General features: G+C 43.6%; 2 protein-coding genes across 2 annotated transcripts; both read left to right on the top strand.

The window, feature by feature from the left end:
* Positions 1 to 23797: 23797 nt before the first annotated feature.
* IL1A (interleukin 1 alpha) lies at positions 23798 to 31744 on the top strand (the record flags this gene model as incomplete). Its single annotated transcript, XM_080930943.1, has 6 exons — positions 23798 to 23844; positions 24835 to 24883; positions 26123 to 26351; positions 27977 to 28150; positions 29435 to 29556; positions 31523 to 31744. The coding sequence occupies 6 exons, from the start codon at positions 23798 to 23800 to the stop codon at positions 31742 to 31744; spliced, it is 843 nt and encodes a 280-aa protein (XP_080787069.1).
* A 3086-nt stretch (positions 31745 to 34830) lies between these two features.
* On the top strand, positions 34831 to 57424 carry CKAP2L (cytoskeleton associated protein 2 like; the record flags this gene model as incomplete). The annotated part of the gene is made up of 9 exons (XM_080930942.1): positions 34831 to 34852; positions 35558 to 35624; positions 37522 to 37573; positions 41813 to 43020; positions 45073 to 45277; positions 50047 to 50202; positions 54041 to 54101; positions 55883 to 56066; positions 57199 to 57424. 9 exons carry the CDS (start codon positions 34831 to 34833, stop codon positions 57422 to 57424), a joined length of 2181 nt encoding a protein of 726 aa, XP_080787068.1.
* Between the last annotated feature and the right edge of the window lie 14665 nt (positions 57425 to 72089).

Here is a 72089-nt window from a genome sequence, read left to right as displayed (position 1 = left end):
GACACTGTACACCTTCTTCCAACCCAACCTCCTCCCACATGCCAGGGTTGCTGGACAGAGATAACAAGGCTCAAGGGAAGGAAAGGAATTACAGGAAGCAGGACCTGCTGGGGCAGTGCCCCATCTTACCCAGCCTGACTCTGACCTCACCCAAGGAGGTCTGGGAAGGTAAGGAGAGAACCACGCCCCCCTCCTCCAGCAAACTCTGAGTCATGCTGAACACAGTAAATCGTGATCAGAAGGATTTGATATAGCAATAGACACTGAAATATTTAAAATGCTTCTGCTTTGACCCAAATTCCTCTTATGGGAAATATTTTTAAATTCTATTAACTAACAATCAATTTTTTTTTGTGTGTTTTATCAGTGTTTCCTGATTTGTTATTCAAAGCAGTAAAGAAAAAAGAAATAAAGCAGGAATCAATTAATTAATATTTAGTATCTCATATGCAGCTGTTAAATGCTTTAAATGAGAATATCTTATAAGTATTTTTATAATGTTTGATAATAGTAAAAGTACAGTTTATACACACAGTTGTATACTGATGACTGTCTATATCATATATAATACATAAATGCAATTCTATGTATTTGTATGTGAAACATCCATATGTTTATATGTGAAACTACATATAGATGTAAATAATTGCGTACATGATGTCTCTAAGTATATATACAGGTATATTCTGCTGGCCTTCCCTATATGTTTTCAATCAATGTGAATCAAATTTGCATAAGGAGAAAGTTGCCTCTCTGTTGAACAAATGCAGGTTTTTCTTTCTTATTATTAGTGCCTAATGGTCTAACCTAACAGCTCCTCACCTATCACTTACTTTGTAGTAGGCACTATGTCATCCAGAATTGACTTAAAGTTGGTGGGAGGATGGCCTGGGCTCCAGGCAACCACTGTGTCATTTCATGTAGGGGACTTGGTCATCCTTATCTCTAGAGAGTAGAAAGAGATTACACAAATCAGACGGAGGGCCAGGACCTCAAAATAAGGCAGCTCTTGGGAGTTTCCAACAACTCAGCCTCAGGGGGGTCCTCAGCACTTGTACAGCACAATGAGGAACTGCCATAGGCTCTGGAAGCCTGAGATAGAAAGGTGGTGAAATCATGTATGATATCGGCCCTCAGTTCATGATTCAAGAAATTTCTGAGTCAAGGCAGAGACCCTGGAGTAAGGCAGAGAGACCCTAGCAAGTCTGGGGAGGAACCCACATACCAGAGGTGCCCACTGCTCAGGCAGGGAGACCATGCGAAGCGTCATGAAACATGAACATAAGACATGAACGTGAGACGTGAAGGTGCAGTCCCTTGGCTACAAAAAGAAAGAAACTCTGGTCTGAGGAAAGGAGCGAGCAAGAGGAAGTTTCAGGAGTTTTTTTCTAGAAAAGGTAGGAGCATAAGTTAGGACCTCAAAACGAGAGGAGTTCCTACCACCAGACATGTAGAGATTGGTAAACATGTGCCGGGGGAAGGGGAAGGGGCAGAGGCAACGCCTGCTGTGCCAGGGTGGGAAAGATAGGACAAGTATATGGGAAACCTATAATGCCACCACTCAGAGACAAAGCTGTGAGCCACCTCGGTCCTCCTATAACCTGACTTTATAACAACAGATGGACCATTCTTTTCCTTTTGAGAAGAAAATGAAAACAGGCAGAGAAAAGACCAGTGGTTTGTTATAATCAAAGCAAAGGCAAAACTCAATCCTCTAAACACCCACTCAAGGGCTAGGGAGATGGCTCGTCTGTTAACTGCCTACTAAGCCAGTATGAGGGCCTGATTTCAGATTTCCCAGGAACTACAGAAAAGCCCAGTATGGTCATTCAAGTCTGTTCCCCTACAGCAGAGGCTGGGGAGACAGAAAAATGGATCCCCAGAGCTCGCTGGTCAGCTGATCTAGTCACACAGTAAGTTCGGGGGTTCAGGCAGAGACTGGGTCTTAAAAGATAAGGTAGAAAGTAATAATGAAGACGCCTGATGTCAAATTCTGGCCTCCACAGGCACACACATGCGCATGCATACACATTGGATGTGTGTGTGTGTTATTCATACATATACCACCCCCTCATACACACACACTGACTTAGCCTCTATCCCTGACCACTGGACTATATGACAAGCTTTAGCCGCTGTAGACTAGCTCACAGGTGAGATCCACCACTATTAATGCACCCATTTTCACTCTCCAAAAATTATCTAAACTTAGACTTGAGGTTCAGAGGTAAGTCCACTAATGGTCCACTTCACTGGGAATCCCAGCCATGATTCATGTCCTGCTTGGCACCTAACTTGCAAAGGTATGGACTCTGGTCACTATGCCTCTGACTCTTATGTGACCGTCCTGTCCTTCCCTGGAGGAACCCAGCACTACCCTCCATTCCTCTCCTTACAACGTTGTCTCTTTGATTATTTAAGTGGCAAGAAGTGTCCCAGATCACAGACCAAATATGACCTAGAAGCAACAAAAGTACTATATTGTACTTTTTGCATAAGTCATGTTTTAACCTCAGAACAATTTATAAGAATGAGTTTAATTTTTCAGTCCAGCATCTGGGCTCAGTGCCCAGGAGAAAGGCATACTAAATGTCCTACAAATATGTGGTGACATCTTTGGATGAGGCATTGAGACCCAGAGAGAACTTAACAATATAGCTTCTACCCCCTGGCTAGCTGTCTCCTTTTGACCCCAGGAATATGGTAATCCCGTGCCTTGAATTTTGCCCTCCTTTCCTTCAGAAACTGATTCCTCTGGCCCCAGGCTGACTCACCCCTGTACATCTCTTGGATAAAATAACTGTTTTAAAACAGTGTGTGGAAGTAATATACTAGTTACCCCATCCCCCAAAGTGCCAGAAAAAAATCCAGGCTGGTTGAGGGGCTTCCATTCCAAAAGAGAATCCTTGATCTTGAACCTCAAATCGGGACTATTTACATGAACAGATTAGTAGTGACATCAGGAATAAACATACAACTCCCCCGGTCTCGTGAACAGATGCATTATCTACAAACTGACCTCTATCCAGTGACTGACCATCCCTGCACCCCTTACATTCCCAGCCCACTCCATAGGAGCTGCAGTATGCGACTCTGAGTCTTTGGAATGTCAGCCCTCTTGGCGGTCATCTCTATTGTTGGTGACAATGGTACAAAGACCCACTCACTCCCTTTTCCCACAGATAGTCCCAAGGACACCTCAAGAGAAACAGGCTTCTGTGTACACAATGATGGGTGGAGACCTGTGGCTGAACTCTATTACCCACAGCTATTTTTCCCCTATCCATTGAAATCATTAGATACTCAGTTGACTGGCAGAAATTCTGGTGGAAATTCTGGTTTCTGCTGCTGTTACTACCAACTGCTACTGAGTAATCTCTCTGGATTCACTTTGTGCCCACAAACTCGGCCTCTACTTCCTTGGGAATTCCCCAGCGTGGACAGTTCTCAATGCCTTGGCACTTCGCTATTTTTAAGGCTGGAAGTGGAATGTTTGTAGAACTTGCTCTGCAAAAGGAAATAGTGACCTCTACACATTCATCGAAAGAGTCAGTAAGACGTTATTTTAAGGTTCCTTCCGCCGATGCCATCCAGCAGAACTGAGAGCCTCCTGCCTTTGGTATTTTTTAAAAAATAAAATAAAATAGCTAGGCAGTGGCTCTGGGACCCACTGGAATACAGCATCACCCAATCTTGTCTTTTTACCTACTCTGCATTTTCAGGGATCTTTGTCATCTGGAATGAAAAGGCTCAGTGAGGAGAAGTTACTAGTCTCTACCTGAGCATGGTTTCCAAACACCCCAAGAACGTCTCTTCACAGCCTGGCTCATTGGCCACTAGATCTCCACTGCGCCTTTTTTCATGAAGAAAAAATACTTTGTGCCCGGCACCAAGAAAGTTCTCTCTGGACTTGAGGCTCCCCTGTAGCAGGGCCCCTTCAGACTCTGGAATCTCAGCAGTTTATCTCTGCCTCCCTTCCACATCTCCTCCCCTCTCCCCTGCCAGGAAGGCCTGTCTCTAACTGGCACCAGAGCTACCCACGCTGGACTTCATCCTTAGTAGAGTTCCCCGGTAACCTTTTACCTTTACAAAGTATTGTGTCCATCCTTGAGCTGGCACGGTCTCCTAGACATTTCCATGGCAGCTGCAACTGCGGGGGAGGAAGTGCGGGAAGGGAGGGAGTGAGGGAAAGGGAGGGAGGGACGGGAGAAAGAGGGAAGGAGAAGGAAGGGAGAAAGTGGGGAATGGGTTCGGGTGCTACTTGTTAATCATAGCCAAGTGAAGGATAAAACATAAACTGCTCTTTTTCCTCCCATAACTGTACATTCAGACCTAAGGGAATGTTAACGTTCTGCAGAACCTTCTGTTAAACACACTTCCAACTTTCAGAAAGATGATCTAAATGCACATCTGTCCAGCTAATGCTGCTCCTTTCCCCGAACTCCATTAAAAGAGCATCAAAGGGTTTCACTGTGCTTCACTTGCTTTCCTTTTAAAACATAAACCCACAAGGATGCTAAGATCAGAGGGGAAAAAATGCAAGAATAGGAAGCAGGGAGAAAACAGGGAGTGGGGAGGGGGAGTGGGCATCCTTTAGACCTGCCAGGCAGTTCCTTAGTTCACTGACTTCACTGACAAGAGCAACCCAGGGGTTCCCAGCTTCTCACTGGAGTTTTGCACTGAATCAGTCAACCAATCAATCAAACAAACAAATAAATGTTGTTTGAGGGGCAGTGAGATGTGTCTATTGTCAAGGATGATGTCCTGAGCTTGATTCAACATTACCCACATGATGGAAAGATAGAACTGATTTACATAGCAGATTTTAACACTTAAACCTATTTAATCTTGGGGCCAGTGAGATTGCCAAGTACAAATGCCCTGAGTTTGAGTCCCAGGACCCAAATGGTAGAAGGAAAAGAAATCAACTCTATAAACTGTCTTTTTCTAACTTCCATGTGTATGACTCTCTCTCTCTCTCTCTCTCTCTCTCTCTCTCTCTCTCTCTCACACACACACACACACACACACACACACACACACACACACACAATTTGAACAACAAATACACATGAACTGATTTTGAAAATGAAAAGCGACTGGACACATAGAAGCTGAACCTAAGTGGGCTGGAGAAAGGACAGGAACCAATCAGAACCTGGCACCTTTGGGAATGAGTTGGTCCATAAGTAAGACTGTTTGTAAGATGATTAAGAACAATAGAGTCCTCACACCTACAAAAGAGTGAATCATGTAGGATTCCATTCATATAAACTACAGAAAACATGAAGTAATCTGTAGATCTGGGTTTGTTTGGAGTGAAGGAGGGAACGAACTCTGGAGAGGCCTAAGGGGAGCTGTGTATGTCCTTGGTGGTAGTGATGGTTTGATAGGCTTATATCAAAACCCACAAACTGAATAGTTTAGCTAGGAGCAGTTTGTCATCTGTCGGTTTTACCTTGACAAAGCTGTCATTTAAGAGTCGTTAAAGCAGAGACTCAGCGATAGTCAAGCTGTCAGGAACAAATGACCACTGAGCTCATAGCCTTCAGTGGGTCAATCTTAGCATCACTCTGAGGCTCAGAAAACATCAAGGAGGAGGGAACGGGAAGAACACAGGAGCAAGACAGGATAAGAACCTTAAGATGCTGTCTTTGGGCAGGACAAGGTGTTACTCTCATGATCCCACAGCAGCTGTGATTGCCTGCATCCGATCTGTAGACTGAGTCTGTAAGCACTCAGTCACAGATATGGCAGGGGCTCGTGAGGCCCTGTCCAGGAGAGCTATTGACTATCCAGAACTGTGTTGGGAAGAGGAAGTCATTGTCTTCAATGATGTGGCCACTGATGAGTAACTCATGCCTCCTGTCACATTTCCACACCCATGCCCACACAGGCAGCCCTGGTTAAATCCAGTGGGTCACAAAGCAAAACCATATAAGACATGAAAGTGTGGTGGGAACGTGGAGGGGAGGGGCTTGTGAGAGAGCATAAGAGATGATGGGGAATGCGTGTGACCAGAACCTATTAGATACACATATGAAAATGCCAAAGAATAAATTAACACAAGAAAGCTATATATTATATATAAAATGCTGATGTGGTGTGGCAGTGGGGGCTGCCTAAATAGCTTGAGTAGGTAAGAATGATTGCTGTGAAGGCAAGTGGACCTAAGTTCAAATTCCCAGTAGGCATGTGAAAAGCTAGGCATGGAAAAGTATGGCCCATTACTGGGAGTCAGAGACAAGTAAGTCCTAGGAACTCTCTGGTCAACCAGCCTAGCTGACACAGGTTCTGTGAGAGACCTGTCCAAAAAATAATGGAGGAAGGTTCCTGATGCCTCCCCTGGCCTTCATAAATATATGTGTGGGGACATGCACACATACACACACACACACACACACACACACACACACAAAATGCATGCTGCTAATTGGTTCTGCAATTTTAGAGAACAGTATAATAATAATTTAACATATAGTAGAAAAATAAAAATGAAATAATCAGGAGAAATGAATGATTAGGTTCCCAGAACAACTCTTACCAAACTACCAGGAATCTTATTCTGTGAAAACTGGAAAATGGCTTTGTACTGGAGGTGGCTGGGTAACATGAAAAGAGAGTCTTGAAGGCAGAAAACCTTTTGTGAAGAATTCCAGCTTCTCCCCACTCCTAGTGCAGGCTGGTCTCTGTCCCCATAAGCTCATATATTTGATCTGTGGTCCCCGGTTAGTGGAACTGTTTGAAAGGATTAAGAGATATGGCACTAGTAGAGGAGGTGTGTCCCAAGGGGCAGGCTTTGAGGTTCTAAAAGACTCACATCATTTCCAATGTCTTTTTCTCTCTGCCTTGTGCTTATGAATTGATATGAGCTCTCAGCTCCTGCTCCAGCTCCGTGCTTGCCTGCTGCCACGCTCCCAGCATGATGGTCAGGGCCTCCTCCACCCAATATCCCTGTAAAGATATAAACCAATGATCTCTGTAGCCTGTAAGCTTTATCGTGTGCTCAGATGATGTTCCAATCCATTCAAGAGACACCCATTCTAAAAATGTAAGATTATTAAAAACCTGCAGATTTCTCATAAGAAGGACAACAAACAAACCAATGCATAGGGGAAGAGAGAGAGAAAATTATGCAAAGAGAAAAAAAAAAAACCTTGAAAAACAAACAAAAGCTGATGTGAGTTAGACACAACCACAGGAGCATACTTCTGTAGTTCTCGACTCTCAGAGGGCTGAGGCAGGAGGGGTACTTCAAGATGAAGATTAGCCTGAGCAACCATAGAGAGACCCTATCTCCATCTTTTAAGTTAAAAAACACTATGAATATGTACTAAGTAGGTAAGAATCTCAGTATGTAACACAATACGTTATGCTAAAAAGACAGTAAAACAGTAATAAAATACTATGATTTTCAGCAGATGTAATATTCAAGCAATAAAATATATTAAAATGTCAGAGAAAGGAGAACAATTAATGCGCTGAGAGATGATGGTTAAGTAAACCTCCCAGAAAGTAGAGATAAGAATAAAGACTTGAAAACTAGACTAGATACGAGGATTAGAGATGAGGCTGGAGTGAATGGCTCAGTTGATAAAGTACTTGCCTTGTAAGCACAAGGACCTGAGTTCAATTCCCAGAGCTCACATAAAAAAGCCTAGCAAGGTGGCCATGTTTGTGATTCCAGCACAGTAGTCACATGGCATTCCAGACAGAAAACAATAATCAGATGGAAAGAACTAGACATTTGAATGGAGCCTGACTTCTTCATGGCAGTGTTGGAAGCTAGAATGACATGGAGCCATGCTTGCCGAGTCAGGAAGCAGTACCCACTCTAACCTAGAATTATATACCCAGATGTACTATCAAGCAAATGTCAGAATGAAGATATTGCCACCCGGGAAAATTTCCATAGAGATTTCTACTACTCACACAGCTTGTCCCAAGTGGGAAACGAGATCCAGGACAGGAGAGAAGTGGAGGGAATGGATGCTGTAGAGAAGGAAGGGAAAGCTGGGGACAGCACCAAATAACCACAGTCCAGACTGATGCAGACTGCAGAGCTCTGGGGATGCCGCTGTGAGGTAGAAACACATATCTGAATCTAAGGGCAGATTTAAATAAGTACTGGCAAGTTTGTAATACAAGTAATGGTACTCCTGGATGAATCTTCAGTGAAGATAATCAAGCTTAAAGTTTAAGCTCTTTTATTTCCATGTGCTTGGTTAGAAGATCTTTTATAATTATATCTCTCTCCTCTCTGACACACACACACACACACACATGTGTATGTGTGTGTGTATGTGTGTGTGTGTGTATTACTGGAAATTGAACTAGATCCCTACTTAAGCCGGGCAAGCATGCTGCCTCTGAGCTACAGCCTCAGCTGTTTTTCATTTTCTGAGACAAGATGTACTAGGCTGTCCAGGCAGCTCTTGAATAAGCAATCCTACTGCCTCAGTCTCCTGAGTATCTGGAATTCAGGCCTATGACAACAGGCCCAGCATATATTTCTTCTTTTAACCAGCCCACCCAACAGAAATTATACACCACCCTACTGATGCTTAGAAAACAAAGAAAATGAGAAAGAGAAGACAGTTTTCTAAGGAAAGAAGATGAGTAAGTGGACAGAAAGAGTGCTTAGTAGTTTATTCGGTCTGAGTATATTTGTGTATCATAATAACAATACCAATTATTGATCTAAAAAAAATTAAAGTGTGACCACATTACAAGGATTAGCAGATGAGAAAGGCATGCATATATGCCAGTTGGAGATTGGAGCAGAACAAACAATTTAAGTTTCTCTGGGCAGAGGCACGTTCTTTCCTTATTTCCTTCCTCTTCTTCCTCCAGCTCTTCCCTCCTCCTCCAACCTTAAAAATGGAAAGTCTTCAGGCTGTGGGATTTGAGTGCAGGTGACTGCTCCACCCGACTTCCTTCTGCACAAGAGGCGGGAATTCCCACTGAAGCCTGTCCCTGACCGAAGACCCAATCCGCCCAGGCACATCCTGTGACCTGGAGGGGCACTGGCACTGACAGGCAACTGGAAAACCTGCCCTGGCATGAGCTGACTTGCATGTTGGGTGTGCGGAACCTGTGAAGGAGGTGCCCTGAGCCAACAGCTTTATGGTGTCGTCATCTCTGCTCTGCCATAGGAAACCCCAGAGAAAGGTGTTTAAAGAAGGAATGTAACTAAAGACTATGAGACGAACATGTGAATGAGGTCTGGGAATACAAGGCTGCAAAGGCCTAGTCCTCCTTCCCCACTGATACAGAGATACAGATGCTGAGAGACCACACACAGGTCCTTGGGTTTATAAGACAGTCATGGTGTGGGTGGAGGTGAGAAGAGTCAGGGAGACTGGAGTCACTGCTTACCACAAACATAGGGGACCCAGGAGTGAGCGCTTGTTTGTTTATCCTTAGACATATTCTCTTAACAGCTTCATTATGCTATCATTAACATTAAAATATGCCAATTTAGAGACCAGAGAGATGGCTCAATTGGGTAAAAAGCACCTGCTGACAAGCCTGAAGACCTGAGTCTTATATGGTACAAGGTGAGAAGGGAATCCACATGTGATATAATGTTAAATATATCATCAAGTCTTTTTAGAAACCTGCACATTGAAAATGCACAACTTGATAATTTGGCAGAAGTATGTACAAGAAAACCAAACGACGGGACCAAGATGCTGAGCACATCCGTAATTCTCCTGCTCCATGGTGGATCCTTGGTCTCCGCTCTGTCATCACTCCCTTTACCAAGCGTTGGTGCCTGCTGTCCCCATGGACTTGTTCACACTTTCTAGAATTCAGTGTAAGTGGAACATACAGTATTCTCTTTCTGCCTGACATTTTTATCATCACACAATGAGACACAAACATACTGCCCTGTGTGTTCCTTCTTTATGTTTTATTTTTGTTTGGTTTTGATTTTGGTTTTCAAGACATGGTTTCTTTGTGTAGCCTTGACTGTCCAGAAATAGCTCCGTCTATCAGGCTGGCCTTGAATTCACGAAGATCAGCCCACCGCTGCCTCCTGAATGTTGGGATTAAAGACATGTGCCATAATTCATTCCTTTTCATTGCTGAGTAGTTGTGCTGAGTTATGGCTTAGCCATTGCTTATCTAAGCACTTGTTGAAGACTTAAAAGTTATTTCCATCTTTAGCAATGACAAAACATATTGCTATGAACATCCCCATAAAGATGTTTACATAAAGATATTCTTTCCTTTCTTTCAGGAAAATAAAGACCTAGGAATGAAAGGGTGAAAGAGCGTCATGTTAGATATATGTTTACCTTTTTAAAAAACTATGACTTGCTTCCCAAAGTAATTGTATCACTTTATATTCCAACCAAAAGCATATGCAAACTCATCTTCCTCCGTCTTTTTAATTTTGAGTACACTAATAATTGTGTGATTATTCCTAGAGCCTTGAGTTACATTTACATTCTCTTTAGCATTCAAAACTTTGTCAAGCTTAGAGGAAATACTCAGAGGATTGGTCTCTGTCATGGTAAGTGGAATTTGTTACAGTTCCACTAGGCTAATTTGTGCAAAGCCAATACAGAGCGAGGCGTGGTTCAGAGACAAAGCAAAAAAAAAAAAAAAAAAAAAAAAAAAAATTGATTAGGGTAGAATGAGCCTCCAGTTTTAACTCTAACCTTGTAAAATATTACCTAACTGTCCATGGCCAAGTCACCAACCCTCCCAGGAGTTCAGTTTCCTGTCTAGATAATAGAAACTAAAGGATTATTAATTGGTCAAAAGTATGTTGATAAGTGATATTTCCACACGAACAGCAAGTTTCAAAGTACTTTAAGGTTACATGAGAAAATAAACTTAAATATCAAATCTTTCTTATTTTCACCAAAAAAAAAAAAAAAAACCCGCACATTTTGTCTTATTGTTTACAACTGTCTTACAAAGAAGACAAAGCCGCCTCTATTCAGGATGACAGAAACACTCTTCTGTCCCCGTCCAAAGGTTCCTCTTTCTAGAATAAGGAACAAAAGAACTAGCTTCTATCGGGGCCACGTGTGAGTTTTGCCCCAAAACTTCTTTGGGGAGGGGTGATTAAATAGCTGGATATTTTTGAGACAGGAGTAGGGTCTTGTTACAGAGCACAGGCTAGCCTCAACACTAGAGATTCTCCTACCTCAGTCTCTCAGGTATTATAATTTCAGGCACACACCACCCTACCCAATATGCATTACAGTTTTGCAATAATCTCACTTATCCTTGACCAATGTATAACAATAATTACCCAACCAGGCCTTGCTTCAAGAGAATGTCGAGAAAGAACAATATAGCTCACTGTAAAAGTCAACTCTGTTCCATTAAAGTGTGGCTGAAACCCAGTACTTGACAAGAAGAAAGGCTACCCCATCACACCCCATTTCATAAGGGCCTTAGCAAACTGAACCTGACCTAAGAAGAACAATCAACTTCATGAGGATCAAACATAAAAGTTCTGTGAGGGCCAGTTAAGAGACTCGGGGGGGGGGGGGTATAAAGAAACACCACAGGATTCTAAGGGTTCCTTAGAAGTACTAAGCCTTCCGTGCATCTGTAAGGAAACGCCTAAGATAAATAGATGGGAGTTAAGGACCCACAGATATTGATTGTATCAGAAGAAAGAGCATCCTTGTATCAGATCTGTGCAGTTTCTCAGTGGGCTGTATGATGTTTCCAGCTGTTTTAGGCAACCCCATGTTCACAGGAATAGAGTAAAGATGACATATTCTTCTGGGGAGGTAGGATTAGAGAAACAACTCCAAATTTCCAAAAAGAAGCAAACATGGGAACTGCCATAGTTTAATTTCTGTTGTTTTGTGATAAAATAACCTGACAAAAAGCACCTTAGAAGAAGGTTTTTACTTGGATTAATAAAATCCAGGTTTACAGTCCCTCACTGCAGGTAAGTCAAGTCAGAGACTTTGACCAGCTGTTCACATTGCCTGCAGTCAAGAACAGAGAGAAATCAATGCACACATGTTCACTTGCTTGTTTGTGCCCAGTTCCATCTTTCCACTCTTACACTATTCAGAATCCCCTGACTAGGGAATGGCACCACCCCCAGTGGGATAGGTCCTCCAACATCAATTAACTTAAGATAGTCAACCACAGGACATCCTGATGGAGACAGCCCCTCACCACTTTTTCCAGGTGATTCTAGGGTGTGTCTGGTTGACAACTAATTCTAACCACCAAAGGTACATACTCGAAATTTTCTTGAGTCTTTATTTAATGAAACTGAATGTAGGTTGGGTGGTACCAGATTGTATAGGCAAACTATAGTAGCAATCTCCTGTCTCAAAACGCTAGGCAGCCAGTCAGCCAACCAAAGAGAGTGACAATCTCTTTTAGTTTTGGTGATGAGTTCCTGTGAGACTCTATAGTTACTGTGTCTATAGGGCTTTTAGCTTTTGAACTTGCACTTGTAAGCAATTAGAAATTCCTAGGAATGAAGCAAAGATATAAATGCAACATGAGAGATTCCATCTGTGACAAACATGACAGATGAGCACCATCCGTGACTCATCCCCCAGGAGCACGGTGAGGAAACAGTGTGTGAGGGAAATTGATGATGAGACTAATGGTAGAGGCAGGGGGATGGAAGAAATGGATGGGCAGAAGGAAGTAGGGACTGATGTGAGGTCACCTGGATGTGCAGGAGAGTAGAAGGGGATTCTGTGATGACTGGAGTCTGTATCAGAAAAATGGAGAAGTCTAGAAGAAGCAGATGATCTCTCTGGACAATTTGAGTCACTGCAGAGGGTAAGCTTCACGAATACAGAAGCATTACCCAGATTTCCCCACCATTCAGTTCTGCTTTGCCTTCAGCCTGTGGGAATTTCTAAATAACTGAACTAGTGGGTTTTGCAGTATGGAAAGAAAGAATTCGTAGAAACAATGTAGAGAGAGGGGAAGTGACATTCACATCCCTCTAAGAAAGGAAACGAAAGCTTCTAAACCCCTGGTTCCTGATTTCCTCAAAGGCTGCCTAAGAGACAACAGGCTAGATTTCTTTCATTTGTTTCTTTAAGATTTATTTTATTTATATGAGTTCAGTGTTGGTGTCTTCAGACACACCAGAAGAGGGCATCAGATCCCATTACAGATGGTTGTGAGCCACCATGTGGTTGCTGGGAATTGAACTCAGGACCTCTGGAAGAGCAGTCAGTGCTCTTAACCACTGAGCCATCCTTCCAGCCTGGCTAGATTTCAATGCCAAACTTCCAGGATTTCAAGTCATACCTAATTAAATCCCAAGTAAATTGAAGATTTAAACATAAAGCACTAAATTATAAACTACCAAGAGCTATCAAAGGACAAATTTTAGGTAATCCTGGGGATAAATTTTTTCCTATCAGTTTCTAAAAGTAGAATCTAAAGTTGAAAGGTCTTTCCACCAAGGATTTTGGTACCCCATGGCAAGTTGCCCACCTCCTGTACCTCCCTCAAGCCCTGCTGATGCTACATTGCTTCTTACTCCCATGGCTTCTTCACTGGCTCGCTCCCAGCTTTTCTAACACACATGATCTTCCAGCTTCTGGGTGCTGCGTGGGTTATTAATGTTAGCTAGGATGTGACTTTCCCTATGTCTCTTCCTTCCCTGCCAAGACATTATGCTGATTTTTCCGGGTGGGGATTCAGAGGATCAAGGTCTCCCCACACATATCTTCTTAGCACCCCAGACTTTCCCTTCCTTAATGATCACCTGCTATAGACTGAAAAGGGTTTGGGCCAACCCATCCAAAATTCACATGTTGGATCCGAATCCCAAATGTAATGATTTTGGGAGATGAGGCACTAGGTAAAGATGATGTCTTTTTTGAGGGCACTACCTGGTAACCTTATAAAGAAAAGCTCATCTCCTAGAGAGTTCCTTTGCCCCTTCCATCACATGAGTTTTCAAGAAAAGTGTGATCTATGAACCAGAGAGTGGACTCTTACTGGAACTAGCCCACACCTTTCTCTGAGGAAATAGAATTTCCATGGTTTATAAACCATCAAGTTCATGGTGTTTTGCTATAGCGCGCTAACAGACTAAGACAACACCACATTGATGGCAAGAAGGTGGGGCTCCTCTGCTGACAGATGCTCGTGAGGTTACAAACCTTGTCTGTCTTACACTCAGCCCTTGGCTCTCACTGTGTTCACTATGTCCAAAGACCCCACCTTCTGTGGATGAGTGTGCGTATCAGTGAATGAACGCAGAGATAACTTAGTAATCACACCTCGGCCTGTTACGTCTACTGTAGACAAGTAGACTCCTTTTGAGTGTAGCCTGACTGATACTGATTGATTGTGGTTGATTTTTGCCTAGCCACCTTTGACATTTCTTACTTACAGAAAACCATGCTTTCCCTCCTGTTTGAGGGAGGGACCTGGACAATGAGTAAAGAAGTCTGAGTTCCATCCTTCTTAGAAGGGGGAACAATGTACTCAAGGGAGGAAATACGGAGACAAAAAGTAGAGCAGAGACTGAAGGAAAGGCCATTCAGAGACTACCTCACCTGGGGATCCATCCCATACAGAGTCACCAAACCCAGACACTATTGCAGATACCAAGAAGTGCATGCTGACAGGATCCTGATAGAGCTGTCTCCTGAGAGGCTCTGCCAGAGTCTGACAAACACAGAGGCGGATCCTCTAGACCAACCACTGGACTGAGCACAGGTCCCCAATGGAAGAGTTAGAGGGAGGACTAAAGGAGCTGAAGAGGTTTGCAACCCATAGAAAGAGCAACAATATCAACCAACCCTCCTCCAGAGCTCCCAGGGAATAAACCACCAACCAAAGGGTACACATGGAGGGACCCATGGCTATAGACACAGAAATAGTGGAGGATGGTCATGTCAGACATCAGTGGAAGGAGAGGTTTTTGGTCCTAGGAAGGTTCAATGTCCCAGTGTAAGGAAATGCCAGGGCTGGGAGGTGGGAGTGGGTGGGTGGGGGAGCAGCACCCTCATAGAAGCAGGGGGAGGGAGGATGCTATTTGGGGGTTCCAGAGGGGAAACCAGGAAAGGGGAGAATACTTGAAATGTAAATAAATAAAATATCCAAAACCACAGTTCTGTTATTTAATTAATAATTCTTCTTTAAAGTACAAATGGCATTGGCTTTTGCATAACTAAAACATTATACATAGGTAAGTATGCATATCTCTTTCCCTGGAGAACAAAGGAATGAATTACTTAAAAAGAAGAAGAACAAGAAGTCTGAGCTCCATGGGTAGAAGGAAAATGGACTCAATAAAAAGAATAAACTGTACCAAGGAGTGAAGCTGGGAAAATGTGGCATCTACCGTGGATGGAAGGTGACCAACACTAACTTGAACATTTACAAACACTGTCTAACGTGAGGCTTCCAAAACCCTATGAGGAATAACTTCAGCTTTGCAAGTGAAGCAACCCAGGCTCTGAAGAGTGAGCAGCTTACCATTACCTCACAACAGGAAACACAAATGCATGTATTATGCCTTTGCCCACACTGTTTCCTCAGCCTGGAATAGCCATTCTATGCAAATCTAAGTTCCCAGGCTAATAGCAGCTCAAGGTGTCCTCCCTGTAGGCTTGCCTGAGCTCCCTCCCACTTCCTGCACTCCCCATCTCCAACTTCCGGTTTTGTTCCAGTTGTCTATTCTTGCTTTCGCTCATCTTCCCTTGTTTCTGGGTCTAAAGAAACTTAAGCACAGCGGGGGTTCTTGACTGATTCACTCCCCACAGCTTCCCTCCAGTACTCCATTGTTGACCGAGCCAAGAAGCAAGCCGGCTACCAAGCTGACTCATGCCGATCTGCACAGCGCTCCTGAGGAACACCTGCCCTGGGCTCATCCTGCTCCACTCTGGAGTCCAAGCTCTGTGGCTGTCTTTCAAGAGAGCCACAGTACCCTTGAGGAACTCTGTGTGTGATGAAATGTGTCCTAGGAAAGGAAGCAAAGAGGAGAAAGTTAAATATTCTTCTTCCCTTGGATATTTGTTTTCTTATCAAAACACTTTAAAACTTGTCTAGACTCTCAGTCTCGGAAGCATAAATTTCTGTTCCTTAAGGGTTATAAAGGACCCTGAAGGTCTTTCATGTACAGCAGGCTTTCTTGAAAGCAAGACTGAGGAATCAATCATCCTTTCACAGTCATGGAAGAAAAGTCAGTCCCTTCTAACCTGTCAGTAAATGGACATATGCTAATAAAGGGTTTATTTCTGCTGAGTTTGGGAGCCAAAATATTAAGTTTGCCATTGAAATCATGAAGGAAAAAAACAGGGAGAGCCTGGCACTCACCTGTGACTCAGCTGTAGCTGAGACTATATAAGATTTACAGGAGAAAGGTAAGGAGTGGGTCCTGCAAAGGACACCATGCCACCGGACATAGCATTTCAGGAACACAGGGAGCCATAGCAGAACAGGGTCATGTTCAGGATCATCATGCAGTCCAGAATGAACATGACTAGACTACTCCAGGTAGTTAACCAGTCCAATCTCCCACCTCATAAATCAGAGAAGAGTGAGAATTGTATAAGACTGGATGGTGGCGAAGATCAAAATCAGATGAAGATCTGCCTGTCTGGCCTAAGTGTTTGCCTCACCTGGTCTTCCCACCCTGCGTAGCAGCTGCTTCAGTTGGAAACCTATCACCTTCAGTCAACAGTTCACATTAAAAAGCAGGAAAGAGCTGGTTCTGTTGGTACATACTAGTAGGGTTTGCTGAGGGAGGTAGAGTCAGAAAAATCACAAGTTCAAGGCCAGCCTGGCTACACATTTTGCGGGGCGGTAATGACACACCCCTTTAATCCTAGCACTAGAGGGGCAAAGCCAGGAAAATCTCTCAGTTTGAGGTCATCCTGTTCTACAATCAGGACAGTCAAGGCTACAGAGAGACGCTGTCTCGAACAAACAAACGGAAGAAGAAATAGAAGAGGAAGACAACGATAGAGAACCACACACTGGGCATAGGCCTGTTGGTGTGCATTAAAATTACCCTTCCCATCATATTAGATTCTTGTATATCTTTTTATTTAAAATACCTTGCGATCTGGAGAAATAGCTCAGTGGGCAAAGTACTTGTCACTCAAGCATAAAGACCGGAACCCACATAATCTTGAATAAGATAGCACATATACTTAATCCCAGCTCTCTGAGTACAAGACGAGAGGACACGGGGAACACCGGAAGCTCCCAGGCCAGCCAGCCTGGAGAGCACAGTGACAAAACAAGAAAAGAAGCCCTATCTTAGTCTAGGTGAGAGGTGAGGCCTGACCTGCTGTTGTTCTTTGGTCTTTTACAGTCATGCAGTATTTGCATATGTATGCATACACACACACACACACACAAATGCACTATACAGACATAAAAACACTTAAATACTTGAAAAACTATAAAGCTCTACTTATGTGTTAGTTTATTTTATTAGTCTGACATTTTAACTGAACATTACCAACTTCATCATCTTCCATTTTGCTCTCACAAGCAACTTATCTTTAAATCTGAAATCCAAATTCAGCCCCACCATAAGCATCTGATTAGGATGTTGGCTGGTCTTACTGGAAAATCCTTCTCCCATCTGTCAGAGAGCATGAGAAGCATGCTAATGAAGATGAGGTCACAGTCAACTGTGTTAGAGAGGACTTCGAGAGAGTATATGTCATCCTGGTTTGTGGTAAAGAAGGGAAGGAGAGTCACGCACAGCCTTAGTCAGAATAGGTCTGGTTTCACCACAGAAACAAACTGAAATCTCAGTGATTTGCCAAAACTTAAGGTGCATTTCCCATGACCGCCAAGTCTAACACAGGTGCTCTAGCCTCACGCCTTTACCACAGCAGCACCTGGTCACATGACCTCTGTGGTTGCTGCATCAAGGGAAGTTGAGTGTGACGAACTAGCTGGCCCTGGTTGCATCATCAAAACTCAATCAACTTCCTGCTCACAGGCTGTTGGCCAGAATGTGCCATGTGTCCTCAGTCTAACTGCAAAGGAGACCAGGAAGACAGACATTATTCCAACAGGCAATCCCATACATGAACAGATGGATATTTGGTGAACAGTTAGTTACCTGCCATACAATGATTCCAGGAAAGCAGACATCAAAAGATTTCAGAGTATTCCAATTACCTAAACAAGAATTTGCATAGGTCTTAAAGACAGAAAGTCTAATAGAAATTACATAAAAATAAACAGTAGCAGTAATTAGCTCTAGTTATTACATTTCCTGTGGACTTTATTTTAACATATTTCTCCAACACAGCAATATTTAATAATAAGCATTTTAAACATGCTAATTTTTTTAATCCAGAAACAAGTTCAAACCAGAGGTAACTATGACTCCAATGGAGGAATAAAGAAGACTCAAAAGGAAAAAAAAAAAATTAAGAAATGCACTTTTGGCCAGAAGATTGCAATTACCCTGGAAGAAGAAAAGTAAAAGAAGATAAGTCCAGACACCAGGGTTGCCACACAGGAAGCCTACTGATGAGTTCATTTCGGAAGGGCATCCAGGAAAGAAGTAAGGAAGAGGAAAAGCCTCTGTTACTCAGCATCTCAAGAGGTGAGAGAAAGGGAACTCAGAAACAGAAAGCATTCATAAGGGAAGGAATGAGCTAAAGAAGAGAGAAGAGGTCACAGCTAGCCAGCCACCCCGTGATGCTATGACTGGACTTCATCTGTGTGTGTTCTTCCTCATGCTCACCTTTGAATCTCCTGTCATCTCCAAGCCACAGCTGTCCCTCTGCTCCTGGGCCCCTGGAATATCTCAGTCAAACATACCTGAGTTCAGGTAGAAAGGCTGCTTTTGATACACTTAGAGATAACGTTCTCCTCTGTGTGCTGTTTTGCAACCTAGAGTAGTTCTCAGACTCAGAGCTGTTACCGTGAAATGGACGAAGCTAGCTGGGGATGCAGCTCAGTGGTGAGGTGCTCTGCTAGGATCTCCTGGTTCAATCTCTGGCAGCACAAAAACAAAAGTGCAAAACTGATCAAGTTGTGAAGAGGCAGAGCTTGGGCATCTTCACACTAACCCTCCAAGACTTCATGAGAGCTGTAGGAGGCTCTGTTGGTCTGGCTTCTGCTTTCCTCCCAGTTCTCCATTCTCAGCTCACCGGCTCATCTCCCTTCACCACTAGCTCTGAACTCTAGCCTTCATGCTTTTCTTTACTTGGCCCTCATAGCATCTGCTTGGTCCAGAATGTCCCCTTTTCTCTCTACATTGAATGACCCTCTCCCAGTCCAAGACTGACAAGTGCCTGTTTCATACCTTTATTCTACTTAGCCTCAAGGGTAATTATCTACATGGGGTCAGGGGTCTTTACTGGCTTTATTGTCAGCTTTCAGGAGATCAGAGACCATAGCTGCTTGTGCTCTGTTGATATAAATGACAGGGGAAAAAAAAGCTCAGGAGCATCATAGATTTCCTTCATTCTTTGTAAAATCTTTGTGCGTGTATGTGTGAGAGAGAGAGACAGAGACAGAGAGAGACAGAGAGACTATATTAAGACACAGAGACAGCCTTGTGGCTGAGTATAGACTTGCGTCTTAATCCCATTTCCGCAACCTGCTAACCTTGCAACCTCAGGCTGGTTACTTCACTTTGCTAGAACTTTACTTCCTCTTCTGTAACATGTGACGGGATGACCTACCTCTCTGGTCTGATGAGAGGATTAAACTGAGATAACACGTTGTAAAACCTGGATGCTGGCAGGGTGTTATGGACATCCTTTCCTCCTGCCTAACTGTCATGGAATTAAAACTAAGTAGGGCATGAATCCACATAATGCATAGCCCCTGTGTGCCTTGAATTCATTTCTGCATCCCCGCTAACACGTGACATGGTGTAAATGTCCTGTAAATAGTCATTATGCTCTACTGTTTCCAGTCTGATGGCAAGAAAGTTTTCCTAAGTTCGATACAGATACTTCTCCCCCATCCCCAGGTTATTTCTGCCTACAGTTGGTTCAGTCTAGGAATGCAGAACCCAGGACACAAAGAGCCAAAGTTTCCACCAGAAAATTCAGAGTTGTGCTTCTCTCTGCGTTCAAGTGATTTCTTTCACATCTGGGTATCAAGTGCTAATTTTAAGGTTGATCCTGAAGACATTTACAAATGTTTCCCACCGTCATGGTACACTGGCGAGCCATGCCAGAGCTTGCGGATAGTTAGTCTAGCTATCCCAGTTGCTCCAGATTCCATGGGTCTATTTTCTGATACTAGAATTACAAGCAGGCTGACATGGCCACCCAGAATTTATATGGGTTGTGGAGTTCTGAACTCCGGTCCTCTTGTTCCTCTGGAAGTTACTCTAACTTCTGAGCCATCTCCCCAGGCCATCTTTTGGTTTTATAAAATCCTAGAATCACTCAGGGTTTCTAAGGTGGTAAAGACCTTAAAGTCGATGCATTTCAGAAGACTTGCCAGTGACCGTGAGAAAGCATTCTAGGATTCAACTGTAAATGAGATCTGACCGCAAATCAGAATCTGAGTTTCAAGTTCAGGCTGTGTCTGCGTCTAGGTTTCTGTGACCTTCACTTGGTATTTCTTCCTTCCAAAGTCTTCAGCCACATAAGGACACCGGAATGGCACATGAGTATGTGCATCAGGAGACTCAAGTGAGAGCATTCTGTTAACCTCAAGGAACTGTCACACAAAAAGCATCACCGGGATTCTTAGGACCCTTAGAACAAGTGTGGCCGCGCATGGCTGGGACTATAATCCAGCTCTCAGGAGTTTGAGAGCAGACTCCGATGCATAGTGAGACCCTGTCAAGAACAAAAGACAGGGAGAAGGATGAGGTGGATGAAGGGAAGTAGAGAGAGAGAGAAAGAGACAGACAGGCAGAGCCTTTGGAGCCATGACATCTGGGCTTACAAAGCAAATCCACTCACCTACCAACACACACCATTTCATCTTGCATGCTTAATTTTGTGGCTCCTGAGAAGGAAGTATTAATGTAAGGCAAAGCCTTACATTACAGAATAAGTACCATATAAAATATACAATATTTATTTCTGAATTGTTTAGGGAGCACTGGGCCAAACACATCCAGCCCAGTAAAACCCTGCCCAATGCTGTCCTCTCTCCCTTCCCTAAAAGGATTGGTTTAAATGCTCCAGAGCTCTCCCTCTCTGAACCTCCTGCCCTGTCTTTCCCCCCTCAAAACCACTTTCCAAGAAGGCCATGTGAAAGAGTGGGTTGAGAGAGACACTGACCCAAATTGGGTGTTTCTCAACCAAACTCTCATCTGGGGAATTCTCTACAACACAGGAATGAAGATGGAGCTGGGCTGGGTGTTGCTACAGATGGTGGAACTAAGGGTGCTTTCCCAGATTGCCAAAGACATGCTGTGCACTGTTCTCAGAAACCAAATGGCATCGGTGCTTCAGTAGTGGCCTTTGCTCAAAAATGGCTTCCCCGGTGAAGTTTTGAAAGCTCTGTTTTCCTAGGAACTCTCTTTTCTGCTGTGAACTAAGGCATCACAGTGATGACTCCACAGACTCCCAAGTGGCTGAGGCCATCATTAGTGTCATTATTTGTGTTTGGCTGTGTCTCCATAGCAGCCCTACATCCACAATGCAGGTTGCAATTGTTTCTTAGTGATTATCCTCACAAGATGTCCAAGAGGCAGAAGATGGCAAGGTTAACATTTCTGTGTTGCCTAGAGGTGACTAAGATAAGCAGGGATGTGGAGCTAACTGGCTGCCATCACTGCTGGTACATCCGTTTAGTGACATCCGCCCGAGCTTTGGCTCCAGTCTACCTCTGTGCTTGGACTTCCTTTACTCAGGATACCACTCATCTCTGAGTTTTGTTTATAAATACAACATGAGGAGGAACAGCTGAATTGAAATTGGAGAGTTTACATATGCAATAGAACCAATGAACATCTAAACAGCTCCACTCCATGGCTTAAACAGGCCAGAGGGGATGGACATCCAACTCACGTTAGCTGCTTTACTCCTAGCCTTATGTTTGTTTTGGTTTTTTTTGGTTTTTAGGTTTTTTTGTTGCTATTGTTTTAGGGGTTTTTTGTTTGTTTGTTTGCTTGTTTGTTTTGGGTTCTGGTGGGGTTTTGTTTGTTTGTTTGTTTGGTTAATTGGTTGGTTTGCTTTGCTTTTATCCCATGCTTCAGAGAATTGCTTTTCTCTCTTCACCTTTTTTTTTCCTTTCCTTGTCTACCACCCATTTCCTTTATTTAAAAGTTACATGTCTTAAATGCCAACTAGAAAAGCTGAAACACTGATTTCCTGAGAATCTGCTGTTCTACCTCATAGGCTGGCTGGGCATTTGAGAACTGAAACTGTCTTTAACAAAAGGACTGGGCACTGTGACTCCATGTAAGAATCCGTAAGAATCCATACCTTCCACTCCTCATCTGAGGCACTGCCCTGGCTGGGGCTTTGTGGGCAGCTATCCTTGCTCAGTTCTGAACTGTCCTGAGGGACACTGGACTTTGTCTTTAGGTAGTGGAGCAGGGTTACTTTACCGTAATATGGTTGAGGCTGAGAACTCACTCCTGACTCTGTCATCTCTGGAGGGAGTGTGTTCATATTATCAAAGGCACAGAGGACCCAGATCTATGCTCCATGTCACTTTTGCCTTCTCCACCTTTAACCATCAGGCTATTGTTTCATACTCAGACTTCTGACTTATTCAAGCAAATTTTCCCCTTCAAAGACCCCCATGTGCCTTAGCTACCAATTATCCTGCCCATCCATATTCAGTCCTGGGGCACAATAAACAAATTAGACCAAAACACAAAGGACAACTACGGAGCTCCTGCCCTGGCCAGGCTCTCATACTAATTTGAGGATTTCTCCCTTCCTCTTCCATTGGAGACCTTCCTGCCACTCTTCCCTTTTTGTAAGACTACATGTTTATAATCGCATGGAGCAAGCAAGAAATAGATGGATCAAGCCAACAGTCCGTGGAATCTTTGCAAGCAACATTATTACAAAGTGTTATACAAAATCTAGTCTTCTAGACAATATCAAGGAGAATGAAAATAAAAGGCAGAATTGTTTTCTGTAAATTCCCAGTGACACACTCATGGCCACACCTACCTGCTTAAGAGAGACTATAAAAGAGGAGAAGCCTGACTCAGACTTAAGTCTCCAGGGCAGAGAAGGAGTCAACTCATTGGCACTTGAGTCGGCAAAGGTATTGTCCTTATCACGTCTGAGGCTATGAAGATTGTCTTTTGTTTGCTCCTTGGCTGTCCTTTCTCAAGGCACCTTCTGTAAAGCTATAGTCTTCTCTTCTTCTTCTTATATTTTCTGATTTAGTACAGGGGCTGGGATGAGAGATTTCAGAAAAGAATTCTCTTTCTAGTGATAGGGAACTTAGGGAGCAGCTAAACAAGATTCATGTGAGGGAGTCTGTCAGCAAAGCTGACATTTTTTTGTGGAGCTCAGACATCACTACTGACAAGAATAAAAGAGACCAGCAGGTTCCTTTTCTGTGTCTCCCTTGCCTCTATATGAGGCAGATAACTCACTCGGGTGATTTTAATTTTTTTCTTATTCTAATCACCTTTTACTAAATGCATGATACAATAGATTGGACACACAGAATACCAAGGTAGAGAAAACTTCTAAAACAAAAGTACAAGCTAGTGGGAAAGATACAGGCATACAAAATAATGTAAGGGAGTGCGAAGGCAAATAGAGGAAATGCTGGGCATGTGATAAGTCACTCATTGTAATTTCTCAAGAAGAGCAAAGCAGGGTCATTGCCCTTGCAAGCATGGAGTTTGGAGGTGGACTGAGCTGACAGCCACTGGTGTTCTCTTGCAGAAATCAAGATGGCCAAAGTTCCTGACTTGTTTGAAGACCTAAAGAACTGTTATAGGTAAGAAACACAGTCTTCCTTTTTTGATTCAATGAGGGCCTCATGACTCCTTTGAATCCGACCAAGAGTTAATGTGACCAGCCAGGGGACAGGCTGGCATAGGCTATGGAAGTATACATTAACCCTGAAGTCCTGGAGGACAGAGAAGACCTAGAAAGACCAGGCATCCATTACACTAAAAGGATATTTTATTGGCAAAAAGAAATAGAAATTGTAGAGAAATATTTTTGAGGTATACTGAATCTACATAATTTTTTATCAACAACAACTTAGGCACTTTAAAGAGTCAGCAGTGGGTTTGAATGAGCTGTTTGAGAGAGAATTCATCCTCAAGAGGACCTGTTTCCAGTCAAGAGGAGGAAACAGGTCTCGGGCACATGAATTCATACTCACAGTCAAACTTTACCCTGATACAAAAGACAAAATAGCAGAGAGTTGAAATTCTAGAATATTCTTAACTAACATGGTGTTCTTGTTGTTTACTATTAATGTTAATGCTAACAAGGCTATGAAGTGTTAAATATTAAATTTTTAGAGCATACATGAAATCAGAGAATGACAAGGTTTACCTGTGATACAGCAAAAGCTTTCTTTTCTGTTCAAGAGCTTAAGTCTTCCCTGAAGTTCAGTTAAGGCTCTGATTCATTAGTCAAGCCTGGTTTTTATAAAGCACAAAGCTGTTCTAATAATTACTAATTTCAAATTAGTGACAAGTGAATCACTATGTGTGTAGTAGACATGAATGTACAGAAATCTTTAACTTTTCAAAGAGTATTGATTGTGGGGGGATGCTCGGTTACTGTAGAGCTCATTTTCATCCTAACAGGAAGCAAGTTCTCCTAAGGATGATTAGCTCTTAGATATCCACTAAAAGTCATTACTGTGTTAGAGTGTGTGAACTCATTGGTGCCTGGGCCTAAGTCGGTTTTTAGGAATGTTGTCTTTGTTGCCCAAAGCTAATGTGGGTCTCATTATATATATTTTTGACAGCGAAAATGAAGACTACAGTTCTGCCATTGACCATCTCTCTCTGAATCAGGTAAGTACGTGATTGGCATCCTTATAGATCTGGGTTCTCTTTTTCTTCCTTTTTTCTCACATTAGTTCCTCTACCAGAAAAGCACAATGAGTGCTGAGTAGTATACACTTGTGTTTTGCCCTCACTAGAGGTATAAATACATTTGTTCATTATAAATGAGACCACTTGCCTCTTCATACTAGTAGCTAACTGGCATTCTTTATGCTCTTTGGCTCTTCCATAACAGAGAACTGTCTGAACCCCTAAGAACTGGACCAGGCTCCTTCAAAATGTTAATTTTGTCCTCCCTAGCCAGTTACTTTAGTCCACTTCACCTGGGGTCTGTCTCCTAACAGAGCAGAGGCTAGAGATAACCAGATAGCCCAGAGAGCTCAGGTAGAGGAGGGTAGCCAAGAGAAAGTAAATATGTTTTACACACACACATACACACACACACACACACACACACACACACACACACATACACACACACACGCGCGCGCCAGGTTATATCATTTTTTGTATCTGTGATATGAGCTTTAAAAGCTTCTTCCAGAAGAAAAGCCTCACTAAAGGTATCCATGGGAGCTTAGAATCAAGAGATACCACCATGTGCAGATGCTCAAGTCCCATATATTAAATGACCTTCTATTTTTCTATTTTTATAAAGCATGTATACATTCTCGAATGACTTTAAACAATGCCTGCCACAGTACAGATGCTATGGAAATAATTCCTATGCTTATGAAGCAATTGTTAGATTGTTTAGAAGATTAAAAATGCACATGTTCAGTGTAGATGTCATTTCTTTCTAGAAAATAGTTTTAATCTTAAGGTTGGTTGAAATTGAGGATGCTGGCAGACAAAAGAGGGCCAAATGTATTTTCTAAAACATTTTCAACACTCTCAAGTAGATGTCAGACCTCTTAATGAAAGTATCTGACTTACCAGGATTGCATATTAGCCTCTTTCGCTAAAATGTTTTATTTTTGAGCCTAAAGGTGAGTGAAAATAACTTCCTCCCAAAAAAAATCACATGGTTTCAGGGAAATTCAAGCAAGGAAAAGGAAGGAAGGGAATGGGGAAAAAAGGTCCGTGGGAGAATAAGGGAGGGAAGGAGGGAGAGAGGGAGGGAGGGGGAGGGAGGGAGGAAGCACAATGGAGATTACTCTCACTAAGCCTGTAGGATTCAGATCCTACTGAAGAGTCTCATCTCAAGGGCATAGATAACCTCTCAGGTTCCACTTTTCCTCCTTACAGAAATCCTTTTATGATGTAAGCTATGGCTCACTTCATGAGAATTGCACAGATAAATGTGTATCTCTGAGAACCTCTGAAACGTCAAAGGTGTCCAACTTCACCTTCAAGGAGAGCCGGGCGATGGTGTCGGCAACATCAAACAAAGGGAAGGTTCTGAAGAAGAGACGGCTAAGTTTCAGTCAGGCCTTTGCTGACGATGACCTGGAGACCATAACCCATAATTTCGAAGGTAAGGGGTAAAACATGAGATAAAGTTTTTCAGTTTTAAGTAAGTGGTGAGAGTGGAGTGAAAAGAAAATAAAGCCTAGACCCAAAATAACAAACCAAACATTAGATCAGTGGCTACAGGAGAGAGGTCAGCAGTAGCCTGTTTCTAGAACACTTGCTCAGAGGCTCCTTTCTTGGCTGTGTTGCAGAGGTCATGTAAAGGTCTTCTGTTAGAGAGAAAGCAGTCATTGGTTCATGACCTCTACTAGCAGCTACCACTTTAGTCATGTTTCTTAATCTCTCTGGGCTTCAGTTCCCCATACTGTGAATAGAGATGACCAAGGCTTATACCTCACTGGGTTCCTGTAAAGATCAAATAATCCAATACGTCAAAACAGACTACAAGAATGCCTCGTGTGGCACCACCGTTGTTGCTATTCACATTGCCTTTGTAAACACTGCAACACTACTAATTTATCAATGCCTTCATTCTCTCTAAGCTCCAAACAACCTTCTATTCTCCTTTTACATATGAGGAAATGAGGCTCAGTCTCTGTGTGGGAAGCCCTCACAGCTAATTCAATCCACTCTATGAGAACCCTGGATTTTTCTTTTGTATCTTTGCTAGACATTCCTCCACAGGAAACACAGATCAAGTACTCAAGTTAAAATAAAACCTAGACAACTATGCCTCTCTACCTAGAAGATTTTAAAATAAAGTGTAAGAGAAAACGTTATGTCCACTTTGTCACCCAAATTTTAACCCTACCAATATTACAGAATATTTCCTTAAAGTCTTTTGTGCATCTGGGTGCACACAGGAGCAAACATGTCCAATGCCATTATGGTATGCTACACACAATCCCATATTCAGCTTTGTTCATTTAATACATTACAGACATTTTACAGAGCCCACTTTTTAGCATTGGAGTGACAGTGAATATCTATGCCAATTTCTGTCACCATTCACTTCCTTAGAGCGACATGCTAGAGGTGAAATTAGTCAGAACCTGGAGATTAGTGAAGCTACTTATTTATCTACTTTCCAAGTTAGACCTGTACCTTTGATCATATCTGTATGTATATGTGTGTATGTGGCATGTGTATTATTTATAGATAATGGTGACATATTATGATATGCAGTTTTTAGCATATTTATTTTTATCTTAGCATATACTCATCTGAAAAAATAGATTGAGAATACTGGTAGTTTTCCTTGTCACTTGGAAACTTATTAACAGGACCAAGCATGGTGGTTCATACCGTTAATCCCAGTGGGAGGCAGAGGTAGGGGAATCTTTGTGAGTTCAAGTCTATAGAGTGAATTCCAAGCTAGCCAGCGCTCCATAATGAAACCCTGTAGGAAAAGAGAAACAAAAATGCCCAAAAAAAGTTAGTTTCTCAAAAACTTTTTTTAAAAAGTAAAATAAAACTATTGCCTGATGGATTGATTTACAAAAGAAAGACCGATAATACAAACCCAGGTAGAACCAAGCCTGCTGGTGGCTAGTTTCAGCTCTGGCTGTTCCGCTTGGATTAGCTACCCATACAGTACCACTCAGAGCCATGTCATATGCTTGTACTGCACGTGTACATCATCTGTGTTTGTAACTAGGCGATAACCTGAACTTGTAATAATGATTTTAGAGGCCATCCAACCCAGATCAGCACCTTCCACCTTCCAGAGTAATTTGAGATACAAGTTGATAAGGATCGTCAAGCAGGAGTTCGTCATGAGTGATTCCCTCAAGCAAAATATCTATTTGGATATGGACGGAAAACATCTCAAAGCTGCTCCGTTAAGTGAACTGCAACATGAAGGTAATGACCGATCTGTCACTCTTCCCCTTTGTAAGCTTCTTTGCCTCTTTCAGACTTTCTGTTTTCAAAGCACAAAGTTATCTACATCCCTAGCTTTGCACAATTTTTCTAGAACAGAATAAAGTACTCCACCCCACAGAGAATCCCTGGAAAGACCAGAATATGAGTTCCAAAAGAGATCTCACTACTCAGAACCTTCTCCTTGCTGCTTACAGACATTCCCTATCCTAAGTTTGAAGAAGAGAGACGAGCATCACAGATAAATAACAAAGTGACAGGGAGCAGTCAGTCCCCATCTGTTGGAGACCCTGGGGATCAGAATTACGACTAGCATTCACCTAGGAAGAGCTTTCTTAACTTTGATAACATAATCTGAAGGATAGAATTCAGTTACACAGATCCAGTTTCCATAACAAACCTGTTTTAGATGCAGAATACATCAACAATATACAAAATTGTTTTTAAAGACCCACAGAAGGAACTTCTTATAAGAGGGCAGGGTTCTTTCTGAATAGAAACACTGCACAATTCAGTTAACAGGCTTTCAATGACTTTTGCAAATTAATGTGTATTGTATTCTCTACTTATCTCACATGGTTTCCTCCACATGATGACTTAGTATTCATACTTCCACCCCCACCCCACCCCCACACACATTCTTCTGGTGCTAGATATCAAACCCAAGCTATAAAATAGTAAGCAATGCTCGATCACTGACCACAATCCCTGCTACTATAGTTCCTAATATTTACATTACATTGTGGTGCTACCAGTGAAGTCAGTCATTTTACTATGCTGGATGTGTGTGTGTGTGTGTGTGGGGGAGAGAGAGAGAGAGAGAGAGAGAGAGAGAGAGAGAGAGAGAGAGAGAGAGCGTTGTCTGAAAGAGACAGACAGACAGATTCTTAGATCACTCCCTGTTAAGCCATTAGGAACTCATAAGCCAACAAATGCCAAGGTCTTATTCCACTGTTGTAGCCAGAAGAAATCCATCAAGTATTTGGTCCTGAAGTATTCTACATAGAAAACTTACTTAGTCACCTAATGGTTGCAGCTGGCATTGTAAAAGATACAATAATGTTCAAAGTCCCACTCCTGAGCTCCAGATATAGATAAATACAGTGTATTCATTTACACACCATAATTGGGAGCCTAATCTTACACACACACACACACACACACACACACACACACACACACACACACCTGCCTCTCTCTAAACATCTCTTTTTATATAAATAAATAATAGTGTATTTACTTTCTTCCTGGCTCTTCCTTTGACAGTAAAATTTGACATGTATGCCTACTCATCAGGAGATGACTCTAAATATCCTGTTACTCTAAAAATCTCAAACACTCAGCTGTTTGTGAGTGCTCAAGGTGAAGACCAGCCCGTGTTGCTGAAGGTCAGTTGACTTCCATCTCAAACTTGCTCTCATTCACCTCCCGCTGCTTGTGAACAATCACAGTAAGCAAATGTCCCTCCTAGGGTGGCACAGTCACCACATGCTCACCTTTCTTCCTTGACCCTATTTGCCTCCCATGCCAGAGCAATCATTTGTTCTGTTGATCTTTAATATGGCATCCACCATCTGATTTACATGGTACAGACCGTTATGACAATGGATCCAGCCTCTAAAAATCTCAAACGAGCCCACTGAGATCACAGAGGATTAACCACTCGCTGGTACACATGAAGCCAAAAGCCATAATACTCAAACCTTAGCTTTCCCACTCCAGTGGCCTATTGATAATACTATTGCTTCTCATCCCACCCCCATATCCTCTATAACCATCTCCCTCAAACACACACACACACACATCCACATTTTAACATCAGACATTTTTACCATAGAGAAGAGCATGACTCTCGTTCAGTAAGTGTATAATCCAGTGCCTCCCATTACCATCTAAAATGTATGTGGGTGTCTATTTCTCTGTCAGAATCAAGTAAGATTAAAGTATTATCTACTGAGTAGGGCAGTAGCTTCATCTGCGAATTCCTTCCACAAGCTATTATTTACTGAAAGCCTTCTAATTTTCAAGCACCGCATTAAAATCTATGGAAAGAGCCAAAATCACTAACCTTATAGAACATAGTGTCTAGTACACACAGTAGGTAAGTCAAGTAGACAACAACAAAGTAAGATGTTAGACAGAAAATACATAAGCTACTAAGACAGAAAAATGGCAGAGTGTTAGAGGGAGGGACAAGAGCAGAGCTCCCTGAGAGACGAGACCAGCTAATACAGTCTGGATGGGACATCCTGACAGGATCTCGGTTCACTGTGAAGACCTGAGCTCCCTGGAGCTTTATGAGCTCACAGGCCAGCTGCAAGTACGAGCGAGCAGAACACTCTGGGCCTGGTTATTTGCTATTCAAATAGAAAGCCATCAGAGGCTTTCAGAGAGTGCAGGGTGCTGGTGGCAGTTATGTGTCTGAAATGGACAATAGTCCAGAACGAAAGCACTAGGGAGAGCAGAGAGTCAGCTGGGATCTTAGAGAAGCACAGCGGAAGAACAAGGTGACCATGTAGAAAGGAACAGGACTGGGCATCGTTTGGAGGCAGGATGACCAAAGGAAGGTGGTAAAAGGAGGGGATGAAGAGGTTTGGATGGTACAGATCTTGCTGAAGTTCAAAACCCAGAGGAAGCTAATCAGGTTATTTACTTACATTTAAAAGAATACAAAAAGGGAGTCTGAACAAACATGGAATCCCAAATATATTTTTGCCATGAAGGCTATTATTGGGTTGTCTTCATACTAAGAGGAAGAACACAGTCTAAAAAGGTCATCCCCAGGGCTGTCAGCTGCTCAGATCAGGGAAGCACTTGGACTTTCTGGTTTTTGCTCTTGTGTATGTGCACGGTTAACTTTCAGATCGAGACTGAAATGCAGAGGCAGGCGTCATTCCCGTGCTCCACTGCTTTTGTAAAGGTTTCATTTGAATACTGGGGGGTCAGAGTGTTTAGAACTCCTAGAATCATCGGGGTTCCGATCTGATGAGCGTTTGCTCTACCAGCATTGAAGACGGGGTGTTCACAGGCCACTTGTCTGGATTTAGGCCATTATGGGTACCGCTGACAGTCTTCATGACTGAGATTTCTCTCCAATTAACTAAGGAAATCAACTCTTATGGGCCGTCTGGTCTATACATCAGATAGCCATGAGATAAATGCTTGATGAGTGACCAAATGTGGGAGCCTGGATCTCATCCGAGTCAACTAGAGTCATCTAGAGTCTCAGCTCTAGAGTGCTGTTTCTCATTAGGCCAGATACTGAAGGGTTGTCCTTCAGCGCCCCCCCCCCCCCGCCGCCTCCGCCCAATGCCTTCTTGTGCACTAACAGAATTCTGTTTTTGCTTGTCACAGGAGATTCCAGAAACACCAAAATTCATCACAGGTAGTGAAACTGACCTCATTTTCTTCTGGAAAAGTATCAACTCTAAGAACTACTTCGCATCAGCAGCTTATCCAGAGCTGTTTGTTGCCACAAAAGAACAAAGTCAGGTGCACCTAGCACGGGGACTGCCCTCCATGACAGATTTTCAGATATCATTAAAACAGCCTTCTTTCAGGAGTCTACTTACTTGAGAAGTGTTAGCAATCTGTATGTACCATGTACAGGAAATGTTCCTCACCCTGAGTCACTTGCACAGCATGTGCTGAGTCTTCGTAATTCTAAATGAATGTTTACCCTCTTCGTAAGAGAAGAGCAAGGCCCAATGGAACCAACCCGACGTGTGATAACTATGTTATTTAAAGAGTACCCTGTAGTTTGCTCTGTACTAAACATTTTAATTATTACTCTTCATGGCATTCTTAGGAGGTTCAAAATGACTCTACCCATATTACAGATGGGTTAACTAGGGGATAAGACAACTGAAAAGTACACTCAATTGCATTTGGAATGGGAATTCACAGACCTGTGAAACCAATCTCACTGTGCACCTTCTGCTTCTAAAGTGCTAGTTGAGTGGGATAAAGTTGTAAGAACTTAGTGCCGTCTTTTTCAAAAGGAAGGGGACAATAGCTACATCTTTCCTACCTCAGTGGGTTTTATCCCAGGGAGAGCATTTGGATGAAATCCTCCTGTAACAGACTTCAAGGAGACAGACTCTTGAATGTTATTTTTAAGATATTTTATATATGTATTTATAAATGTATTTATGATAATTATATTATTTATGGCACATCCTTAAATCCTCTGAGCTTGACAGGCGTCCTCAGCAGCAGGATGTTCTAGGTGGTCAGTTAGACATAGTTTCCTCTAGAGCACCATGCTATAGACAGTACACTTTTCCCACAGCCGTGAAGCTCTCTCTACATTCTCCTACTTGGGAGCCCTGTAGCCATGATCACAAATCTGTCTTGTTTGCTGTGTTCATTTAAAATGATAACAGGGTCCGTCTTTTGCCCTGCTGTTCTTTAAGCTGTCTGGGTATTCTTACTTCATTCAATCTCACCTGTAATTAAAGCCAACCATCTAAAGATGGAAAGATATTTATTAACTGTGACAACCACATCACTGTTACATGAAGTTGTTTTTTTTTCTAGGATGGAATCAGTGTTTCCCCTGGATTCCAAATTTGTTCTCAAGCCTCAGTGTCATGTAACTATTAACAATAATAATCAATTCATTATTATTGATCATAATTAAATAAAACAATTTGAGCTAACATATTCATTATCTTTTTTGCTTGGGTTTTACAATGGGACAGTATTGTTTTGTTTTGTTTTGTTTTGTTTTTTATGCTGCGAAAGGTTTTTTTGTTGTTATTTATTATCTTTATTAACTCTACCTAGAAGGCAGGGAGGGACATCTGGTCAGCACTCACGCAATTCACTAAAGTTAGAATCACTTTACAAACCCAGGATCCTACACAGCCCTAAATGGGATGTCTCCATCAAATTCCTCCCCTCGGAGCTCAGGGAACCCCGCGGAAGTAGAAGCAAGAGTCCGGGAGACAGAAGGACGTAAGAGGACACCAGGAGACCAAGGTCTTCTAAAACAACTGAGCAAAACCCATATGAGTTAGCAGAGCCTGAAGAAGCAGTCACGGGGCCTACACGGCTCTGCACAGGTTCTGCACACATTCATTCTCTAGCCTTCAGTTATGGGGGAATCCTGACTGGAAGCGTGTAGATCTGATTCTTGTGCCTTCCCTTTCGGCACTTGACCTGGCTTGTCTGATGTGATGGTTTTTGTTTTATCCTATTATATTTTATTTTGTTATGTTTCGTTGTTATCCCCAAAAAAATGCATTTTAAAAATAATACAGGTTCCATGGTTTTTCTTTCTTTTTCTCTGCTAGCTGCCAGAAGTCACAGATAGATAGCACAGAAAATTGTAACATTCCCAGCTCAGTGTTCAGTACATGTGTATGTCGATGTAAATGTCCATACAAACTCACCATATAATGTACCATCAAAAACCAAGAAGTGGTTTTATAGATAATACATCAGACTAGAAGCTGCTTTCCTGTGACTTAGCAGGAAATTTAAAAAAAAAAGAAAAGCCAGAATAAGGAATAATAGACTCTATTTTAGAAAGGGGGTGTTGAAAATTTACAAAAATAATAATTGGACAGCTGGAATATGTAGTAACCCTTTACCCAAATTCTTGTGTGTAACCCCAATAAGATTTGATAAACTTTGGTGGTCTCCATACTTTGGTCTACTGTGGAATCCCTATCTGGAGTAAGTAGCCTCCCCAGGGAAAGTTTTGTCACACAAGTGGATGTCAGGGTGTCAGAACCTATGAAGCTGGAGTTATGGTGCTGGGAACCAACTCCAGTCACCTACAAAAGCAGTATATACCCTTCACCCCAGCCACCTCATCCCTTTTTAACATATTAAAAAAAAACAATTAAAAACAAACTTTTGTGATTTTTTTTGTTCCCTTTCTCTCGCCTGATAATGTTTAGGTATGCCAGTGATAGCTTTTTCCTTCTCCTTTCTCCATGATTTTTTTTTTCTTTCTAACAGGCTTTTCTTGGGCTCAGAATGTCCTTCCATAGAAATACCTTCTCCCCTCAGAGCTGTGTAGTTCCTGGGTTTCTGAGTCTCGGGATGCCTACCAATGGGACACTGTCCCATCTCAGAGCTGTGTGACTCCTGGGCTCCTGTGTCTTAGGATGCCCTTCCCTTGGGACACGTCTGACAGATGCCGTCATCTTGACAGCTCCCGCGAGCTGCTCAGGGACTACACCGAGTCTTGTAAGTTGTTTCTGGTAGGTAAGTATTCGGACACAAGAATAAAAACAATAACTAATAAGGACCATTTTTCATTTGGCATGCTATTATTTGCAGCCAAAGCCAGCCTAACTGACAGCACAGAGACTTAGTCTACAGCTTGTTTCTCTCCGGTTGTGACAGTTAATGTCACAACCGTCCTTAGCCCTAATTTGGCTACAGTAAGATCCACTCTGGCCTTACCCACCAGCTCCCAGCCTAGAGGCACCGCTGCGGAAATGACATGCCATGGGGCGGGCCTTCTTAGAAAATCACCAATCGCAGCACCTCCACAAAGCTTCCATTTCCTGTAATCCCGCCCCCTCCACCTTTCTATTGGTGAGTTTCAAAGTCGCAGAAGCCAATAGGAGCGTCCAGACGGGCGCCCGGCTCTAGTACCAGAACAAGGCGCGCCCTTTGAAGAAAGAAACTGTCGCGGTAGAGTCATGGTGGGGCCCGACCCCGCGGGTAAGTGTGGTCGGCAGCCTCCAGAAGCTGCCAGGCCTCCCCCGCCTGCTCGTCTTCCCCCGGATCAGATAGGCTAAGGACGCTGGAGCGGCGCGCTCCATGGCAGCATTGGGGACACCCAGGCTTTGCTGGTTATGGCCAGAACTTTGACAAGAGTCAGGAGGCCGGTGCGGCCCCAGTCCGAGTCTCTGCAGACTGACTGATAAAACGTGCGCTGTCTGGAGGTTAATTGATAAAATGTGGGCTGAGGCTTAAGGATGTTGTAAACCCTGGTCTCTGAGGCACCTGGAGCCCTTCCTAGCTATGCCCCACATTTAGTATGCCCCACCCCCATGCCACCTTCCAGATGCACACTGTTCTACGCACCATCCTAGGCCCGGGATTTTTAACTCAAGGGTTATAATAATAATAATAATAATAATAATCTTGCTTTCAGATCCTGGCTTTGCTGGGTGTTAGTGGGTAAATTTAAACCTGTCACTTCACCTCTGAGTTTCAGACAGCCAAATACCTCATAGGATCGTTGTGTTGGTATAAACAGCTTAGTTCGCTTGGCAGCAAGCTGACACCGTTGGTATTGAAAGCAAGCCCAAGAGGACTGGCGGCTTTTATGAAAGCCAAAGTAGCTACAGGAAGTATCATATTTAAAGATATAAAGGGTTTTCTGTGACGTTTCTGTTGTTTGTTCGTGTCCATGTTTCACAGAAGAACGGAGGCAAAAGCTCCAGGAGTACCTGGCAGCCAAGGGAAAGCTGAAGGACCCCAATGCCAAGTGAGTTTACCTTCCCTTAGTTACGCTGGCTCTGTTGCCCTGGTTGCTAATAGCAATGAACGCACCAGCCCTTTGTTTCCAGTCTGTTTGACTTGCATGGTGATACTGTAATAATAACAAAAGGAGCATTTCAGTCCAGACATGATTTAAAAAAAAAAAAAAAACCTAGGCAGTGTTGGCTGTTAGCAGAGATTTAAGCTTTTTCTAACAATCTGCAGAAGAAAGGCTGTATACTGTTACCTACATCGCTGGAAGCTCTTCTGCTTCCTTCTATTTCCTGGGAAAGTTGGTTCCCAGAAGAGCAGTTTTTGGTCAAGGAACTGGAGGACACTGGCTCTGGTGTGCGCTTACTAAGGCAGGAGAGATGATTCTGGTCGGTCCACAATGGTGGTTGGGTGTCTTGCTCTAACACTTTTCGCCTTATTCCCATAAGCCTAGATTGCTCACTGAACCCAAAGCTCACTGCTTGGGTTAAGTAGGTTGGTCAGCACTCTCCCATGATCTACTCCTCTCCTTCCCTAGTGCCTAGGGTTATACGCTCCATGCCTGATTTTATATGGAAGCTGGAGACTTCCTAGCCCATGTAATTTTACCTAGGGTTTTTCCTCACCTCTACTTCCTGGATTAAATGAACCAAAATTGCTTTCTCAACAAACACTCATTTAGAACCTGTACCATCTCTCTCTTCACTCCCTCTCTCTGTCTCCTTTTCTTCTGACACTTTTTCCTTCCTTTCTTCTTCCCCTGTGCTGTGAGTGGCACTCGGGGCCATTCACATGCTAGACAACAAACGTTCTGCCTCTGACATCCGTTCCCCAGGCCTGTCAGGCACTCTTAATGCATAAAGATATAGACCTAATCTAGAGACATCCCTGCCCTCCCGTGGCTTATCTCGTCCAAGTATCTGTTAGTCTTGGGTTTTGGTCCATGAAGATGGAGTCCTTCTAAATTGCTCTGCTCTGTCTTAAGTTTTGTTTCACTAACAAGATTTCAACTTCAGGTTACATCCTCACAGGTAGCAGAATCTGTAGATGTTCCCTGAAATACAATGGTGTTTGCATGTGACCCATGCATATCCTTTTATAGACTTGAAACCATCTACAAGCTACTTATGATTCCCAGTGCAATACAAAATGCCATGGAAATAGTTTGGTTTAGGCAATAAGGGGGAAAATCTACATGTTCAATGTGAATGCAGTTTTATATTTCATTTACATTTAACTTTTAATATTTAAATTACTTGTATTGTTATTATATAAATATTTAAGCTAAATACGTATATTTCATTTATCTTTATTAAATGTTGGTTAAAATCATAAGTGTAATAATACCCATGATCTGACTGACGAGTTGATTATATACAATCCACATCCCAAAAACACTGAAGATACACACAGCAAGGAAGTTTCTTAACAAAGCAGTTGGCTGTCATCTCTCTCGTGTCTGACCCTCAGTATTCAAGAGCTGGTGCCTAAATAAGACTGTGGCAATGAAGAGTCCACGTACATTTCATTAATATCATTAGAATGCTATATTTGCGCATTAATATTATTAGAATGCTGTATTTGTGCATTAATATTATTAGAATGCTATATTTGCGCATTAATATTATTAGAATGCTACATTTTCACCTAGGATAGCTCCCCCCCCCCCCCGAAAAAAAAAGTCACAAAAGGAGTTGGTAAGAGTGGCTGTGATCATGAGGAGGGGATGCAGGGCTGGGAAAGGAATAGTGAGGATATTTCTTGGTAAATCAGAATTTTGATTTTTTTTTTTTTTACCCTATATAGAAAGTTTGTTGGTTTAAAATCCTTATCATAATGTTTTAATCAGTATTCTTCCTAAGCTTTCCTGATTCTTCTGTACCAAGGATTAATTTTAATTTTATCTTTCATAGGCCTTATCTAAAAGCCAAGAATATCTGCCCTAAACCACCATCTTCTAAATATGTAAGTAAATAGCCTTATATTGTATGATTTAACATTTCAAACCAGAATGCTTTAGGAATAAAGTGCTGGACCAAGAAGCCTAAGTCAAAACTATCTGGTGGAACCCAAGTACCTAGGATACCCCTCCTAGAAAAAATAAATATTACCATTGTCATTATTACTGCTGTGCTCGTTTATAATGAGACGTGGGATTCAAGAGATTAAGTCCTTGGCCTAATTATACAACCCGTAAGAGTCAAGGCCTGTCTCACTCTAGTAACAAATTAAATTGAGTACCTGGGCCACTTAAAGAATATAGCAACGTTTTAGAAATTATTTGTGAGTTTTAAACCATCAGTGAGATATTCGTTAATATCTTTTCCAGCCCTATGATGGCCCCTGTTTCATTTGTATCATTATTTTCTTTTGCTTATATCCTTTCTATAAGTGTCCTCAGAATCATCCCCGAGTCTAGCACAGAGCCTTCTCTAGCCAACCTTGATAAATCTCTCTTGAGCCAAGCCCTCTTTACATCCTTTGTGAATTTTCTTTCTTCAGATGCCCAGAGTAAGTGAAAGTAGGTTCAGCTTAAAGCCGTTATTCCTACTTGCTTTATTTTCTTTTCAACTTGATCTGACAGTTGAAATGGTTTTAAAAGAATTAAAAGTCAGCTTTGCTTGCATAGCTTCACTTTGTCTACTAGGGGAAGGAGTTGAATTTATCTCTAAAGTCTACCCCTCCTCCACCCGCCACAGTTCTAATGTCCTGTGCTAAGTCTAGGACAGCTTTTCTCTCTCACCGGAGCTTGAACCAAACGACCAGTTCTACCACTAGTAAGACTTTAGGCAGTTCATGCTGATCCAAAATCAAGATATGGAAAAAATGTCAAAAAAAAAAAAAATTGCTAGTCACGTCTTATAAGGATCTAGTGTGCAGGATATGTATATGACTCTTACAGGTCAAACAATTAAAAGACAAGTGACTCCGTTTTGAAATGGGCAGAGTCTGAGTAAACATTTCTCAAAAGATGTTGAAGACAAGAAGAAATGGTCAATACTATTAACTATTAGGAAAATGCAAAAAGTAAAAATAAGTCTGAGGAATACAGATCAGTAGAAAAAATGTTACATGCACCAGGTCTATGTTCAATCCCTAGTAAAACACACATATTTTCACACACACAGCCACACACTCACACTCATGCATGCACACACATGCGTGTGCACACATACACAAAAGCAACAGCAAAGCAAACAGACAAAACCAGTAAGAAACTGTCATACTTACTAAAATAGCTACATTAGAAAAGATAGTTTTGGAAGGATGTGGAGAAACCGAAACCTCATACATAGTAAATAAGAGCATAACCTAATGTAGCTACTTTGGAGAAAACTCATAGTTTCCTAAAAGCTAAGTATAGATTTGCCAAATGATTCGGAAATTCTGAAGGTGTGGACCCCTAAAACTGAAAACATGCTCACATGAAAATTGTATACAAATATTCATAGTAACAGTATGTATAAGCCCCAAATGTTCATTAACCAATGAATGAATATGTGTAGCCATATGATTTAATATTTTTACTCAACTTTAAGCAAGTAGTGGAGGTCATTTGAAACCTTATTTGGTATTTGGAAATAAGGTTTGGAACAACCATCTGTACTTCATGCTCATTTTTCTTCTAGTAGCATCAAACTTCTCTAAAAAGCTTTTTACATTTTTTTATTTTAAATAACAAAGTTCTGGGCTGGAGATATAGCTTAGTTGGTGAATTGCCAGCTCAGTGTACACAGAGCTCTAGATTTAACTCCAACATCACGTAAACTAGGTTAATAGCACATGACTGTAGTCCTAGCACTCTGGAGAAGGAGGTGGGAGGATAATGTATAAGGCTATCCTTGACTGCATATCAAGTTCAAGGGTAGCCTAGGCTCCATGGAACTCCTTCAGAACAAAAATAGTAAAGTACTGGTGCACAGTACAGCATGAGCATGTCTTGAGATTATGCTGGAGGGAAATGAAAAAGCCAGATGCATTCACACTACACACACACACACACACACACACACACACACACACACCACCAGCAATGAATCTACCTAGTTAATAGATCCATCTACATAGGTATAGTATACCTATGCTCAGTGGATGCTAAGACCTGTGGAGAAAGGGAGATGAAGAGTTTTACTAACACATCTCTTCCTAGGGTGATAAAAATGCATGGCAGTTTGTGGGGATGGTTGTACAACCTTGTAAACATTCTAAAACCCATTCATTTGGAGGCTTTAAAATACTAAATTGCATGGCATGTTAATGAAATGTCGAAGTTATTAAACATGTAAGAAATGGAAGCCGTAAAAATGCATTTAAACATTTTTATAGCAGCGTCCCCACTTCCTGAGTAACCGATGGAGAGCTCTGAAGTGAGTGTTAGGTCCAAGTGTGACCCAGATATAAGCACAGCCGTGGGTGACCATCTCACTCTGCCTCCCACCTCCAGCTCTCCTTCATCTCCTCATCTCCCTCAGCAACACCACACACTGATAGCATCTCAGGCTGGTGTCTCTTTGCCCTAGTGCTATGTGGTTCTTGTTTGAGATTTCCTTTATGTATTTACTTAGTGATTGTTCATGATATGAGCAAGACAGTGGTAGTTTGAACCTTTCTCTATCTTCTCGTGGAGATATATGTTCTTTAAGTTATCCAATTCTCCTTCTTGACTAATTGCCCCACTGTGCGTACTCCAGTGCCCTCTTCCCGTTATTTACCAGGAAGCTCTCCCCTCCCTAGTGTTTAGTTTGCTGTAACCAATTCTCTTTTTGTCCAAAATTAGGTCACTTGACTAAAACATCTGCTTATTGATTGTTCTAGTTTCTTTTCTGTTGCTATGATAAAATATTTTTCCCAAAAGCACCTTGAAGCTGAATTGGCTTGTATCTCCAGGTCACAGTTCGTCACTAAGTGAAGTCAAGCAAGGCAGTGAGGCAGGAACCAAGGAGGAAGGCTGCTTTCCAGCTCATTTCTCTGGTTTGCTCCCAATTAAGTGAAATGCTTAATTCACTTTTTTCTTTTCTCCCTCTCTCCCTCTCTTTCCCTCTCCCCCCTCCTTTTCTTTCTTTCTTGACCTTGAACTCAGAGATAACCTGCCTCTACCTCCAGAGTGTTGGAATTGAAGGCATGTGCCATCACACCCAGCTCTTAGCTAACTTTTTTATAACACTCAGGACCACCTGCATAGGGATCATACCACCCACAGTGGGCTAGTCCACCCCATTTCAGTCAAGACAATCTCTCACAGACAAGGCCACCAGTCAATCTGATTTGGGCAATTTTTCAATTGATGTTTCCTCTTCTCAAGTTCAAGTTAACAATAAAAACTAACTAAAGTATTTACCTTAAAATAAAATAAAATAACTGAAGTACTTACTAACCTTGAAAAAAAAAAAAAATCTAACCTTAAGATTGTTGTGTGTGTCTCTGCACCTAGAATTTTTCTTGAGTGTTTTCTTTGGCTATTTTTCATGTTTGCTTTGTCCTATTTCAGTTAGTTCATTTTTATTTTATTAATATTTGTCAATGCCTGATTGTTTTCTAACAAGAGAGAAAGGGTAAAGATTTTGATGGGAAGAGAGATGGGGAGAAAGTGGAAGGAGTTGGGATAGGGAAACTGTTATTAGAATTTATTATATGAAAAAAAATCTATTTTCTGTAGAAGAAAACATTCTATCTTGACTTTACAAGTGTGATCTCAGATTTTTTTTGTTGTTGTTTTATTTTGTTTTGCTGGATTTTGGCAATTGTTGAAGGTAGGAGAAGGGGTGTGTAAGATTCCTCATGTTACAATGTTCTCTCCCCTTTTACCCACTGATGATTACAGACAGCATGGACTTCCAGGGTTAAAAAGGTTCCCAGGCAAGCATCTGAAAGGAAAATAATGTTTAATATGGCTGGAAGTACAAGGGAGGACTTGCTGAGATGCCTACTATAAGTACTATGTTTATTGTGATGTGTCTGTCTGGGCCAGTTAGAAATATTCTTCATTGGAACATGAAGGGCATTAAAAAGAAGCAAATTATTTTTTTGAAACAACTATTTTTTTAGTTAACTGTTAAGTTAAAAAGACTGGCAAACTTCTAATAGAAACTCAAATTACAAACGTCACTTATATACAAAGGTGAGCCTTTGTGTTACACATTTATCTTTCTTAATTAACATCCTAAGGTTGGTTTCTAAATATATTTTTTTTCTTTGTGTTTTCAGACTCCTGGACCTAAAAAAGATGTTTCCAATCATGTTGTTTTGCCTGGCAAAACTACAAGACCCATCAACATTAAACTCCAGACTAAACCAGCCAATATCACCGGGTCCCACAAGCCGCCAAACCTTCCAAGCAAAGGGCTCACATCAAGATGTTTTTCTTCTAACTCAGACTATAAACAGTCCGGCAAGAGTCAGCAGCAACCTAAGGCTGTGTCATCCACTGCAGGACTGTCAAGGAAACCCAGGCAGCTCCCTGACACACAGGAATTAAAAACCAAAAGGTCACAGGAAGCACGTCAAGGAAATGCTAATTGTATAGATCCCGTGGCTAATACTCATGCCGAAAAGCAATCTTTGGATGGCTTTCTAGATGAAATGAACAAAGAAAACTTGCCCCAAACCTTGCTAAAACCTGAAAAGCCAGATCCTAACTTAGACTCTATAAGAAAGCTAAAAACTGGCTTTTCTAATCAAACTCAGAGAAGTCTAGCTCCTAAACAGATCTTGAACAAAAGTTCAGTTGCTCATACTACTGTAAAAGACAGAGTCAACAAACAGTTCATTAAAAACACGCAAGTCAGAGCTCAACCAGTGAAGTCTCAGCGACTCCCTACAGCTCCAGATTCTGCACGACCCAGAGAAAACCCCCCACAAACAGTTCCCTCTCACTCCGTTCCGGCCCATAAGACTCAGACATCAAAGAAACCGGTGACCAAGAATACAAAGGATGTAATGGTGAACAGGGTTAGATATGGAAGACCAAATGAAACTAAGGTGCAGTCATGCCCTGAGGAACAGAAAGTAAAACATACTAAACCTAGTTCCCATCTCAGTGTACTTCGGGGAGGACATAACAGTAGATATCCCAACACGAAGCAGGACCAGAAGCCTGTGCAGCCTTGTCTTGGACCCCAGACGACATGCATTCTACAAAAATCAAGATTCATAGGCCAGAGGCCTAATTTGACAGCTGGCAATTTTAAATCAGTCATTCCAAGCACACCTAACATAAGAGCAAATAAAACACTTAACATCTTTCAACAGAAAGCACAGACATTGGACTCCAAAAAGTTTCCTCCCCAGAGCCATTTTCTGAACAAGACAGCTCCTAGGACTCAATCCAGTACAGCAACTGCAAGTAGAAAGGAAGCCCCAAGTGCGACCCAGACTCACCCACATGTTAAAAAACCAGAAGGAGAGGATCGGAGGTACTTTGCCTTAATTCTAAATTACTGATTGGGGTTGGGGCTGTAGCTCAGTAATAAAGCACTTCCTAGCATGTACAAGGCCCTAAATTCAACCTCTGGAACCACCAACATATACACACTTTTTATATGTGTATATATCCTTGGTTGAGAGATAGCTCCCTGGTGGTATCTAATAAGAACATGAAAAGGAGATATGAAGTTATAATAAATATTAATTAAAACAAGACTAGGGGGCTCACAAATGTTTTATAGATTATAAAATTGTTTTGTAAAAATGAAAGTAGAGCAGAATAGGTGAGCAGGAAATAGGAGTTGCTGATATAAACTAGTCCCCCAGGAAGTGTCCTGCAAAGATCAATGAGCAGCCGATCAGGACAGGTTGAAAGGAGCCAGAGTAGTAAATAAAAAGAGCTAGAAAGTGAGGAACCAGTGCTTAAGTGTGGCAGAGTTATCAGAAGAACCAATGGGAAGCGTGAGTGAGCCAGGCTGGGAAAGTAAACCGAAATGGGGTGCAGAGGTTGAAAATCAGGACTTGGGGTTGCTGAGGCTCGAGCTATATATGGTGCTTAAAGATGAGCCAAAGGATTTTTGTCCTCTCTGTGCCCAAGACCAATTTTAATCCTAGAATGTAAATGAGCCTCCTTAGCATGCACATATATATGCCCGCTTGGAATAGAAATTATACTCCTGACAACAATGAAAGAAACGGTACCATTAAGGTGGCTAGAAGCTGCAGCAGAGTGAGGAAGGGCAGCATTTGGTCTCAGAACAGAGCTCTTTGCCTTCCTACCAGAAAAAAGCAAACTGGTGGTATGGCCAAGAGGATAGGGCCAGGACGGCTGCTTGAACAGGTTCAGTCGAGAGCTAAGGCGGCTGAGGAGGAAGAGGAGCGTAACAACCGCGGGTGGGTGGGAGCATCTACCTGGGTCACAAATTGGATTATGACAGCGTGTGGCATGGGGTTGCAAAGAGAATAAAGTGTGGAAAGACTTAGATCCATCCACTCACGATGAGTGTTCCATCCTCACCACATCCACCAGGCTCAAGTGAGCAAGGAAGACTTAGCGTATACACGGAAAGTTGGGAGAAATTAGTTATGGCGCTGAAGTTCCAGAAGTACATTGATTTTAGAAAAGAAAGTTTTTCTTCATTAGGATTAGAAGGAGGCTAGGGAGAAAAGTAAGGTAAGAATGCTAGAGACTGGAGCAATGGTTCTCAACCTGGGGGGTCACAGCCCTTTTGGGGGTCACATATCAGACATCCTGCATATCAAATATTTATATTCGTAAAAGTAGCAAAATTACAGTTACAATGTAGCAATGAAAGTAATTTTTGTGGTTGCAGGTCACCACAACATGAGGGCCTGTATTAAAGGGTAGCAGCAGATTGTCAATGAAAAGGGGCCCATGTGGGTGAAGTGGGCTGCTCTGAGCACCGAGACCCTGCTGAGGACAGAGTGCAGGGTTGGGGGGTCTGAGTGAGAACTTTCTGGGGGCAGCAATGGACTGCTGAGGTGTCTTAAGGGCAGGCAGTGTCCACAGCAGCACATGAGGAAACGAAACTTAGAGAAAAACAATGTAAAGGAATCAAGTGTCAAGGAATTTTTTTTTTTAAGATTTATTTATTTTATACATGTGAGTACCTTCAGACACACCAGAAGGCATCAGATCCTGTTACAGCTGGTTGTGAGCCACCATGTGGTTGATGTCTGGAAGAGCAGTCAGTGCTCTTAACCCCCCCAAGGGTCAAAAATGTAAAAACTGAAGCACAGGAACTGGAGAGATGGCTCAGTCGTTAGGAGCACTGACTACTCTCCCAGAGGTCCTGCAGGCTGAACTCTGTAAACATTATAAATAAATAAATCCTTTACAAAACAAGACTGAAGCAGCAGTCAGTCCTAAGTGACACAGTAAACCAGTGTGGGCGCTCTGTCCTCCTGAATCTGTCTGCAGTAGACTTAGTTATAGTCTCTGCCAGTCATGTGTTTTAGCAGCAGACATGTTAAGGAACGAGGGGAAGAACTAACCCCCTCCCTTCCCCCTCGCATTACAGGAAACAGCTGGAAGAATGGCAGAAATCTAAAGGGAAAACCTATAAACGGCCTCCCATGATATTCAAAACAAAAAGGAAAGTCATAGAGGAAATGAACACTTCCTTCTGGAAAAGCATTGAAAGAGAAGAGGAAAAGAGAGCTCAGCTGGAGCTGTCCAGGAAAATCAACAGCACTCTGACAGAGTGTCTGAGGCACATTGAAGAGGTGAGTGAGAGGGAGAGAGTGCAAAACTCTGCCACACTCAGTCCTGGTGCATCAGATGTGTTCCTCAGAGCCTTCGCCTCTGCAGAAGCACAGTGACAGGCAGCAGTAACGTGATGACATGCACTTAGGTGGCTGCTCGGATCTTAAGAAGCTAACCCAGACCGTTTGGCTCCATAAAGAGACAACAGGAACTTTCTCATGCTGTAAGGGTCCAAAGGGCAAGCAACATCTGCTCTGGAATTCCTAAATTCTAACCTTTGAGGGGTGGTGTAATAAGACTTACTTATTTTTGGGTTTTGCATATGAGTGCTTTGGGTGTATTTGTATAGTTGTATCGTGTGTGTGCGGTGCCCATTGGAGACCAGAAGAAGGCATTAAATCCCCCAGAACTGGGGGATTACAAATGGTTGCCAGCCACCATGTAGGTGCTGGGAAACAACCCTGGTCCTCTGGCAGAGCAGCCAGAACTTTTCATCAGTGAACCATCTCTAGCTTTTCTGAGTAACTTTGGTAGCTAGAAATGGCATCCTAACTGTGTCTTGGAGTCTACACATTAGGATAAAGTAGACGGTAGACAGCAAGTATGAGCTGAAGCGACTGCCTTAATGAAGAGTGCATTTATAAAACCTGACATGCTTAACCTACAGTAGAAGTAAGCCCATCATAGTGTTGGACTTGGGAGGACGCAGGGGAACATTATTTTAATATTTCTCCTTGTGGAATTAAACTTCAGAGCTTTGTTTAGTTCTTTGATTTTATTTTTTCATTAAAAACATACATGAATACATTATGGGGGGGGCAGAGTGGGTACACTTGCATGTGCATCTATGTGAAGGCCAGAGGACAGCCTCAGTGCTGTTCCTCAGGCACTGGCTTCCTTGTTTGGGGGGGTGGGAGGCTTGGGTTGAGTTTTGTTGTTTGGTTTTGTTGTTTTGAGGCAGGGTCTCACAGGCCTGGAACTCCCTGGTGGGCTAGGCTGGAGGCTGACTGGCTTGGAAGCCTCAAGGCTCACTTCCCTGGTGCTGAGAATGTAAGCACGCACGACCAGTCCAACTGTTGGGAGGCCTCTGGCTATTACACGATGTCCTTTTATTTGCAGAACAACACTTAACAACTGAACCCTTTCTGCCCATACCCCTCCTCCAATCAGTACCTTCTTAATATTAAAATAATTTCAAGTAATAATACGGATCAGTGACCAGACCTCCAGTACATTCTTCTCCCTGAAGGTGCATTTACCCATTGTTGCCTCTCCCCCTCGTCTATCCATATGTATACACTGTAGATAGAAATGAGGCAAGTTGGTTTGTTTTGCAAGTTGCAGGACTTCACATTTTTATATTCCTAGTCTCAATCTTGGGTACATCTTTTCACATTCTCTATCCTCAATAATTGATTTTTGTTTCTTAGGCTGAATGTATAATATGTAGGCTAAGATGGGCAGATTACAGACCCAAGGCCAGCCTGGGGTACATAGAAAGTTCATAGCCAGCCTTGAATACACAGTGAGTCCCATCTCAGAAAAATAAGGGGCAAGGAAGGGGGATAAGATTTGTTGAAGATTTCTCTAAGATCTTTTTAAAGGTCTTTTAAAGATCTTTTGGATTCTAGTAACTTCTCATGTATCAGTGTCTACACTTGCTCTGTCCATTGTTGTTTTCTTAGCTGTTAGTTAAAAGCTTGGCCAATTTAATCAGTCTTCGTTTCTCACGAATGGTGAATGCTACGAACTTGCCTCCTGGTTTACTGTCTGATATCTGTCATGTTAACAAATACTCATCAGCCAGGGTCAGGTCACAAAAACAATGGGTTTGTCCAGCACAGCCCTACAGAAACCCTCCTGTGTTTGGGATTTTATGGAGACCTCATTACATAGTCATGATTGATCCACGTTAGACCATTCGTGTTCAGCTTACTCTTCAGTCCCTCCCCAGAGTCTGTGGGTAGGACTGAAGCCTCCAGCCCTTTGATTCTGTTTGGCTCTTGTCCTACGAGCAGCCACCATCCTGAGGCTACCCTAGGAACTGCCAGGCATCAATTTGTTAGCATGCCAAAGACTTTGGAGATTCCAAGGATTTTAGAAGTTATATGCCAGAAAATGGAAGAAGACTCCATATGTAATTCACAATATCTCACTAGAAGAGATGAGCTTTGGAAGAACTAGGACTCCAACTTCCAGTAGAGTGCACTACGCAGCAAATGCTAGTGTTTTAAGGAGGGCCCTGTGGGCCTGGAGTTCAGACCTTGAGGAAAGTCCCCTACCCACCATTGCTAGCTACCGCTAGAACCAGCTGCTGTCCCTGGTGAAAGACTTGCTAGGTCCATGAAAACAGATGAAAGGATTCTGTCCTCCACCTGGGCCATCTCCCTCTATTCTTCTGTGTGGGTGGGGCCCAGCCAGAGCCACCCTAGGACTCCAGCCCTAGCATCACAGTGCAAGTCCAAAGTGGGTCTGAGCTAAGTTGAAGTCACTGGTGGCTGGCTGGTGCCCAACATATTCCTATTGCTCTTCATTTGTTTCTAAATGCCTAGCATTTCTATTTAGACTTCTTTAACTCAAACACTATCTTAGAAGTATGTCTTTGCATTTCTTACAGTGACTTTTTTCTTACTGATACTAGGTTTTAATTGTGTCATGGTTGGTAACGTGGCCTTCTCTGGATTCTGCTTAATAGAATTTGTTGGTTGAGCTTTTCTTTGTTGTTTTTATGACTGATCATTTTTAGTAAACATTGCAAAAGCGTTTTAAACAATGTTTTCTGTTTGTTGCCCAGTGTCTTCCTTTCTGAAGGAATTATGCCAGAGTTGTTCCAGGACAAGTTAATGATAGCCTCTCCTTATATTTGTCAACATTTGCTCTGTAGTTTTCTAAGTGTTACACAGAGTCATGACTCGCTTTAATTTCTATGATGTTACTATTACCAAACTCCTCCTTTGTGAAAATGTTTTCCATGTCTTTAGTTTTAAACCCCTGGGTTGGTTTATATTAGAGATGTATCACAGATGTATACAAACTGAAACACTGCTTTAAACAGTGGGTCTTGCCCCCACAGTTATCACTTGCTTGTATATCTAAACTTATTTGTGACACGTGACTTTGTAATTCCACTTATAAGCTTCTCCTATGTTCATGGTCTTTCTATATCTGTATTTACTGTCATTTTCATGTTTCATAAAGAAAATTATAAATTGATTAAACAAAACAACATGCTAGATGTAAGTCCAAACATGTTTGCTAATGATGCATGCAGATTTTGAGTTTTTATGCTTGGGAAAGCACCGTTACTCAGCCTCGCTGCATTCCTATTTGGGAAGAATTACTAACTACAAGTTATTTTCTATAAAAATTTGGAAGCTCCTGCTTTATTTTTTTTCCTGGTGTCTAGAATTTTTGACTTATTGAGTCTTGTTCTGACTTACTGAGTCTCATTCCTTATAAATAATCCCTCATTTCCCCTACCTCTTTAGATGCTTTTAAGATATTTATTTATTTATTATTTCAAAATAGGCTTTCTCTGTGTAGCCTTAGCTGTCCTGGAACTCGCTCTGTAGATCAGGCTGGGCTTGAACTCAACAGAGATTCACCTGCCTCTGCCTCCTGAGTGCTGGGACTAAAGCCACTGCCTGGCTTTAAGTTATATTTTTAAGTTATATTTTTATCTTGGTTTTTTTAAATATTGACATATTCAGACATATATGTATATACTAGTTAACTCCAACTATACATGCATATATACTAGTTAACTCTAAATATACAAACATACATACGTAGATACATATATACATATATTTTAATTAATTCTCCAAGAATCTTCAGTGCTGACAATTGTTTATTTGTCTAGTCCTTAAACCTTTTTCTTGTATGGCTTATCTGAGAGGTTGTCTAACTTTGCTCTTGTTCAAGAAATTCTTTTCTATGGATATTGAAATCAGTGAGCGGTAGGTGTGACCGTGGGAACTCTGAACTTGCCCTTTGCACTGCTTGTTTCTTTGCTGTGTCTCGCTGGGCTCTGGGAGATTCCTCACAATCACCTATGCTCGTTCTGTGGCAGGGAGTTTGTCACTTTGCCGATTCTGTCCGGCCCTCGCTGTGATGCTGTGCTCGTTCTTTGTTGAGTCGTTTGTGTCTTTACATCTCCAGAGGAGCTTCTGAGCCTTGCAGAACCTGGACTTGTTAGTTTGTGGGCTCACCTTTTCTCCTAGTCCTCGTCACGGCCCCGCCATGGGCCTAACCCCGAAGCCATTTCTAAGTGCCTTTACATAGAATTTACTCACTTTTTATGTCTGCCTGCGTGAATCTCCAGTGTGCCTGCACTCACACATATACCCTGACTTTTGCATACCTCTGTGGCTTTTCATGCATGCTGCGGTCAATCACGTGGAAAGTAGCCTTGACTCGCAGCTCACAATTCTATTAATATGGGGTACTTTGAATATTTTTAATATATAAGAAGTATTTATTATACTAGATCTTGATTCTGTTTGTGTTTTCATCCCTTAAAAATATAGAACATATTTTTTCTTTTTTTTTTTTCATATTTTTTACCTTATGCTGTGGTAAATGTTTTTGTCTTGTGTAACTCTTAAAGTTTCATGTTTAAAATTATTGAAATGTACAATTAAAATGGGGATGTTTATGTTTATTGTGTATTTACTATACCTCAACAAAATTGAAATTTTAACTTCAGAAAAATTAATGACTATCCCTTCAGATATATGAGCATTAACATTGATGTGGTAAAACTTATATCTGGCATTTCTTTTTCCAGGGTGTACTTTCTAATGAAATATTTACTATAGTGTCCAGCATTCCTGAGGTTGAAAAATTTGCCAAGTTCTGGATATGCAAAGCAAAGTTGCTGGCAAGTAAAGGCACCTTTGATGCTACTGGACTGTACGAAGAGGCCATTCAGAATGGGGCAGCCGTGAGTATCTGTCTTGGATGGCTGATGTAGATTCTCTCTCGTGGGCTTTCTTTGTTGTTTGCAATATGGTTCTATACTGTGCTATTAAGCTTCCATTCGTAGGAGTAATGGCGTAAGAGGGTAGGTGTGATCAAAGTGCATTAGACACACACCTGGCAATAGCACAGTGAAACCCAGTGTGTTTTACAGTTAGCACACTAGCAAACACCTACTTCTCCTCAAAAGGCAGCCGCAGAACCTGAGGTAGAATGTTTTGGTGAGACAGGGTCCTGCCTGCTTTTGCATCCCAAATGCTGGGAATGAAGGCATGAACCACCACTGATTAGCTGTAGAATGTGTTCTTTTTCAGTGCATCAATTCTTAGAACGTAGGTTTACATTTATACCAGCAGGATTTGGGGTTTGTTTGTTTGTTTGTCAAGTACCCATGTCTTACTTAACACTAATTATAGAATTAAGTAATTTGGAAAATGAATGTAGAAAGTTACAAGATAGTATCAAGATTCAGTAGTTAAAGGAACTTAATCCATTAAATTCAGAACATCACTAATCCATAGCCTTTACATCAAGTTACTTACTAGTTCTAAAACCAGACAGAAATCACCTTCTGCAGATTTAACATAGAGAATATCACATAACTTCATAATTCTTTTCACTTAATGTCCTTTTTCTCCCTTCTTCCTGTCCCATGGCACTCACTTCCAGGATTGCTCACGGTGTTGTACTTGTGCAGTATTTGTTTGGTTTCACTCAGTAACGACTTTTCCTCACCCACTCCCTCACATTTCTACTTTCCAGAGCAAACTGATTCTGGTTTTTACCTCTGGAGTTTCAGAAGACATACTTATGCTGCTGTTTCTTGATTTTTCTCTTGCAGACATAATTTGTGAACTTACAGATGAGGACATGGCCTTACCCCTCTTTTACACAGATCTGCCCATCCCCAGCACTCACACACACATGCAGACAGCCCCACCTATTCGTGTGGACCTTTGCCATCTTCCATGTTTCTATTAGCAGATCGCTCCGGCACCTGTACTGTTCATGTGTAAGAAATACGTAGCTGTACTGAGCAGTGGACTGTGTACATGATTGCTTTGCCTTTCAAACACATCTACTTTTCCTACAAAGTTAGTTGCTTACTTTGCCTATGTTTCATTTTTTAGGTATTTATTATATAACTAATTTTCATATTCTTTAATTTTCTAAATCATGTCAAGACTTCAGATAGTCTGTTGATGTATTTTTCTTCGAGACCCCTCTAGTTTATTCCAGGTTGGACAAGGGTTTGCTTCTGTCTTTACCAGATGTCCTCTGGCTCTGGTCCCCATCACTACAGACAGTTCTGCAGTTCTTGAGGTCTGTGTCTAGTTCCTGTGTCTCCTGTCTCTTCTCCAGTGGTATATCCCATGCAGGTAGATTTGAAAAGTGTGTCAAAAGCTCTGGAGGCTGGGGAGATGCTCAGTCGGTAAAGTGCTTGCTGGACAAGCATAGAGCTGAGTTTGATCCCTAGCCCCCATATAAAGTAGTCAGTCGTGGTGACACTTACACCCTTGCACTGGTGAGGCAGACAGGCGGATCCCTGGAGCTTTCTGACCAGCCAGCCTAGCCTGAACAATGACTCCCAGGTCCTAGGGAAAGATGCAGTCTCAGAAAACAAGATGGATGGCTCTTGAGGAACAACAAAGGTTGACCCCTGGCCTACACACACACACACACACACACACACATAAGCACACTTGTGCATACACAGATACATACACACTTAACATGCATACATGTATGTACAAACACACCAAAAACAAAGCAAAGGCTCTGGCCACATGTTGTGGGCTATCCAGTAGGGTGATATAAATGCAGTGGTTGGTAGACAACCCTCTATCAGTACAAATATCTTCAGGTCTCTCCTCTTTACCTGGTCAGATTACTTGGGGGTGGAGAGTTAGAAACTCTGCTGGAGAAGATAGCCATTGGGAACAAGAGGCCTGGGAATCTCCTTAGCCTGAGATCCTGATTTATCCTCTTTTCAAGTAGGCATCCACTGCAGTCTTGCACAATGTCCTTCAGGATATAGAGATTGTGTCCCAGTTTTCTGTTAGGGCGAAGAGTGGCAGGACACAGTCAAAGGCTGCATGGGGTTGGAAGTATAGGGTCTGGCTGCAGATCTGACTCTTCGGTAGATGCTCCAGAGGCCTCATCTGTTCTTGGTTGGGAAGCTCTGTGGTACACCTGTGTCAGGAGTTTCCTCAGACGAAGCTCTCTGAGGGGCTGGTGGCGTCCTCTCCAGCACCCCACTCCCAGAGTATTGCTGCTCCTTCTGTCCTGGGCTCTTTTCATTCTTTGACGTCCGTTTCAGTAGAATTTCAGTGGAGATTGGTAGATGAGATTCAGTCTACCATTTTTAACAGAAACCTATACAAATGCAAAATATGCTTCATGAAGCTGGGATTACTCCAGTAATCCCAACACTTGGGAAGCTGAGGCAGGAGAGTTGCCATGAGTTTGAAACTAACTTTGTCTACATAGCCTGACTTAGCGTAGACTAGAGTACATAGTAATAACCTTACTAAACAGTTAATAATAAAGTCTACTTGATGCAAGTGTTTTATAATTGACTTTCATCACAGTATGTGTGTTATTTCCAACTCCAGACGCTTACAACTTGTTTGGTTGGCTCGGTTCTCTGGTTTGGGTTTTATCACGTTGTTGTTTTGGTTAGAGTGGAGTTTTTGTTTTGTTTCGTTGAGACAAATGTATGGTGTCATTATGTAGACCAAGCTGGCCTGGAATTCAAAGATCTGCCTGACTTTATCTCTAGAATGCTAGAATTAAAGGTGTGTGTCACCATGCTTGGCCAGGTGTGTGTGTGTGTGTGTGTGTGTGTGTGTGTGTGTGTGTACATGTGTGTGCTTTGTTAACTTGATACAGAGTACCAAGTCAGGAAAAAATTTAAATATAGCATCCCCATGATAAAATAGCAGTTGACCTTGTGGTATGCTCTGTGAGGTTTACGTGTTCTTCTGTGCAAGGGAGCTTTTTGTTTTCCTTTTCTTGGTTGATTTTTTTCCCCTGCTCTTTAGATATAGTAACTAAATAAAGACGAGAAAGAAAAGGCCAAGAAAAGATGAAGAAAAGACGTAAAGCCTGCATGAGGGCTGGAGAGATGACTCAGTGGTTAGAGCACTGACTGTTCTTCCAGAGGTCCTGAGTTCAAATTCCAGCAACCACATGGTGGCTCACAACCATCTGTAATGAGATCTGATGCCCTCTACTGTTGTGTCTGAGGACAGTAACAGTGTACTCACATACATAAAATAAATAAATAATCTTAAAAAGAAAAAAAAAAAAAAAGCAAAGCATGCATGATGTGACTGTGGGGAAAATTCTTCCTACATTTTAACTTCTGGTTGTCTTTCTGAAATACAGTGCCCAAAGTTTATCATGCAAACAAGAACTCAACAGACAACAGGGGTGTGTGGTGTGTTTTCTATCTAGCCAGCTTTACATCTTTGAGGCAAAATCTTTATGTAGGAACACATTTTTAATGATATTATACAAATTAATAGGAAAAAGAATTTGGTTTAAAGAAAAATTTTATAAACGACTTTGAACACATATTTTCACTGAAATTGGATATGCCAGTGTTAAATCAACATGTTCAGGTTCTTAATTTTTTTTCTTTATGAAACTTTAAAACTGAATCATTTTAAGTGTTTATTACTGACTATGGGATAAAAAGGAAACATTCTTATTGCTGGAAGTTTATTTGATGCTAAGCAAAGGTACTAGCTCAGTTTTCCCATGAATGCTTCCAATACCGTTTGTTTTGTTGCCTCCAGCCAGTGCAAGAGCTGCAGGAAGTTCTGAACATTCTGCAAGATGCAAGCAGCAGCGCGGAAGGTGTGGTAACTTCTCAATTCACCACCTTGAGATGTGCAAGTAGAAGTCATTGTGGAGCATGCAGATCAGAGGGATGAGGACGCCCCACCCCAACCTCCATCACCTCTTGCTCTCCATGGTCTTTTGAGCTGTAATCAGCCACTGATTCACGAGTAATTATGTGTAACTAGTATAATTACTAGTAAACATGTGCTCCATTCTGAGCAAAGATTATGTTCACCACAGCAGCCTGGACTAGTGTGTCCTGCTTTCCTGGAATCTTCCAGGAAAACAAAATCACAGTTTATCAAAAGGGACAGATGGAGACAAAAGAACTTGTTATATGTTTAATCACCATAAGTGTATTAGTCAGGGTTTTATTGCTGTGAAGAGACACCATGACCACCACAGCCTGTGAAAAGGAAAACACTTCACTGCTGGCTTAGTTTCAGAGGCCTGGTCCATTATTGTTACGGCAGGAAACATGGCAGTGTGCAGGCAGACATGGAGCTAGAGAGGGAGCTGGGAGTTCTGCATCTTAATCCATAGGCAGCCGGAGACTGACTTCCTGGGCATGACTTGAACATGTATGACCTCCAAGCCCACCTCCAAGTGACACACTTCCCCCAACAGTGATGATCACTGTGTCACTCACAGCACCTAGCACATGATTGATGAGGGCCATGCCTGCTGAAACCACCACTGTAAGTTACTGTCACTCATCTAAAGCCATGCTCTTTCAAGAGTCTCTCCTTACTTAGCCGTCACTGTCACTATTTGGAACTTTTAAAGAATCTGTCTATGGAAGAAATTGTGCCAAACTCAGTGACACATAATAAATGTTCAAGATGCCTTTTATGTGAGTCACATAAGAATAGATTTAAGATGACCGTGGTGGCTCATGCCTGTAATCCTGGCTGAGGATTGCCTTAAATCCAAGTCTAGCCTGGACTACCAAGTAAGACCTTTTGGGAGGGGTGGGGGAGGGGGAAGAGGAAGAAAAGGAGGGAGAAGGAGAAGAATAGATTTAACTAGTGACCATGAAGTCACAGAAAAACAGATAAATAGCTAGTACTTTGAGGAGCAGAGTAGAATATTCAGTGTCAACCCTTATATTTAGTGTAAAGGGAAATGGGAGCCATTCCTCCGCTCTTGCTGACCCTCCTGACCTTTCTCAGGACCTCGGCCTTTAGACTGTCTGCCCACCCCAGTTTGATTTACTTCCTTTAATGCTTTGTTGTTGAGCTATCATTAAAATGTTACTATGAAATTTTTTATTCACAACCTGATGTTGTGAAGGGATTAAGAAATTGAATAAATTAATTCTAATGACAAGAAAATTGACCCACGCTGTGGTGAAGGAGAGTGACTAGTCTCTCAGAACTCTGATGAGAGGAAGAATGTGGTCAGTGCTGCAAAGGGATCAAGGATCCATCTTCAATTGGCAAATGTACCCAAAGGGGTGATTGGAAGGCTGCCTGGTGGGCTGATGTCATAGGACATTGCAGCAGGGCTTGGCAATAAGGGGGGTGGCATAGGAGGAATTGGAGGGAGATGGATATGATCAATATACATTTTATAAATGTATGAAAGTTTCAAAGAATAAAAAAATACTATTTTGTAAAATATAGCAAGGGATAAAAAACCATATAAATGGCAGTTGAAGTCACACCTCTTTGTTTGCTCTGCAGAGTCCATGAGGTTACTGGGAAGTCCTGCACACACTGCCTTGCTTTATTGATTTTTAGTTTAATTGTGAAATTGCTTGCCTCTTACCTCCTTTCCTGGCCTTGTTTGCGCAGTAGGCACCTCTGCCACCTCAGCTGCTGGAACTAACACCACATCTGCGGAAGAGCTGGACAAGGAGGGATCCGAGCAGCCTGGCCCATCTCCAGCAGAAAGGGAGCAGGTGGCCGCAGCGCCTCGGATCCCTGCGGCAGAGTGGGGTGACCCTGGTATCAAATTACAGGTCGCCCCGATTCCTAGGTAAGCAGACCCCAGCAGACTTCTGACCACAGGCCTGATTCCAGTAGAGTTGTGTTTCTTCTACACACGTCCAGAGAAACAGTTTAGAGACCTCTGCTTCAGATGTGGTGCAAAGGGTAGGCCAGTGGTTAGTGTCAGAGCTCTCTTGAGACTGAAAAAGGTCCGTGCTAGAAGGCGATCTGGGATCCAGCCTCCAATGGCAGAGATGCCGAAATCTCTGGCACTCAGGAAGTGGAGAGAGAACTGGACAGCCAAGTCAGGGTCATTTTTTCTGTGTGTATATTGTTTCCTTCTGCCACCCTAAACTTCTGTGAAGTGAGTGCTGCAGGCAAGCTGGTATTCACATGGACCCACATCCCTCCCACACCCCTCCTCACACCCCTCAAACACTCCTCACACACCCCTCCTCACACCCCTCCCACATCCAGCACCACCTTTTCACTCCTATTTGTCCTCCCAGCCTGACACCAAAGGGAGCTGGGAAGTGCCACCTCCCATGTTAGTGTGGGAGAGAAGGGACGGTGACCAGCCCTGGAAGAACATCAAGGGGGCAGCTGAGCCTACTACAGTCAGAGACCACTGCTCAGAGCCTTCTGTTCTCTAAGAGGGATGTTCAAGGAAGAACCCCAGTCATTTTAAGGCTATAGAACAGTGTATCAGTGTTGTTTCCAAAAAGTTACGTCTAATATCTCCCTCTGTTTATGCTTCTGGAAGGGCTGTACACAAGCTGGCTTTACATAAGCTAATGCGGTGGTGGCTTCGAGAATTTTAGGTCAGTAGGAAGATGCCCAGTTGTTCCTATTCAGTACATGGTTTTGAGTATTCGACAGTCAACACAAGCAGGAATCTTAGAAGTCATTAGTGCAGTCAAGCTCAGTGAGGATCCGTTTCCTCACAGCCTGTAAATGTTTATGTGACAAACAAATAGCAGCTGTACCGCTGTTGACTTAAAAACCATTTCCACCCTCCATTCATAACACTGTAATGCTAACACAATCCAGGAGCAGGTACCACCATCCAGGGCTTCCTGAGCCTCAGGGAAAAGCCATTATTATGGAGTAAGAAACAAAGAATAAAACAGAATACTCCTGTAGCCGGGAAGGTTTTGGAAGCATCCTTTGGTCTCTTTCAGAATATGCGGGATGCCAGAAGTGCAAGACTTGAAGCTCATCACTCCTGTGAGGCGCTCCACAAGGATCGAGCGAACCATGGCACGCTACCCAGAAATGCTGCAGGGACATGACGTAGTCGTGGCTTCCCTTAACGAGCTGCTGGAAGTGGACAAAACAGAGTGCTTCGTCTTCCGTGAAAATGAGGCTTTGCCTGTGACACTGGGCTTTGAAATCCTTGAATCATGATCTTTTGATATTCAGCTTTTTATTTTTTTATTTTTTTTAATTTTAAGTGAGGTTTTTTCAGGGCTTGCAAGACACAAATGCCCCTGTCAAGATGACCTGAAATAAACGTGTGCTGGGTCACCGCGGTGCGGGTCGTAGGCTCTCGGGTCTCAGAGTAACGCATTGGGTTTGCTCTCAGATTGCACATCCCACGAGGAAACTTTTGGTTCCTGTGTTTGTTTTATACTTTATGATGGTTTTACAGCATACATACGTCTCAGAATATCAAATATTAATTATCTCATGTGTAACAGGAAAAGAACTAACACTTTGCAGAACTGCTATAATTCTATTGTAGTTACTCTTTGTGGCCAAAGGCTGGTGCTGTGGTGTGACTGACGGTCAGCCTCCACCCTACCCTGGAGGGCAGGCTCCTAGAGTACAAAGATTGGACTTTTGACACCAGCTCACCAGGCTGGAAAGTCAAACTCCACACATTGCAGAGAAGTTTGTGCTGGCCACATCTTCACTCAGATCCCAGAAGACACTTGTGGAGACCTTTGACTTCCATCACAGTGACCTTAAAGATGAGGGTGACACTTGTCTTCTGTGGGTGGGTTTCCACTGGTGAAGCACAACCCAGAATTGAGGTGGCAGCCCAGGTTTTACTTACAAACTGCCTTTGGCTCTCGCTATTCGGAAATGCCTCAAGTACAGACAACATTGTGGGGACAGAACTCGCTGCCTCCATCCCTTCCTCTGCCAGGGATTTGTAGCCTGAGGAGACTATGAGCTCCCCAGATACTAGGGCAGGGGATTTTTTTTCTGCACCTTGGGCAACTGCTCTAAGAAAGGAAAAACATAGTTTTGTAAATATACTGTATATAAAAGCCTAGTTTAAATCTTAGCTTTGTTAGTATGATCACTAAGTAATATCTAAAATAAAAACCACTGGATATCTGTTCATCTCTGCTTGTGTTCTCTTTATTATCGTGGTGATGGCCTTAGTGAGACAGGGTTTCTCTGGGAGGACACTGATGGACAGCCCAAGAGGTGCATTAGCACCCTGGATAAAGGCTCTCGCGTGATCTCACGAGGAAGTGGACATTTTGCTGAGGGAAGCAGCTCCACCTCTGAAGATGAGGCTTATACCAACAAAGTTCAGCAGACTCACTGAGCAAGTCTTCCTGCCAGGGACCAAGCCCTCTGTGAGAAATGGATGTCCATCCCTGCCAGAATGTAGCATGCAGCCAGCCACCGTTGCTTAGTGACCACAAGACTTGCAGAAGCATTAATTTCAGTGAGCTAGAGTCTGAAGCCAGACCTTCTCAGTCCTCACAGGCCTCAGGAGGGGCCGGCAGGGCCAGCCTCGGCTGGAATGGCTCACTTGTCTGGGCCCTCTGCTCCCCGGGCCTGAGAATTAGCTTGATTCAGCACTGGCCTCACTTCTCAGAGCCACCATTGCTGCTGAGGCAGTTTGGCTCTTTATCACCAGTTCCTTGGAAGATGTCTGGCCAGCCGTCCCGCCCAGACACTGACGATACAGCGTGTGCTGAACTGCGTTCATTTGAAAATGTTTAATTCCCAGAGGACTAATTGGAGTGTTTTCAAAGCCTGATCAAACTAAATAGAGCCTTCCAGTCATGACGCTGTGCTTGCAGCAAGCCACCTGCTAGATACTGAAGTTCTCATTACTGATGTTTGCTGATATAGGGTCAGGGAGAAAGGCAGGCCTTAACCACCTGGGAGGTGAGTCTGTAGGGAACTGACAGAAATGTGGGCCTTTTAGAGGGAATTTTTACAGTGACTCTTGAAAGCTAAGATGGTTATACCAACACTCTATCCTGTACAGGATGACTAAGCCAGGAGACAAAGGGGCAATGCACTTGCCAATCCTGGCTGCCAAGGAGCTCTGCTGAGTCCTCTGCATACTAGAAAAGATTCGGAACATGTTTCTAAGAAGAGCTCCTCTGTGGAGCAGGGAGTCATACCTCAGTCAGAACCGTGAACTACCCTTCCCACACTCACCTGCAAAGAGACATCCTGATGCAGTTGCTGAGAATGTAAGCTGCAAATTCAGGATCTAAGGTTAGGCATCTTATTTACTGTGTAGACAAAACCTTCTAGAAAACAGTTCCAGCACAAAATAAATGAGATCACATTATATCAGTAGCATGAATATGGCTAAAGACATACACACACATACACGCACACACACACACACATACACGCACACAGTGGACTGGGACCTGGTTCAGTATTGTTCCCCACACATCCACTCACTATGTCTTTCACTAACTGACACAGAGAAAAACAACAGATGATGTGATGGTTTGGAAAAGAGGCTTGGGCTGGAGCAGAGGCTCCAGGGTTAAGAGCACTGACTGCTTTTCCAGAGGACCCAGATTCAATGCCCTATTCTGGCCTCTGGCCTCTGTGGGCACATACAGGTAAATTAACCATAAACATAAAATAAAAATAAATAAACTTTAAAAAAAAATGACAAAATAAACCATAGGCTCATATATTTGAATGCTTGTTCCACACATTGATGGAACTGTTTGGGAAAGATTAGGAGGTGTGGCCTTGTTGAAAGATGTGTGCTCTGGGGGTAGGCTTTGAGGTTTGTAAAACCCATGCCATTCTCCGTTTGCCTGTCCCTCTAACTCCTGCCTGTGGATTACATGTGAGCTCTCACCTACTGCTTTCAGTGTGGTAGCTGCCTGATGGCTCTCGTGACCCCCCACATGGTGGTCAAGGACATACCCACAGAAACAGTTGCCTTGGTGGTGTCTTGTCACAGCAGTAGAAAGTAAGGCAAAGACAGTAAGCGACAAGGTAGAATCTATCTCCGAGCCATCTGGCTCCAGGTCCAGAACTTTCAACACCTAGCTTACACAGAGGAGCAAGAGCGTGATGGTCAGGAAAACTGCAAACCTGAGAAAGTCTGAACTCTTCCTACTTTAGCAAGTGAGAGCCACCTGGGCTGGAAGGCCAAGTCAGTGTGAACACACTTGCTGCATAAATACAAGAACCTGCTTTCAGGTCCCCAACAGCTACAAAAAAAAAAAAAAAAAAAAAAAAAAAAAAAAAAAAAAAAAAAAAAAAAAGGCTGAGTGTAGTCATAAGTGCATCTGTAACGCAGAGTTGTGTGTAGCAGAGACACTAGGATTTCTGGGACTTGCTGGTGGCCACAGAGACTGTCTAAAACGCAGAGGGCAATAGTGCAGGACACCCAGGGTTCTCTCTGTCTGTGCATCCCACACACAGATGCATACACTCACACACACACACACACACACACACACACACACACACACACCAAAAGTAGGTGGGATAGAAAGGGTCACTGATGGAGAAAATACTGTCATTTGTTCTGTGGGTACAGTGGCTAGGCCACTCACTTGCCCTGCTGCTGGAGATGTGGGACCAGAATTAAAGTACTGGCTCAGTTGCTGGAACTCATCCCCAGTGGAAACACAGCTTTCACATCAGCAGGCCCAGTGAAAGCGTGTGTGCTGCTGTGATGGGACTGGGCATGGTCCATGTTCATCCTGGGGCTCTGCCACCCCTGCCTGGAACCTAATGGAGCTGGGAGGGAGGAGGTCACATGTTCCTACTCATCCTCAAAGAAAGCTCGGCAATGTCTGCCAGACCTATGAACTTAAAGTGTGTGTGTGCATATATATGTATGTATGTATGTGTGTATGTATGTATGTATGTGTATGTGTATGTGTGTATGTATGGGAGAAGTGACTGTATGAGGTAAATCAGGTTTAAAACTAAAGCCTGCAGCATATAAACAGCCCTCAAGACAAGTTGCTGAAGGTAGATTCCGAAGTTAAAGCTTCATAGCCCGTTCCCACCTCCTCTCCCTTACTCTATATCCTTCCCCCCACCCCTTCCCCTGCACTTCTCCAAGGCAACCCAGAGTAACAACTCCTCATTCAGGAAAATACTCAGTGTGCTGCAGAAACCAGCGGTAAGGATAGTGAGCCAAAAGTGGCCTGACCCCAAGGATCTGAGGAGCGAGTGCTGACTTGTAACCAGAGTCACAAAATATATGTTTAAAGCCCCACAAGAGCCATCTACTGTCAGGAGCTGAGAACACGAAAGTCTAGCAGGGTAGCAGCAGGCCTTGAAGCCTTAAGTAGGAACAGGAACAACAGGAGAGTCAGGGACTGCTTTAGGGCAACATGGACAGTGTCTAAAGGCCCTTTAGCCACCTCTCCTGTCTTTCCTCTCTTTTCTCCTGGCTCCTCTCCCCTTTCTCCCCCCACCCTGAGCCCCTAAAGTGTTTGGATGGTTTATACCTTTGTCCAGGAAGGAAACTCTGTGAGCTTTTGTAATATTGGCTTTATAGTGTATTCCAGGACCTTTCTAGAAAAGTGTGGGTCTTAAGAGAAGAACAGTCTAACTGAAGAAATATCACTAGTCCTCGGGAATAAACTAGTGTCCGAAGACACAAAGCCAGTGGCCCCTGACCTATGCCTGAAAAGTGTGACCCTGTAGATTCTGGGGCCACTCTGAGGAGATGCCTTAAAAGTGCCAAACCTGGGTGTTTCTGGGATACACAGGAAGTGGGAAAAGAGCTGCCTGAGCTCTTGGCCTGTGCTCTCATCCATCCCACCCTGGTCCTAAATGCTCACACTTCCCAAGAGTGAACCTGGAAGCTACACTGTCAGACCTGTCCCTTCAAAAGTCCCCTTTGTCACCTCCAAAATAGGCAAGGTCAGCCTGAGCCATCACATAATGACAGTCATCTCCACTAAAACAAACACTCAACGGTGAGAGAGAATTAAAGCCAGGACTCAGAACTCCAAGGCTTCAGGGCTATATGCAAGGCTCCTATCAAAATAATCCAGTTATAAGATGAGTTTTGGTGTGTTTTGCCACATGTCTGAATCATTTGTCACAGTGACTCAGGATGACAGGGCAGTTAATAAGACAATCCAATCCAGCCTAGCAAGACAATCCAGCACAGTGGGTTTTAGAAATTTTGAAACACGAAGTTCACAGAAATACTATTTCTAAAAGACATATTTAGAAATAAAATTATATGTGGATATGATGTAATCCTGGAAGGGCTGGTTAGAAGATTTCCATTTCTACTTGTTGTGCACATTTTCAAAAGGTTTGATGGACACCAAGGATGCCTTCTAAGGCAATGGATAGCTAGACTGTCCCTGAAAGAATTCTCAGGCTCCAACTCAGTTCATTGAGAATTTTCAATGTGGCCAGATGTGATGGTACATGCCTTTAATTCCAGTGCTCTAGGAGGCAGAGGCAGGCCGAGCTCCATGAGTTCGAGGCCAGCCTGGTCTACAAAGCAAGTACCAAGACACCCTGGGCTGCATAGAGAAACCCTGTCTCGGGGGAAAAAGAAAAAAGAGGCAACAAACAGTTTTAGATACACACTTCCATACATTTTCAGTTATCTAAAACCTGTCTGAAACAGGCGATGGACATGTCTAGGACCATGTCTAGCCAGCCCAAGTCTAGAATCATGTCTCAGACCATGTCTAGGACCAAGACAGTTACAAAAAGATGGGCAAAGCCCAGGTTCATGATTAGGACTGCTCTGGTGTGCCCCAAGCAGGGCTACTTAACAGTTCCTTCCCGTCCTACACCACCACCAAGCAGGAGACACTTCTACACTTGGTGCACAGTATACACACATTCCATCTGCTTATACCTGTCAGGATCTTATAACAAGCAAGGCTCACAAGTGTCAGGGTGGAAATAAGGTCCCTCATGACAGCAGGGATCTCAGCCTTAACCCTTGGCATCGAAAGACTCCCACTCAGGAGAACGCATACTGATCACAGTGGGTGTGTTTGGATGGTGGACCAACCAACAGCTATCTGTAAAGGCTGATTGCAGAGCATCACTGTTAGCTGTCGAGCAGATCCTGTGGCCCTGAAAACCCGAATGTCCTTAATTTTGAAAGCAAAATCCCAAGACTAACCTGCACTGGAATTCACAAACAACATCATTACCTCCATAATTTTAAAAATCAACATAATTCTCTAATCAACATCAAACAGGGAGATTAAAAATGAAAGCAAGTTATAGCTTGTATGGATTTCTACATAAATATGGATTACTGTACTTGAAAACAAAAAATCTGTGGATTTTCCAACGCTTCTGTGTGGGTCACTACTGCTCTCCCCAGCTGTAGCCACAAGCCACAGAGTTTCTCAGCCACAGTGAAATGGCCCCTCCCAGCTCTGCTACAAAAAGCAGAGGGCACTTCATCTTCTGACTGTAGGGGAAGAATCAGAAGGCAGAGTCCAGGCTAGCGCATTCTTACTCTACAAGCAATTTGTGAGACATCTGTTGAGATGAACATGGATAAACACAAATTCCCAAGGTCAGTCTCCCACCCACAGTGGGAGTTCCTGGCCACACACACCATAGAAGGAGCCCACGGAGTGCACAGAGCAAGAAAGTTCCTGGCAGCTTCATTTCCTCAAAATCCCCAGGCCAAGAGGTCACATTTCTTTCATTGTTCCCCCTTGTCAATCAGACCTGTCTTTCCTTCCCTTGCCTTGTTGGAATGACACTTAACAAAAGCCCCTGGGCTTCTCAGCCTTGCCAAGAACTCTCTCCCACCGCCCATCAAAAAAGGCAGTACGGTGTGGGAAACACATCCTTGCAGCCCTGGAGATACTCCAATAGTCCCCTCTTGAACATCTGGGGCGTGTGAGAATGGCGGGGAAACACCCCAAATCTACTTCGGAGTCCAGATCCTCAACCTAGGTTTCTATATTACGGGTTAAAATAAGGGAGTTCATTGGGTGGACCGACAAGCTCCAGGAAACCTCTCGTGGATGTTCCCCGTGGACCCTTCCCTGTGTCATCACAACCATCCAACTTTTCTGAGCTTCACCCAGGAGCACCCTAGGGCCTCCCAGAGGAAAACCAGCCACAGCCTTTTGTGAATCATCCCCCTCCTTGGTCAGAAAGCACCGGGTGTTTGCTAAGGGGAGGGGCTGTGCTCCTTCCTTTACTACAGGCATTGTTTCCAGATAGCAGGATCTCACTAAAGCCAGGGGTAAGGTTGGACTTGAGGAAGAATGTCCTCAGTAGCAGCACCTTCTCTAAACAATCCTAACTCTTGTGTGTGTGTGTGTGTGTGTGTGTGTGTGTGTGTGTGTTTGCTCGTATTTGTTGTAAGAGCTGTGAGCAAGCATTTGAAAGATCTGGACCCCACAGTGTCTGGAAGTTGGTTGATGGGCCTAAGGACCTTGTGGTAGGGAACCGGTGAGTCCTACTTTGAAGAGTCAGAGCTGCAGCAAGAGACTCAGCAGCTCAGGCACTGCCCAAAATAACGAGCTGAGTGTGAAGTGAGGAAGCTGAGGCCAGTGGTGGTGGTTTGGAGGTCTGCCTGGTCCATCGGCTAGCTGGAGAAGAGGGACTGGAAGAGGCCTCAGTGGGAGGCTGCCCCTGATGATGTAGCTCAGGTCCAGCTCCCCAGCTACCCTCTGGCCAGAGGGAAACATGATCCCAGCCCAGCGCATGAGGAGTGGAAGCCAGAGGGATAAAGATGGAGGGGGGACATCCGTGGGCTCTGTGTGCACCTACTCGAGAGGACAGGCCTCTGAGTCTATGCTCGGTGGGTTAGGAGAAAGGCTTCGGGGAGACGCAGAGTGAATATGAGCCCCAAGAGGGTTCGGTGGGGTCACTAGGGAAGTCTGATCCAAAACAGATCCTTCTGCACCACCCGTGCCACTGAGCACGCACCCTGAGGGTGACCGCTGATGGGGACACACCAGTCAGTCCTGCGAGTGTCCAAACCCTCTGGGGACTGAGGCTCATGTCCGCCTGCAGGAAAGAAGCTGCCTCTTTTAAAACGACAGGCTGCATCTAAGTGGTTTAGGTACTTAGGGTTGGTTTGTTTCTTTGAGTGTCTGTTTTAAGACAGGATCTTGACTATGTGGTCCAGGCTAGGTTAGAAGTTGCAATTCTCCTGCCTCAGCGTTTCGTGACAGGATCCCAGGTATGTGTGCCATAACCAGTGTTCTTTCTATGGTTTTGTTTTCAGTGCTGAGCTATACGAGCACCATGCATGGAGCTTTAGAGACAGTATAGCTCTCTACTTTGCCCAGGCTCTGCTCCTGCCTTCCCCCAGTGCAACCTGCCCGGCTCGAAAGAGTGATCCGCCCTGCAGAGGACTAGGCAAGGCTCAAACGCCCAGTCCTACAGTCGCTGTCCTGGACTCCTCTCAATCCTGTTTTCAGACTATAGAGAGCTGGCTCGAACCAGGTTTTCTGTCTCAGCCTCCTCTTGGTGTAAAAAATGTGAGATCCCACCAGCCAACCTGACCAGACCAAGAGACCACTCAGATGGCTACATTCTAGTCACCTTAAGCTTTGTAAGTCTCTGCCAAGACCCAGCTGAGCCTAAGATTGCCATAGTTTTCTGTAACTCTCGACTTGAATGGTGTGTGGCAATCTCCCAGGTTCACCGGTCAGTATGCCACAGGGGAATGAATTTTTCCCAAGACCGATCAAGTCACTGACTCAGGAGCCCATCTTCTCAGGCTCCTTCTCCATTGACCTCGGACATCCATCACAGCAATCTAGTCCGCCGCATGAGGCCCAGTCCAGCGGTCAAGCATGCCTGGGGACTGAGGGGCCAGAGAGAAGCAAGTCCCAGAAACAGGGTTAATCGCAACCCTTCCACTACAGCATGCTGCTGTCATTTAGAGGAATGGCCAGCAGAGGGCGCTGTAGGACAAGGTCAGGAGGCACTTAGGCAAAACCGGAGAAAAATCAAATGGTTGGGCATAAATGAAAACAAATTAAGTCTAGACAGGCTCGCTCATCTCCTCTCTGGTTTACCCCACCCACCCACCCACCACATAGCACTTAACATCTCTTTCTCCGTGGAGTTGACGGTTTGTAGTCCATAACGGCTCCAAAGCTCCTGCTCCACAAATAGTAACATGATTCCTTCCTCAGACCCATGTGGGAAGGAGACACAGAACATTAGGGGATACATGAGGAGTGGGAGTCGGAGGGGCACACCCATGGGCTGTGTGTGCGCCTGCGTAAGAGGACAGGCCCGAGTTGTGCCCAGTAGGTTAGGAGGAAAGACTTTAGGGAGGCATAGAATAAGCGTGGGTGACCCCCAAGAGGCTTCAGTGGGGTCTTTGGGGGAAGTCTGATCCAAAATACACATTCCTGCTTTCTGTGTGCCAGGACCCCAGCCCTCACCCCTCAGACGGACCACTCTCAGGAAAGTTCACAGTCCTGTTGGTGCAGATCTGCCAGGTGTGTGGGGAGCCTCTCCAGAAGCCTTGACTACTCTGAAAAACAGGAGGCAGCAATGGTGAGTCACATTGGGCTACCCACTGTCCCTGATCTCCTTCCTCGGTCAGCCCCCAACCGGAGGACTCTGAACCCCAGCCACAACATTCCATCCATCACCCCATTAGGTCAGATAAGACCAAACCCAGAGCAAAGGGAACTGTGTGTGACAAAGGCAGCCAGAGAGTCAGGTGGCCAGCCTTCCAAAAGTCACGAGTCAGTGACTCAGACCCAACAGAGCTAACGGCACACCTGAAATTGTTTGAGCTCAAAGCAAGCAAGCCCTGCTCTCTAGTAGCTAAGAAAAATGTGCCTTCTACATGATAAATCCTCAGGGCAGGTGAGGCGGTTGGGAGAGAGAACCCATTGTGGAAATCGCTTGGGGACCTCAAGTCAGAAAATGGGGACCTTAATCCCAGCTTGATCCCTATCACCTGTGTGATTCTGGACAAACGTCCTAACTTTTCTAGGTCTCTGCTTCCTTGTGTGGAAAAGCAGATCTCCACACAGCACATAGTAGTTGAGATTCCCTCCCAGAACGCAGAAACATGGCAGCCATCCTGGTTCTTTCTCTTTCACCCAGATGCCAGATGCTCAGCTCCCAGGGCAGCTGAGGAACTGCTCAGGAACTCCCAGGCAAGTACTCCAGTCCCCAAGGTAAAGAATGTTCATCATCTACACACACACACACACACACACACACACACACCACAAGCACAGATACAAACAGAAGTGCACATACCGGGTCTGATGTGTCCGCCTCAGTAGAGAAAGACAAAGGTTTGCCCACCATTGCGCCCTGGGGTAAAGCATAGACAGCAGTCGACGCCTCCTCCGGAGTAGACAGCACAGGGCTGGTGGGGACCTGTGTAGGTACCCACATGGAACATTCTGGAGTCCTGGAGGGGCCAAGGGAGCCCTGAGCCAAGAGAACTGCCATCCCTGGTCAGAGACGACTGGGGAGGTCTATGTGGTAGGACTACCATGGCAATGATGGAGGAAGGATGTCACCAAGCCCTGAAGTAGTCTTCTGGATCCCTGTCTCCAGGGACAGGCAAGCTAGACGTTACTAAAGTCAGGAAGCCTCCCGCCTATGAAACACAGGACATCAAAACTGCCATTTCTACGTTGACCTGCCTCAGGGCTGCCTCTTCTAGGAAGAAAGAAGGGAGGGAGGGAGGGAGGGAGGGAGGGAGGGAGGGAGGGAGGAGAGGGAGGGAGGGAGGAGAGGGAGGGAGGGAGGAGAGGGAGGGAGGGAGGAAGGGAGGAAGGGAGGAGAGGGGAGGGAGGGAAGGGGAGGGGAGGGGAGGGAGGGAAGGGAAGGGAGGAGAAGGAGGGAGGAAGGGAGGGAAGGGGAGGAAGGGAGGAGGGAGGGAGGAAAGGGGAGGGGAGGGGAGGGAGGGAGGGAGGAAAGAAGGAAGGAAGAAACAAAAGAAAATGGGCTTTTGTGTGTACAAAGTAGGACCTTCAGATTCTGGGCCTCCACCTATGGGACATGGTGCAGAAACATGAGAGTACTTACGTGTATACACAGTCCAAGAAGTGAGCCAGCTGCTGCCTGCCCACCTAACAATAGTCTAATGAGACATCCCTGGGCCCAAGAACCAGAAGTCTATCCACAGCACCCCCAGCGGAGCCAGACAGTGAATAACCAGTGGTAACAGGGGAGGGATTCCCTTCCGTGCCCATAGCTCAAGGCGTATCCTTTGATCTCGTGGACCTGCCAGACACTTAGCTTATCCCCCCAAATATATTACTGTCTCTTAACAGGCCTTTGAGGAGGACATAAGTGGCCCCACCCACCCAGAGACTCCAGAGAGGCCTACCCATGGAAAACGACAGATCACATACTTCCTCAGACAAAGTTTGGACTAAGGAGAGGCTGGCCCTCCCACTCTTTCCACATACATAACCCTCTACCCCAACTCCTCAAACCCAAGAGACAGCAAACAGGTGAGCTGTGACAGCCTGGTAAGGACAGGACAGGGATCAAGGGTCATAGCTAGGCTAGGCCAGAGGGCATCCAACCTCTGCCTTAATGACATCATCCCTATTCTGGGCCCCCAGGCACAAGATGGTAGAAAAACGGAGGTTGAAAGGCCAAGAAATTAGAACCCAAGATGCTGGGCGATGGGGGTAAGAAAGCCTTTGTTCCTCCCCTCAGGTGTCTCAGTGTCCCCTGGGGCCACAAAGAAAACCAGGGCCCCTCCCTTCTGTGCACACACACTCACGTCAGTACCATTATAGTTTGTTTGGTGGCCAAGAGCACTTTCCCAACTTTGTGTTCAATCTACCCAGCAAGATGGGGGTGCATGCCTGATTCAAAGCACTGACTCCCAACCTCCCAGCTCTGGGCCTCCCAGGGATCTGCTGACTTGCCTTTCCTGGCTTTCAAGCTCTGAGTGTCCCCTACAACCTAGGATCTATAGTAGAGAGCCAGAGGTCTGTAGAATTCTTGAGGGAGATGAACAGGGAGGGGCCTGGCTGACTGCTACTTGGGAAAACAGGGGTTAGCCAATCAGATTCTGTGATCCATGGCCACTCATGTCCTCCTCCACGTATTTCTCCAAGTCCTTCAGAGTATTTCCTTTAAGACAGCCCTGCAGGAGACAGTATGTGCATGCACATTTCCCTGCGTGCACGTGTGCACACATACACATGCACGCATATCCACGTGCCTGCATGTCTATGTCCAAGGCAGTGGGTGCTGGCCAAGAAAGCATAGACCAAAGTCCTCAGCAGAAAATGGGGTAAGGTCTATGGGAACGGGAAGGTCTGGAGTTTGCTCGGGAGCATCTAGAGCAGACAGATCAGGGCCGCTCATGGATAGATGGCATTGGTTGCATCCGGAAAGAGGCTTTAAAGGGACATAAAGAGGTTCCCATGACGATAGCCAGAGTCACAGTGAAACAGACAAGTGGCAGAGCCAACTGATGAGGGAGGGGGAAGTCTCCACCAGCCCTGAGGTGCCCAGAGCCTCCAGTCCTGGAGCAGGTTGAAACAAGACACAGAATAGGACTCTGGTGTGGCTTTAAAGACTGATGGCCTCCAGATGTTCTAGCTCTCTAACTATTCTGAATGTGATGATAACGTCTAAAAAGTCCTAAAAACTTTCTTGCTCATTCTGAGGGTTAAAAGCTGCTGCCTTAAGCAATTAACACCTGTAGCCTAACAGGGCAGGATTAAGTACCGTAGCCTTCCTTCTGTCTCCGCAGGAGCTGCACAGCTCTGACTTCCAGCCGGCCAGCTGAAGTGACAGGAAGATAAAGGAACACTTTGAAAAGTGAGGTTTAGCATTTATTTCTAAGCTGTAAAAAGTTTCCTGCGGAAGCTCTCTAAGAAAAGGGAAAAAACGGAATGAACATGCTGGTCCTAAGCAGGACGAAGGAAACGGATGCTCCTTTCTTTGTCTTCAGCACATATACATCTTTCAGAATACATGATCACATGGTGAAAAGTTTATCACACGTTTACACATACATTCAAATCATAAATCAAATAAGAAATTTACAACAGGGGGGCTGAAGAGGTGGCTCAGTGGTTAAAAGCACTGACTGCTCTTCCAGAGGTCCTGAGTTCAAGTCCCAGCAAACACATGGTGGCTCACAACCATCTGTAATGGGATCCGATGCCCTCTTCTGGTGTGTCTGGGGACAGCTACAGCGTACTTATATATAATAAATAAATATTTTTTAAAGAAATTTACAACAGCAAATGTCTAATGAATATCCATTAGGAGTAATTATCCCATTAAACATCCACCACCTGTCACAGCTCCACAGGTTCGTAAAGAGTTAAAAAACATAACTAAGTTATTAGTGAAGTTTTATATAGATAAACCATGTCCATATTTTATCTTCTGGTCTAGCACCTATAATAAATCATCAGTTCCCTTCTTAGGACCTTTGGTTAATGTTTTACAACCTCTTGGAATATGCTCTGAGTAGTAGAATGTCTGCTCACTATCAGAAGTGACACCAAGGACTAGCAGAGTCCTCACTGCAGTTTTGATTATCAGAAAGGACCTAATAGTAGTCCCACTATAAAAGAGCTTAATAAATACCGACATAATTTTAGGAATTTTTATAGGATCATCATTAAGAATTAAAAAGTCATCTGTTTATATAACATCACTACAAGGCGGCACATCTTCATTGTTTTGCAGAGATCTGCTCAGAGGGGTGTGCTATTACCAAGTGATTGTTACATATTTACTAATAATAGGAAAAGCATATAGTAGCAGGAATCTTTCCTAAAATGATTTGTCCCTGGGCCTTATCTATCAGAACAAAACTCTCATGGATTATTTATTAACCCAAGGCAGACTCATCTCAGGAAAATCACCCGCTAGTCATTAGCTTGTTGGCTCCTGACACTTAGGGCTACACCCCATGACCTCTCTATACCACATGACCCTCCAGCCTCACTGGAGGCAGCCTAGGCTTATGACCCAGACATCTGGGGAAGAAATTCACCCTGTGCTGAGAGCCACCCTTCGGGTCAGCAAGGTTAAAGGTCACCCTGCAGTGGAAGCCCTCCAGTTCCGGATGAGTAAGGCAGGACACCCTTGCTGCTGTTATGGCAACAGCTGGAGAGGAAATCCCCCAGACAGGCGTAAAGGTCTCTGGGAGGGAGAATCTAGACAGCAGTCTACCAGGCCAGAGCCGAGCCCCTGAGGACTGCCTCCCTGTTCCCAACTGGCCCTCACCTGGCAGGAGGAAGAGCATGTCGAACACATAGAAGCAAGAAAAGTTGACCCTCTGCATGAACTTGCTGGGGTAGAAGCTCCATGTCCCTGCCCTGCAGTGAGATGGAAAAAGCATGCAGGCCACCTTGCCTGTTCTTCCCTCCACTATCCCTCTGTCCTGTCCGGCCAGCATTTGTTTTGTGGTGTCTGTACAGATAGCCAGAGCCACTCTCCTCTTGCTCTAGTCCATACCTCCCCCAGCTGCCTCCCCCTCTTCTCACCTTTACCTCTGTCTCTTGAGCCTTTACCCCCCAAATGGAAGATGAAGACGTGGACGTGCAGTGGCGCGTTTCCATAAGAGCACATGTTCCCGTGTAGAGAGAGTTAGTTAAACACCAGCCCTCTGGAGAAAGAGTCGGGGAGCTGCTGAGGGTTCCAAAGTAGCCATAACCTTCCACTCAGTAGAGCTCCTGCACCTGACAGGGAAAGGGGGTCATGGTGTGTTGTAGGATCTCTTGGGGATACCTGACGCTCACCAACCATTCCGGCATTGACTTGAACACAAGAGTCTCACAGGCTAGGGACTCGTATGCTTCAGAAAGGGCCAAGCACCCAGGCTCACAAGTCCCTGGTTGCCCTTCACTTGATCCTCCCCATCCCCAAATGCCCTCCACATCCATCCTGT

This window comes from Micromys minutus (assembly GCF_963924665.1).
Source record: "Micromys minutus genome assembly, chromosome: 17".
In the NCBI taxonomy this organism is placed as follows: domain Eukaryota; kingdom Metazoa; phylum Chordata; class Mammalia; order Rodentia; family Muridae; genus Micromys; species Micromys minutus.
This window is presented reverse-complemented; position numbering and strand designations above follow the sequence as displayed.